Source organism: Cavia porcellus, unplaced genomic scaffold, assembly GCF_034190915.1.
Source record: "Cavia porcellus strain 051 isolate PalLab524CR breed Dunkin Hartley unplaced genomic scaffold, mCavPor4.1 scaffold_9, whole genome shotgun sequence".
NCBI classification, from domain to species: Eukaryota; Metazoa; Chordata; class Mammalia; order Rodentia; family Caviidae; genus Cavia; species Cavia porcellus.
The window spans coordinates 75444081-75513121 of NW_026947492.1; the positions used below are offsets into that span (position 1 = coordinate 75444081).

A 69041-nucleotide genomic window follows, 5' to 3' on the forward strand; every position below is an offset into this window, starting at 1 on the left:
GATACCGATACCTGGTTTTATACGAACATTTACACACCAGGACCCTGGCAAGGGGCTGACTTCGTTGGATGCTTTATGGCTTAATCTGTCAGAGTGATTTACACCCCGCCTGGTCCAAGCCTCTATGCTAATAAATTTAGCAGACTCTCCAGGGCTGTCTGCTTCTTCGTTGCTTCAGGGAGTCAAAGTGAGAGGAGAAGAAAGGAGCAAGTTGCTAAAGAAAGAAGACATTGGCCCAAATAAAAGGTCCAATTACTATGGGTAAGACCAAGTAGCAGTCAAGGGGGCAGAGAGAAAGGTTCCCAGAAGCAGGTAGATATCCGGGATTAATCCAATTCTCAAGGGGGGAAACCATAGAAGTGCCAAAAATATTTAGCGAGCTAATCTACTGGGGAATGTTTTGGTTCTGTGTAATTAAATCCAAGGCCAAGAGAAAGCTGACAAGTGCCGAGTGCAGTTGGGAAAGGGGATGAGATAAAACCCAGCCTATAAAATATACTCCATTATCTTTTATAGGTTAAAAACACAAAAGAAACACTTGGAAAGAATTTGCTAAGATGGACAGATTTTAAGATCGTGTGTGGATTTTTTTTACAGGTGCAGAATAAATTTTTTTCTTTTCTTCTCTCTCTCTTTTTTTTTCCTTTTCCCCATTTTCTCTGTTGTTTGCAAAGTTGAATCTGGGGTCAGGAGTTCTAATTGTAACCTCAGACTGGAATTCCAGATGGTGCGCGCAGGGCTGGAAGCAGCTCTCAGTTCATCAATTTCATGGGCCCATGTATCTGAGCAGCCATGGCCTGGCCCCCGTCCCCGCTGCGGCATCAATGCAGAACAAATTGAGACATATCCTCTACGTAATTAGTTCCAGAATTTAAAGAGATTTACGGTATAATAATAGAGGCAGCGTAGTGGAATCCTCTCAATGCGACTCCAGGCGGGCAGGCGCTCACCCGGGACAGAGGAACCGGGCTTCGTGCAGGGAAAGGGCTTCCACTGCACACCCCTGCATTGCTAGTGTTCAAGGCTCTGTCCCCTGCACAGGGTCTCTGAAGGAGAGCACAGCAGTGGGGGACTGGTCATAAAGACGGAGAAGACTGGCAAACGGAGAGAGAAGGGCGCCTTCCTTGTTCACTTAAAAATTTTAAGATTCCTAGTGCCCAGTGGTAACTGCACAGGATGGGGGGGGGTTGATTCTTGTGCCCTGATAGAGTAGGGTCCTGGGCATGGCCAGGCTCCAGTCAGCCTATGCCCCAGGTGGGCATCAGCCAGCACAGGGCTCCTCTTCACTTAGGGTGGTAGCAGGCATCAAAGGGATGGGCACCGGGGTACTGGGCCACAGCTGAGGCTGGGCACATAAGAATGCCTTTGGTAGTGGGTAAAAGTCCTCACTGCCTCTGCCTATCATGTTAGCTGAGCTTCCTGGGCCACACACATTACAAGGTGTGGAAGCTACCCCAGGGTGTCTAAGATCTCTGCTTCCCAACCAGTCCATGAGCTGCAGAGAGGCCAGGATGGTGGCTAAAGCCACCGCTGCATGAGGCAGGGTCACAGCTTTGCTGCTAAGGCTTTGCTACCTGCGTCTAGACAATGACTGCAGTAAAAAATCAAGGTTTATGGACTGTTAGAGCCCAACACCTGCTCCCAAATCAGCAGGACAGCACCATGAGGTGGGTATTACCTACCGCCGCATTTCCTCGCTTCACAGTAAGGAAACTGAGGCCCAGGATGGACATCCTGCCTTCGAGGGCTGAATGGCTTTCAGGTGGCCACGAAGCTGAGCCCAAAACGGACCACTGGTCCCTGGCCCCTTTTCCAGCTCGGTCTGGGCCTGGGGTTCCTTCCCCTTAGAGTACGGAGATTCATCCCCAGCCCCACAGGTAGGTGACTCAAGGGGCCTCATGCCAACAGTGCCCAGGTCACAGACAGGGGAGTGAGCGAGGGGACCAAACAGCAACCCACGGCCTGGAGAGCTAAGGAGCACAGGTGGGAGAAAAGGTCTCCACTTCCCATAGCGCTGCAGCCCACCAGCCCACGGCACTGACCCTGAGAAGAAAGAAAGTGGCACTCACTTCCCTGCCCAGGCCAGTGTGGGGCAGGGGCCCAGGCACCTTGCGGTCCAGAGGGAACTGCACTTTCTCTGCCGCTATCAGGGACCCTGAGAAAACAAATGTCAGGGTCGTGGGTCCTCAGTTGTTGGGAGCTCCTCTCCTGCCTATTACTGACGCTCACCCGCCACTCCGGGAAAAACCGCGTGGCTTGGGATCCAGCGCGCTCCTGATTACAACCCCTCTGAGAAAAGCTTGCAAAGAGGAGTAAAGAGCACAACCCCGCCTCTCCTTCGCAACTCTGCTTTTGCCTACAGCGCTCCCCAGGAGGACTTAACTTGAGTCCTTGTTAAGAAAAACAAAACAAAACAAAACAAAACAAAACAAAACAAAACAAAAAAACGAATTCCAAGTTGAAATCAGAAGTGAGGAGGAAGGAGGGAGAGACAGGAATTTGGGCCGCTCTGGGGTCAACCTGGCCTTTGCGGAATCACCTGTAGGGGCCGGTGCGTCCAACCAGGCTCCAGTGCGTGCCGCTGGCAGCCGCGCCTCGCCGCAGGTTACCTTTCCCTTCCGAGTGTGTTTGCAGGGTGTAGCAGTTAGATACCCTTCGCTTCTTAACCAGAAAACGGTTCTGAGTGAAGGGAAAGCAAAGTGAGAAGCCGAGCTCGAGAGCAGCGCGGGAAGGTGGAAGGAGGGATGCACGCAACTCCTGTTGCCAGCCTTGACCCGCGGGGTCTCCTGCGTCTCAGGGGCTTGAACCCTAAGCCGAGGAGGGCATCGCATTCGGCCTGAACATCCGAAGCTTCTGGTCACAGCCAGAACCCAGCAGTGGCAGTGTAGACAGCATGCCAGGGAAAACCAAAGCCATAAATCAGTTCACGGGCACGCTCCGTTTCTTTGCAAAACTGCAACGATCTCGATTGCGCGCGGCAGGCTGGGCGGGAAGACCCGCGCTGCTCCCCGCCAGCCCGTGCGGGCCCCAAGTGCCCCGCTTCTCGCCCGCGCCTGGCCGTCCCAGGCTGCGCCGTCGCCGACGCCTCCCGGAGCTCCTGGGTGTTTCTGCGAGCCGCAGAAACGCACGTCACAAAACTGAAAACCAAACTAAAAGCAGGCCCGACCCCTTCCCCCAGGCGTGGGGCTCCCGGGAACACCAGCTGGAGTCTGTTTTGGCGAAGCCACGCGCTCCGAATTCCCAAAGGCGCGCGCTGCCTCCTTCGAGCCAAGAGGCCGGGGTCCCCACTTCCAGGTCACCAGATCGGCTTGAGCTTTCTGGCCAGGGACCCCGATGCCGAACCCTGGCGCGCGCGGAGCGCTCCAGGCGCCTCCTCGCGCTCAACATCCCGGTTTTCTCTCCTCCTCTGCAGAGTGCCGGGCGCTGCGGCCCGGGCGGCCCCTAGTTCCCACTCCGCGAGCGGCCGCTTCCCGGTTCGGCCGTACCAGATGCTCCTTGTCAAGAAGAAGCTGAGCCCCTCCGACTCCGCCGCGGCCCTCTTCACCCTGTACCCTACCAAACGATCGGCGACGCCCCGCGGGCCCCCCACCCAGGGCGTCTTCCCCGCGGATCCCGACCGGGGCTGACCCCTCCCCAGAAACCCCGAGATGCAGGCGCGGAGTTGAGGCGTCGTTCCCGAGCCCCAAGAGCGCTGGGACCGCTCCTAAGTCCCACCCCTTCGGAGCCCCCTCCCCTCCCTGCAGCCCGCCCCCCGGATCCGCCGCCCCCGCGATCCTCCCGTCGCCCTCGTACGTGGGACCCTTGGCTCACCCGAGGGGCCGCCCGGGCCTCGAGCCCCCATTGTGCTGGCTGGAAGGGAAGAAGAGGGAGCGGCGGCTGGAGAGGTGGTGGCCGGGGAAAGGGAAAGGGGGGGAGGGAAAGAGGGGTGTCCTGGGGTCCGTCCCTCACCCCTACCCCCGCCTTCGCCCCCGCCCACGCCGAGGGCGCCCCGGGAGCAGCACGCGTCGCCGGCCGGGCCAGCGCGGTGTGAATGGCGCGGCCGGACCCGCTGGCTCCTCCTCCTCCCCCGGCGCCGGCCCCTCGTATTTGAGCTTTGGGAAGCTGGGGGCAGCCAGGCAGCCGGGGTAAGGAGTTCAAGGCAGCGCCCACGCCCGCGGCTCTGCAGCCCGCCGCCTCCCACTCGCTCGTCGCCTGCGGCTGGAGCGCAGCGAGTCAGGGTCCTGCGCTTCCCCTGCGGCGCCGGCGTCCACGTGCGCGCCCGCTCCGAGCCTGCGACCCGGGCGGCGGCGTCGGGGCCGAGCCAGGAGCGGCGGCACCGGGCGCCCAGCGTCCTCAGCCCGGAGCAGCAGCCCGGCACCCATGGGCTCCGACGTGCGGGACCTGAACGCGCTGCTGCCCGCGGTGCCCTCGCTGGCCGGCGGCGGCGGCTGCTCGCTGCCCGTGAGCGGCGCCGCGCAGTGGGCACCGGTGCTGGACTTCGCGCCCCCAGGCGCCCCGGCCTACGGCTCCCTGGGCGGCCCCGCGCCGCCCGCCCCGCCGCCGCCGCCGCCGCCGCACTCCTTCATCAAGCAGGAGCCGAGCTGGGGCGGCGCGGAGGCGCACGAGGAGCAGTGCCTGAGCGCTTTCACCGTGCACTTCTCCGGCCAGTTCACCGGCACGGCCGGGGCCTGCCGCTACGGACCCTTCGGGCCCCCGCCGCCCGCCCAGGCGTCCTCGGGCCAGGCCCGGATGTTCCCCAACGCGCCCTACCTGCCCAGCTGCCTGGAGAGCCAGCCCACCATCCGCAACCAGGGTGAGTGGGCTCCGCGCGGTTGCGGCCGCTCCCGGGTCCGCTCCCTCCCTCCCCAGACCCGGCCTTTCCGCCTCCTTCCCGGGGCGGCGGTGCTGCGCGCCGCGCCGGCTCTCGGCCCCCTCCGCTGCCCGACGGTTCGCAGGAGCCGGGAGGCGCCTGGGGCCCCTGAGTCCGGGAACTTCCCGGATGCGCGTCTTTAGGGAGAAGAAAGCGGCACCTTGCAGGGCTGGCTCTGCCTGGGAACAGGTTTTCTTCCTCAAGGGCACCGCTGCTTTACAGCCAGCTGTGGGCTTCTCGGGCGTCGGGCCGAGCGTCCGGTGTGGGACCGACGCGCCGCGGCACCCGCGAACCTCTGGGTTCTGGCGCGAGGCTGCTCCACGCTGGGCGCGCAGGAAGACATCAGCCCCTGCAATTGGATGGCATTGGGGACAGAGTCTGCTGCAAGTCTTGGGCATGGTAGTCTAGTGGGACTCCTCCACGCAGGCTGCAGGAATAGAAGCGACTCACCTAGGGACCACAAGCTTGGTGGAACTGTGTCCTGCTGTGAGCGGCAGCACCAGGCCGGAGCACCCTCCTCTGCACACTGAGAGCACCCCTCTCCGTGCTAGTGCAGGTCTGAGCCGGGAAGAGTTTCCCAAAATGGGGTGAGAGCCAGGAGGACCTCAGCACCCTGTCCCGTGCCCTGCCCCAGCACCCTTGGCCTTTCTTCCAGGCCAACAGGAACTGGAAAAGCATGAAGCCACTGTTTTGTTGAGTTCCTTTGATTTCTGTGCTGTTGAAAATCTAATTTGGTTTGATTCGATATTTTAGCAAATGTTTTAACAACACAGTGGCCACACTTTTCATGGAGCAAAACTTCGTGCAGGCCCAGGAGTCGCTGTTGGTGAGGTGTGTGAGGCGGAAGGGGCACTGTGCAGGCTGCTGGGAGAGATGATGAGCCCCCCCCCCCAGTACCCTTGGCTCTGTTCTCTCACCTATTCTTGTCTGCACCCAGCTAGGAGCACCTGCCCCCCAAGTCTGATGGAAACCAAAAACCCTCTTTCCACTCACAGCATCTGGAGTGTAGTCGCACTAAGGAACCCCACCCCATCAGGTCTAAGAAGGTTCTATAAAGTTCTGTTTGGTTTTTGTTTTTGTTTTTTTGAGACGGGATTTTGCTGTTGGTCGAGGCTGGCCTTGAACTTCTTGTATACCTGAGGGTGGCCTGGAACTCCTGTCTCAGCCTTTTGATTGCTGGAATTACAGGCACACACCACAGAGCCCGGCTTTCCTGTACTTTCCTGAATTAAATGTTCTGTACTCCAGAGCATCGATCGGGCCATCCCAGTGTGAATAGCAGAGAATCGGGTTCTCCTAAGGAGCCTCCTTTATTTAGGAGGCAGGTGCTACTGAATCTGGAGGCTTGTGTTTGCTCATCTGTGAGAGGGAAGCTGAGGTGAGCAGTCTGGAGCTCTGATCTGACTTCCTGGGCTCCTACTTCAAATGCAAAGCCAGCAGCACCCAGTCTTCCCAGGTCCCTGCAGGCGCCGCCAGCAAGTGTGTGTCGCAGGCGCATCTGTGGGTCTTCTCTCCTAGTCCACCAGGGAGAAACGGAAAGGAGAGGTACCCCCAGGGTAGGCAGGTTTCAGTCCTCCCATTCTCTTCTGATAGAAACATAAAGGGAAGGGCCTGAACTGGCTTGGCCTTGGGCTCAACTTGACAGCTGGAGAGAGGTGCGCTCCGGAGGAGCCCTTCAAACCCTCACCCATCCTGGCGACAAGGGCGGGGCCTTGCCCTTGCAGGGTCCACATTTCTTCGTTGGGGTCCCTGAGACTCTTCCAGGAATGCAGGCACATGGAAGCCAAGGTGTCTTCCAGTAGCAGCCCAGGGCCAAACTCCAGGCCACCTGGTACCTATCTCCACTAGGGCTGCCTCACCAAGCCGCAGGCAAGACCCCTGCCTGACACTCCCGCCCCTGTTTCTCACCAGCCCATTCCTTTTATTCGTTTCTTAGAGACAGCCGGCAGCCCAAGCTTGGGAACATTTCGTTAGCAAACAGGAGCACCTCCTTTGTGACATGCCGACAGACTGGCCTAGGGGGTTTTGCCAAACCCCAAGGCTGTCTCGGCAGGCACTCATTTCCGCACGGGATTTCTTTCTTGGTGCTGAAACTCAGACCACACTGGGGTTACCTTCGGGGATCCCAGTAGGACCCTTCAGAGGCAGGGAGGGCTTTTCTAACCCCTCTTGACTCCCCTAGCACCCTGGAGCTCTGAACCCCAGTGCAAGACTGCGCCTGGGTCTCACCCAGATATCCTAGGATCGCTCAGACCAGCCCTGTCCAAGGACCAAAGGTGCCAGAGATGGAGATGGTGTTTCAGTATTTATTTCCTAGGGAGAAGTTCCCCTGTGCCCTCAGCTGCGGCGTCCTTTCCAGGCCTCCCTGCCTTTCGTCTCTGTGCCCTCCAGCCACTCCCGAGTCCCAGCTCCTCTGGGTTAAAGCACTGCGTCCCTGCAAGCTCGGTTAGGGGCTTGCTCCCACACAGTGCAGCAGACTCACTGCGGGAAAGATGCGAGCTACCTTGGAGCTGGGTCTCTCTCCCCAAGACTGCACCAGAGCCCTAGGACCAGAGGAAGCCTCTCTAATCAGCCCAATCCAGTGCAGCTAATTAGTCTCCCTCCTACTCCTTGCAAATCCAGGGAGGATCTGGAGACTGCCCGGCCACCAAGGTCTGTATCCCATCTAGGGGTACTGGCATCCTAAGGCAGGGTTCTGGGGCACTGAGCTGCAGCCCGGGATGTGCTGCCCCGGCCTGGTGTCAACCACTCCAAGAGCTTGTGGGACCTCGGTTGGGACCCTTATGGGACCTGCCTGCTCCTTAGTTCAAATGTAGAAGAGCTCCTCTAGAGAAATTTTCTAGGAAAAAAATTTCTCTTGGTTGCTTATACTTTTCTTTTTTTTTAATTTAAAAAATCCTTTCAGAAATTTGGTTTATCTTTAGCAAAATCGGATTCCCAGAACCAGGTTTTCTGCCTAAGCAGATTCACAACTCTAGGACAGGAGCAAGCCTTGGGGCCCTTGGGTGCCCACCCACTTCCAGGGTGTACATGGGACTGGGCATCTCTGCCCACTTAGTGGGCAAGAAATGGAGGCCTTTGAGATTGTGCAGAGAGTGAGACCCAGTGGCTTCTTCTGTCGCCAGCCTGCAGTGTACAGTGGGTGACATTTAGGCCAGTCAGAGAGAAGCGCCTGAATAAGGCTAGAACCCAGACGGGGGGAAGCAGCCTCTGGCTCTGTTCAGGACTGCTCTCAAGACTCTCACCCTCGAAGAGGCTGGACCGCAGGCCTCAAGGTGCAAGCGGGCATGGAAGACCCTCTGCCTTAGAATTTGGGGTCCTGGGCACTTACGAAGGGGAAATCACTGGGGCCTCCGTGGCCTGGGGTGGGAGGGAATGTATCATTCCCTGGAGACTTGGAGGCAAGCCCCTAGCTTGAAGTCCAGTCCCCAGGTGAGGTGTTTTAGGGCTGCACTTCACTGGGAAGTTCCTGCAGCCGCTCTGGGAGATAAGTTTAAAACCACATCGAGGTGTCACACCAGACTGAGACTCTGAAGGAGACACTTCACTGGTTCCCACCTTGGAGTGGGTGAGGAGGATTGAGAGCATGAACTTCAGGCATGCTGTCGAGGGCAAGGAGTCACAGTGTCTGTGCACTTTTGTGGTGGGGCCCTGGAACGGGAGTGTGGCCACTTCTCCCTCTCATTTCCTTCCAGACCAGATCCCTGGTGATTTCTGTCCCCTCCGAAGCCAGGGCTGGGGAACCCCAGCCAGCCCCTGAAGGACAGCACAGCCTGCTGCCTAGAGCCCCGTGCTGGGTTCAGGGAGAATGACTTTCTCAGACAAGGGCAAGGAGTTTTGCACTGGACTCCTTGAGGTGGGTGCAGAGGCTGGTTCCCCTCCGAAGCTGGGCAGAAATAGATTGGAAACACAGAGCCAGGTGTGGTAGGGAAGTGAGAGCAGTCTCAAGTTCACTGGAGGCCCCGATTGCTGAGGACCATTTGGAGTGACGGAAGCCCCGTGGCTCACACTCGGGTTCCTCGTCGTCTCCCTGGCCGCTGACCTGCGCTTCTCTCTGCACCAATACAGGATACAGCACAGTCACCTTCGATGGGACGCCCGGCTACAGCCACACGCCCTCACACCACGCAGGGCAGCTGCCCAGCCATTCCTTCAAGCACGAGGACCCCATGGGGCAGCAGGGGACTTTGGGTAAGTGCGGGTCGCAGGTTCTCTCTGGATCCCCCTCCACCCAAGAATGTCAGGAAAGCACCAAATAACCAGAGCACTTGTGGCGGCCGAAGCCGCACAAAGTGAGAAGCACTCAGCCCCCCATCTGTCGGGGCTGTGTGCAGGGTGCCCTGCGTCTCCCCTGCGCCCTTCTCCCCACAACTCCGCAGGCAGTTCACTCTGGCCGCTCTGTTCCCTCCTTCCACAGGCGAGCAGCAGTACTCCATGCCACCCCCGGTCTACGGCTGCCACACGCCCACGGACAGCTGTGCGGGCAGCCAGGCGCTGCTGCTGCGGACTCCCTACAGCAGGTAGGAGGCAGGCGCCTGGCGTGGTCCTGATGGGCGAGTGAAAGCCCTCGCCTCCCGGTTCCTGAGCTGGATGCAAATGAGGACAGCTGCTGCCCTGAGCTTTGGCCTTGCAAGGGCTTTTAACTTTCTAGGGCCAGTGCGGGAACCCCCACTTTCAGCTCCTGGAAGGGAGCTGCTTCGACTGCACAGTGGCTGTGCCCCGTCCTGCCCGCCCACCCCCCCGTGCTCGCGTGGAGGCCACTCCAGCCTGGTGGGGGCAGGTGGGCCCCTGTGCCACCTGTGCGTGCCCCTGCTACCCAGCCCACAGCTCCTTCTCCCCTTCACTCCCCTTCACCTCCTCTCCCCCAAACGTATTCTTCAACTTTAGGTGAACTTGGCATGCGTCCTGTGTCCTGATAGGGTTGCTTGGTAACCGTGGCTGGGGGCGCCTGGGCTGGGGGGGGTGCTGGAGCCGGGAGCTGCCAAGCTCCCCGCTCCTCCCCCATGCGGCAGGGTCCTGACACTGGCTGCCCCTAGCCCCTCCTAGCAGGCACCGGCAGGGCGGAGGGCTGACGTCAAGGGAAGGAGGCAGTGAGGTAATGAAGGAAGGAAGAGCATTGCCTGGGGGGGGGGAGACCTCCGCCCCACCGCAGGTGGAGGCGGCAACCAACGCCGGACCTGCTCTGAGCCTGAGCACTTGGTTTCCTGGGAGTTTCTAGATTCCTGTGGCAGTGGCTTCCTCTGTGTCTGAGGTCTGAGCCCGCAGGCTGTGCAATCCTTGAAAAGGTCTAATCGGATAGCAGAATCTGCTCACTGTTCTGGGGGAGGAGGCCGAGAAATGTGCAGGCTGCAGTGCTGGGCCACTTCCTCCTTCCCTCCCTTCTGGAACCCAGCTCTGTCCCAGTACAGTGTCATGTCCCACGCCTGCCTGCCCGCCTTCCCTCTGGGGCTCCAGAGGAGTGGCTGCCCCCTCTGCTCCCCCTACCTCCTCCCCCAGCACGGTGCAGCGGCCTCTGACATCTTCTAGAACTCTCTTTCCTGTCCCAGGTCAGGGTGTCCTTGCTGTTGTCCAGGTAGCTGGGGGAGACTGCTGGAATGGTTCCCACGGGAAGACCTTGGCCCACCCCTTCCTCCTGGCTTCTGTGCTCTCACCCCTATCTCACTCCAAGCAAGAGGAAGGTTTTAGTGTGGGAGTGGGCATTGTTCAGGGGTTTAGGGCCCCTGGGGGTGCAGCCCCTTGCAGGGGTGATGCTGGGCTCTGCGTAAACCCTGTACCATTCCCTGCCAGGCCAGCCTTGTTTTGTGGGCCCCTGATAGGACATGAGCAGCCCAGAAAGAGAAGCATGGGATAAACTTCTGTTCTAATGGCTGTTCCCCACAAGGAGTCCCTGCATGGATTTTAGGGATAAGTTTGTGATCACTGTGGAAGCAGGAAAGTCCTTGCAGGTGTCTGTGATATACACCTCCTGCATGCTAAGCACATGCTCCATCCTTGAGCCCTGGGTTTGGTTTTGTTTCTGTGGCACTGGAGGTTGGATCCAGGGCATTGCCCTGCCAGAACAGTGGGCTGAGCTACACCCCTGCCTGATCGCATGTTGTGCACAAAACGTTCGCATTTTCTTGTCGGCCACTGTAGGAAGCAACTTTTTGTCTTTCCCGTCTTTAAGAAATGTTTGCTTATTCCTCCTTTCTGTAACTGCTCTCGTTTTGACACGAATCTCATAAAAATACTACTTTGTTCTTCATGCAAATTTCCAAAGCATCTCAGAAGAGAATCTGAGGCCATAGGAGGAGTGTCCAGGCTAGGGAGGTTCATGCTGAGACCATACCTGCCCTGTGTGACCTGCACCTCCAAGAGTACTTTGCCAAGGTTGCCTGCGGCAGTGTCTTCAGATGGTGTCTGTGCAGTGACATCACTCAATTCCATGGTTTCTTTCTTTCCCCTGCCTCAAAAAAAGTTTGAGGTACATTTAAATGTCTTTGTGAATGCAGTGTTTGAAAAACAGTAAAATAGGTGTCAATTAATTGGTTGGTGGCTTAACTTCTGAATTGTAGCTATTTGGGGGTGCTCTCACTGGCCCCTGCGTCTATTTCTTTTCCTTTCTAAAGTTTTGGGGGCTCCTAGGAAAGGCTGACCTATGACCCAGTGAGATAGCGGCTCAGCACCCCCTCCTGCAGAGCTCCCCCTCCTGTAGCCTCCCGGTGTTGGGACCTGGAATGCAGGAAGCAATGTCTGGTGTGAGCCTGCTGTGAGCAAAGCCTCAAAACCGGCTCTTCCCTGGTGCCCTGCAGTCCCCTCCTCATCAGGTGACAGATCTATCGGACCAGATCAGAGCTGCACGCATGTGGGTGTGGGCTGCACAAAATGAGTGGACAATGACCCAAGCGGGAAGTTGGGGTGGTCTTCCCAGCCTCCCCCAAGTATCGAAGTCAGAGAGAGTTTTGCCCCAAGGTCAGGAAGGACTCTGAAACTGGATGCTGGCCAGTGACCTCCAGTAACGATGGGGGGATGGACGTAGGAGTCACCCACACACTCAGCAGGCTGCACTAACTTCCCCTCACGTGTTCTTAGCCTTGCTGACTGCCCAAGAGGTGCGTAACATGAGGAAAAGGCTCAGGACTTGAGCAGCTTGCTCAAGGTCACACAGCCAGCAAGAATGAGAGCTGGGATTTGATTTTCCGCCTCTGGCTCAAGAGCCTGCTGGTGCCTTGATCATGGTCAATGGGACGGCTCCCCGAGGTGCTCTGCAAGCCATTGTTAGCGCCTTGCCCATGTGGACTTCTTTGGCCTATGTGACCACAGCTGGCAGGGTTATTGGCGTCTTTACAGAGGAGAAACTGAGGTCCCAAGGGGACTGGGTGATGGGCAGAACAGGTGTTCCGCTTCCAGACTGCAGGCCGCTCTCCTTCTGGAGACCGCATCTGTCTTTGGGCTCCCACATGTGGGCTCTGTGTCTCGCAGCTGTGCTGTCCTGCTGTCCGTCTGTTCTGCCCATGGCTCCAGAGATGCCCATTGCAGTGGCTGGGGCCTGATGTTCCCTGTGTGTGCTGTGGGAAGCAGGGGAGTTTCCCCTGGGACCCCAGCTTGGGAGGAAGCTGCCTTCACTCTCCAGGCTTCTCCAGCTCCATCTTTACCACTGGGCAGGAGCTGCTGGGTCAGCTCGGCCCAGGCACCTGAGGATCCCGGCAGAGAGCCTGATCCCGTCCTGGAGCAGACTGCAGAGCAGAGGCCACCCCTGATCTCCCGGGGTGGGTACCCACATTCAGCCTCCCTGAGTCCCTCATTTCTGCTAGCAGAGGCAGTGGGGCTCTACCTGGCCCCTACCCCTTGCTGCTCACTTGCTGACCTCCTTGGCACCCTGCTGTGGGGTGAGCCTTGTGCTGCTCTGAAAACTTGCAGCAGGGAGTTGCTTTCCTGTTACACCCTTTGCACTTTATTTTGGTCAGTCACCTTCTCACGGTGGCCAGTCGGTTCCTGTACTTAGCACATCTTTCTTTTCATTCCATCTCCCCATGTCTTGGTTTCTTTTACAAAAGATCTATTTCTGTTTTCTAACCTCTGTCTTTTATTTTGGTCTTTAATTTGCTTATAGTTGGAGTTTCTCATGTAAGAGAAGACATGCAATGCTTAAGCTCGTGTATCTGATTTATTTCAAGGTGTGTTCGTGTTGCCTCACGTCTCCAGTTTATCCTGCTGTCTGGCAGCGTAGAACCCCGTCTTTAGGAGACAGGCTAGTCTTCCTCCTGTGTTTTGCTCTCTTATTAGGCTTGCACAGCTTTCTCTGGTTGCTGTGCTGCCAGTGAGATCATCTTTCCCTTTGCCCTGCCTGCACTTGGAGCAGGAGCTTCAGCAGCGCACAGCGCAGCCCTGCGTGGTGCGTGCTCCTCGGGGGCAGCAGCCTGCTCCGCGCAGCTCCCCATTGCTGCATGAGCTCAAAACATTAAATCCTACTCGCGTGCCCAGCCGTGTGACTGGCACACACTGTCTCCACTCCATGAAGTGCTACATTGGCTGGCATGCAGGGTGGGCGGTGGTGGCCTGACGCTGTTTCCAGGAAGGTGGTATTGAATTTGTCTCCAGGGAGGGGAAACATGGAGCTCCGAATAGTCCCGTGTCTCCAGTGCCGACCAACTGTTTATGAGTAGAAATAGAAGTCCGGTGGGATTTTTCCACTTAGCTGTGAGTGTGAGAGGGGTCCCAATAGCAGGAGAGCAGTATGAAACGACCGCCTGCCGTGGCCTGAGCGGCACGGGGCACGGACTGCATGAGTCCCTGCGTGGACGTCTCCACAGGTGCCAGGCGACTACTTCTACCGAGACCCCACGGGTCAGGCCTGCAGAGCAGACGCAGCCACGTGGCAGGGGCAGCCTGAGCTCAGCTGGCCAGGGGGTCCTGTTCCAGCAGCAAGGCGGACCCTTCCTGTCCTGTCCCACAGTTTTGTAGACACACTTGGAGCGCACTTGGAGATGAGCGTGCACTGGGAGATGAGTGTGCACTGGGGTCACACAGGCCTGGGAGAGGGAGGAGCCCGCTAGATAATAGCTGAGGTTTTCTTCTTCCTTTCTTTCTGTGCAGAGGTCGAGAGCTCAGTCATACTGTGGTCCAGGCCAAAACAAACTCTATATGATCTACTACCGATTTCCTTTTAAGTTCCCCTCTTTGCTCGGGCTGACTTCCTTTCATTTTACTCCAACTTGCATTAATCCCGGTTATAGAAGTTTCTTCCTTCTCTTCCTTACCTCTAACTTCAAACGCGTCTTGCATAGGAAACAAGTGACTTTTTTTTTTTTTTTTTTTTTTTTTTTTTTTTTTTTTTTTTAGATCTGCTTAAAAGCACACAAAGGCCACGCTGGTTCTTGGAATATATTTTGGCAGCCTGTGGTTTCAGAGTCGGCTTCCGGGCTGGGAGGGGAGAATTGCACGGCTGGGGCTGCCTACGTGATGCTGGGGTTCGTGGGATGAGTACCTGACCTTCCCTGGCACCCTCAGTGTCACGTAACAATTGGCTGCTTCACTTGCCAGCAGCCATGTCTTCCCTGAGAGCACCACCCCTTTCCGTGGATGTCCACGTGTGAGCCAATTGTGACCCATTGCCCAGGGCCTCTGAGCTGGCTGTGCTTGGGCCTGGGGTTTCCGGTTGGAGCTCCTGGCCAGCAGCAGCCACAGGCCTTGCTGTCTCCTTCTCCAGGCAAAGGTGGTGCCGACCGGCCTCCCAGCCAGCAAAAGGCAGGATGTGGGTCCCAGGCTCTGGCCCTCCCTCTGCCTCCAGGAAACCTGTCAGGAGCTTGGGGTTTTTGGAAAGTCCTCCTCTGCTTCTGTCTGCTGCTGGAGGTTATCGAGCTGAGCTCCCAGGAGGGTTGGGGGATGTGAGTGTGGTGAGAGGATCTGTAGTCCTCAGTGAGACTGGGCTGGCCATGCTGCTCCCCAGGCTGGACAGTGTGGTCATCACCCTGACGCAAGGAGAGGGCAGGCCCCCTAAGAGCACCAGCGCACTCCAGGGGCCAGGCAGGTGCAGGGCACCAGGGTGCCCGCAGTGGGTGCCTCTTGAGGCCCCAGTCCCGCCTGCCCAGGGGAGGTCATTGTATATCCACCTGAAGGGATCTCAGGCCACCCTGGAGTAGTGAGGTGCTGTTGGAAAAACTAAGGTGTACTGTCTGTGTCCTCTTCAGAGAGCCGCAGGGGCCTTGAAGCACCCAGACCCATGAGGCTGACTGAGCCTGATGGGGCCATTTACCAGACAAAAACACAGAAGTGTGGAGAGCGGAACTGTGATCCACCCAGTTCCCCACACCCATGACAAACGGTGTTCAGTAGACACACTATAGTATAGGCCAGACACACGGGGGCATTTGCTCTACTCACATCAAAATGAGGCAGAATGAAATTCATAACAGTACTGCACTGATCCCTGGATAGCCAAAGTCGTATTTCAGTGTGGCACTGCATTTCCAGTACTGGACAGTCACATGTGGCGGTGACCACCACACTGGACAGTGCAGGACAGAGTGACAATTAAGCAGCTGCCAGGATGATGGGTAGATGAAGACCTAGGCCTGTGCTCGAGAAAGTCAACTTTCTGGGGATGGCAGAAACATCCTTAAGATGTTCTCTCCTGGGGATGCTTCCCCAGAGATGGCCTGGGAGTCAGCAGGGTGTGCATTGAGTCTGCAGAAATTCCTAAGTTGTGAGGCCCCATCCTGGGGATTTATTCATTGGCACAAGCATCTGCCACTCACTCATCTGGTTTCCAAGCTGTCTTGAAAATCATCATACTCTCAGTTTTATGTAAGAATCAAATAATTTCAGAAAGGTCCCACCTCCCACCAGGGCCTACGAAAATTGTCAATGGAAGCTGAGTGATTTCAGTTGGTGAACAGTTTTTTGAAAATCAGTGACAAAAATATAGAGCTACCTGGGGAACACAATGCCCGCTGCCGAGATTAATGACGAGATTAATAAATGGATTGCTTGATGAAAATGCACAGGAGAACAGAAACCAGCGGCGAGGTTGTGGAGGAGGCTGCTTATTAATGGACTGTCAGCCTGGGGAAAGTTCAAGAAGCTCCCCAGTGCTGAACACGGCCTCCGGCTCTTCTAATAAAAGTTGGGGTCCTTCAGGAATTAATTACACCAGCCTTCCAGCAGGAATTCGTGGAATTGCGAAACACAGTGGCACCGACCAGCACGGCGGCCGCTGCAAACCGGGAAGCTGCCGAGAAACACTAATCATGTTGTGCATTGATACGGAGGATATTGTGGCGGCACAGTGGCCAGCGGGTGCGGGGGCGTGGCGGGGTCCAGGTACTGGCCGGCTAATGAAACCGCACACGCTTGGAGTCTGAAGTCACTTTGCTCTTCGAATGCAAACCTCCCTTCTGGAAGCCTATTTCCTTCTTGTCCTGTGGGTCAGCCTCGAGATGGTGCCAGATAATTTTCAGGACGATGATTTGGGGGTCGGGTGGACTCCACTGTGATTTATCCGGCTACGCAGAGAGCAGGCAATGGTGCTCATTCATTCCTGGCTCCTGGTATCTCTCTCACCTCTCTGGTCCCCAGCTCATTTGGCCTGAAAAAACCTTCTGTGCATTAAAAGTAGTGTTGCTCAGTGAAGCAACCAAAAGAAATTTTGTGACAAGACAAAGGCGTCCGGGCTTTGCCATCTGATACCGCACATTAGCCAGCAGGGCTTCTTATCTTTCAGGTCTGAGGTGAAGGTGGGGCGAGTGTTTCCCTCTGTGATATGTTTAGGCCGAAGGTTCCCAGGAGAGCCATTAATCTCTTGGGTCTCAATTTCATGTTAACTGTTTCAGTTCAGGCCTGAAGTGTTCCTAATAGGGCTTGGCAATGGAGGACATTTTTGGTAATTGATTTACAAGGGTGGTTGAAATATATGTGCAGTGAATGTTCAAGTGAAAAAGAAATGGAGTGTAGTGAAAGACGCATTGCCATCAGCCCCCTCAGAATGCTCTTTTCTGCTTCAAATGCATTTATCCTATTGCTTGCTACACTTTCTGAAGCAGAAAGCCTTTTTGTGTCTTAATGCAATAGGATCGAAAATGTGGTGAAGTCAGGTATGGGGGTGCACATCTGCAATCCCAGCACTCAAGAGGCTGAGGCAGGAAGATAGTTATAAGTTTGAGACCAGCTTGGGCTACAAAATGAGCTCAAGGTCAACCTGAAGTGCTGCCTCCAAGCGCTGTCCAGCAGAAAAGCAGCACAGGAAACCTTATACTGTGCCTTCACTGACCTTACTCAGTGGATCTGGCAACTTCCCCAGAGCCAACCCCACGAGGGTGACATTTTGAATCCATCTATGACATGAAGGCGACCACACCAGTGTGACTAAAGACCCTCAGGAAAGAGGACTCCAGAGCTGCTGCAGAAAGTGGCAAGAATGATGGGATGAGTGTGCATAGACTGAGGGGAGGGTTTTGGGGGGCTTTCACAGCCACATGTCTTTTATTGTGATAAATTTTTAAGAATGCACTCCTGTAGTTTTTGACCACAGCGTGTATGAGCTGGGTTTCTAGAAATGAGATATCTGTAAAGAGAGAGAATGGATTTGGTTTGGTTTCCATGGTTGCTGATGTAGTTTTCTTTGGGGTCTCATGAAACATTGGCCCCCTTTTTTCTTTTTGGATTAAAAAAAATGCTACTTGACTGTTGCAGATTATAAAGTTTCCCCAGTGTGATTCCTCGCCTGCATGGCGCTCTCTGGTCCTCCCTTTGTGTGCTGTACCCTTGGGTGATTGCCCATCCATCACCAGTGACTGACTTTCCAGCCCTCGTAATCCACAGGATACTTATCCTTTTGATTAAAACAACTTAATGGCCTCTTCACGAATAATTAATCTGCTGTCTCTTGCCTCTCGGCTCCAGGCCTTTAACTTTAGTGCTGAGTTGTCTAGCCTGTGTTGCCTTTGGAAGCATCCCTCCCTCCAGCCTCTTCCCTGCAAGGTTTATACCTTTGGAAACTCTGGTGTGTGCAGACAGGTTTGCGTAAAGCCGCCAAAGCACTCCCATCCTGCTGCCGTGTGGACCCAGATCATGGGAGGAAGTGAAGGCCATTCTGTGAGGATGCAAGGTGGAGAGCCGTGTGCTGGGAAGACCAGCAAAAACCCCACAGCTCTGGAAGAACGTGTGCGCACGTGTGTGTGTGTGTGTGTGTGTGTGTGTGTGTGTGTGTTTGCGCGCGCGTGTGTGCATGCATTTCTAACTCTGGCTGTTCTCCCAACAGTGACAACTTATACCAGATGACCTCCCAGCTCGAATGCATGACCTGGAACCAGATGAACTTAGGGGCTACCTTGAAGGGGTAAGTAAGGTCTCCCTGCACCCCTCAGAACCATCCTGGGCACCTTGAGGCTCCCAAGGGGCACAGTGCTAGTGAATTCTCCTGGTTCTCTGAAGGATAGGACGCTGTCCTCTGTCCCCAGTGGGTCGTGATCAGCAGGAAGCTTTCAGAGACACCAAGAGGGGATTTCTGTCTGGAACAGGGGACTGTGAATTGGGGGGTGCTGCATGGCCCCTTGGAATTACTGTGTCCCTGCCCCTCCTCTACCGTGATGTTTTGCTTGTGGGATCACAGCTGTTAAGCACTGCCCTGGCTGTGGAGCACTGCTTTGTGAGCACAGGGCTCAGGGTCAGGGTCTGCACGTGTGTCCTGGAGAGTCTGCCCGAGACACCCCCATCTGCATGCACAGGCCTCGTGGGAGGTGTGTGCAGAGCCCAGGTACCAGGCTGACGTGGGGCCTGCTCTGCACTCAAACATGAGGACCCGGGGACCCACTGTTGGCACGCAGGAATCCTGGTTGGGGGTCCTCAAGGGACCTAGTCATCCTCAGGAAGTCTCCCTGGAATCAGTACAGCTGAGGAGCTGGCACTCTGAGAGTCATGTGACCGCCCCGTTCTGTCCACACTGCATTGCAGCTTCGCACCCAGAGCCGGCTCTGTCCAGCTCTCGCTGGTGCCTCCTCCTGATGCTGGGCCCAGAGGAGCTAAGACTTAGCTCAGCACTCGCGGTTGACAGCCCGCTTCGAGTCTCTGCAAATCATGGGGCTTCTTGCAGATCCTGGGGTGGGGGCTGCCAGGGCGCCGCTGCTGTCCCATCCCCGCCTCTTCTTCTCTTCTAGAGTTGCTGCTGGGAGCGCCAGCTCAGTGAAATGGACAGAAGGGCACAGCAAGTGAGTGGACGATGGCTTGGTGGCTGCCTCTGGGCCACCCAGGAGTTAGGGTGACTCGGGAAGTTGGGGATGGGCAGAGCCTACCCTCGGCCACTTCCTCATGCCCATCAGGGACACACCGTAGGCCACATGGGGTGGTGCCACTCCCCATCCTGTGGCCATGACTGTGTCACACTTGCTGTCGCTTGCTCCAGATCTCCCCCGCCCCAGCGCTTCAGCTTGCTTTTCTCTGCTTGCCTTTCAGTCTCAGGGGAGAACTGACTCTTTGAGCGATGTGCGTGGCAGGGCTTTGTGAAGACCCCAGCCTCGGAGCTCGTACCCAGTGCCTTCCACAGTGATTTCTCTCCTTGTCCTCTCTGCCTGGCCCAGTGCCAGCCTCCCTCTTCCTACTCTCATTGGCACTTGGGTCTTTGGTGACCAGTGGAGGCCCCTTGCCCTGGGACTGGCTCTCAGGCCCTCTCCTCACCCTCACTCTGCTCTGTGTCACCCCCTCCCCATCCACAGTCTCCTCCCCAGGTCCCAGGGCTGTGGCGATTCTAGTCCTTATTTCTCCTAATTCAGCTTCGCTCGCTCACGCCTCTTGGCCTTCTGGTCGCCCTCTTGCTTTCTGAGTCCTTTCCTTTTCCTCTTGCTGATCTCTCCAGCCTTCAGCAACTCCCTTGGGTCCGGTGCCAAAGACAGACAGAGGGCGATTGTGCAGGTGGCACCGAGGTCTGTCTTGGCGGTGCCCTCCCGCGGGAGCACAGGGCCGGGTAGCAGAGTCACGGGGCAGGAATCCTGGCACGAGCAGATCTTGGTGTCTCACGGTGCAGATAATTTCGATACTTTTAAAGGTCTTTGGACACGTGACGCGTGCCACTTGCTGGGAAGGCAGAGCCCCTATTGTGTGGGTGAAGAACAAAGCGTGGGAAGTATGTTTTGTGCAGCCGTTTCCTCCTGGGGAAAGCGTGAGGGGTCTGCTGACTCGTTACGTCTTGGACTGGAGTTCAGAAATAAGATGTGTGTCGCGAACACAACTCTGTTCAGGATCCGCCGTTCCCATACATAGCCCACAGAGGGACAACATTTAGAGAACAGAGGCACGGCTGTCAGTCTGTCTGACTTTCTCTCAGGCTGTGGATTTGTCCCTTGGAGTCTGTGCCAAGCCCACTGCTCCTGTGCGTCCTCCTTGGGCTTTGGACAGTGGCTGGGGTTGGGAAGGGCAGGGCTGGCACTGAGGTGGCATCGCCCCCACGCTTTACATCCATCCCGAGCGCACATGCTCACCTGCCTAGTTGGTTTGGAGCTCATTGATGCTGGCTGTGGTATCCTGGGCTGGTTTATGCCTGATCTAGCCCCCATGTCGTGACCCAATGTGCCTCTTTTTTGGCCCTAAAGGGATGATGTTCAGCCTGTCTCCTCCACACCCAGGAAGGCAGATGGCTGGCCTGGTGGTCTGCACTTCCACTAGGGAGTTCGGGCGTCCCCCAGGAGCCCTGGGGGGGCGGTGCATTGTCTCTGCGATGCTAGATGACTTTCCTTCCTCACGACACATAAACACTGTCAGTGTGGAAACGGCGCCTTGGGGGTGACCTAGAGCCGGACAGTGGGGGTGCCTATTGCCAGCACTCAGGGAGGCTGAAGCAGGAGGGTGGCAAGTTTGTGTCTTAGCAAGTCCCTGTCCCAAAAATTTTTAAAAAGTGGTGGCTGGGGCTGCAGCTCAGTGCAAAGCCTTAGAAGAATCGAGGAGACCTTTTTGCTTTGATCTGGAAGGGTTTTGACCTTATCTGAAGTCAGCAGTAAGAAGTTGAGATGACAGGGAAGCTCTGGGGCAGGGTAACTGTATGCTGGTGCTGGACTCGGATTTTATAGCAAAAGCACCTGATGTCTGCATCTCTCATAGGAGTGAGGCATCATGGATGTTTTGCTAAGTCACATACATCGAACCCAAGTGCTGGTGCCTGGGCTCTGCCTTGAGAAGGTTACTTTCTAGACAGTCCCTCTGCAGAGAGGGGGCTCCAAGGAGGTCCCTGTCACAGGGCTGGGAGCAGAGTCCCCAAGAGGGTGGGGAATGGACCCTGGCAGGCAGGGCCATCAAAGTGAGCCTGTGACGGTTGGTCCTGTGGCCTCTGCCTCCCTTGGCCCCTCCCTCAGTCCCTTTTTGATCTCCATGTGTCCTTTGGGGTCCATACTGTTTGTGAGACCTCAGATGTGAGACCTCAGATCTTGCCTTCCGGCTGAGATTTGAGAAAGGAGATTGACAGCTCACTTTCCTTTCCTTCCCCCATGAGCAGACGCCACTAGATTTCCAGGGCAGGCCCTGCCTGGGCCTTCCCTGATCTTGGGACCCAGCTCACTGAGCCTGCTGAGGTGCCTTCTGTCTTCAGTTTTCTCTGCATTCTGCGTGACTGCTGATTCCTGCAAGCTGTGGCCTCCCTGTTGCCTGTTTTGTCTTCTGAAGAAAATATCCTGGGAAAGGGAAAAACACATCAACCTTGAGCCTGGGCCAAGTCACTGAGCCCGATGGAAGCGGCCGGGCTGGGGTGGCAGAGTGGAAGCAGGAGCGGGACCTAGAGCCCCGGGAGAAGATGGGGTCCTGCTTCTGGTGGGTGGCCAGGGCCGGGTGGCGAGCGCACCTGGGACAGTGGTGTCCCTGGCCCTCTGCCTCTCTCCCCGCAGGAGCTGCTGGTCCTCGGCACAGCCCATGGGTGCTGCTGCAACAGCTCTTGCTTTATGCTCGCCTTCCATTGCACTTGGCTTCCGCCAGGGAGGAAAGTGGACTAAGAGGGAGTGTCATGACTCAGCCTCCTGTCCTGTCCTACTCCTGCAGGAGGACTCCTTCTGAAGCCCCCTGCTTCTCATGTGCTGTCCCTTCTCCCCCAACCCTGGCTGCTGGCCTTTCCTGCCCTTCTGCCTCTGAGCTTGTGTTTGGTTATGTGTTAAATTTATGAAAGTAGAGAATTCCTGTCAACTACAGAACATTTCAAACACGGCCTTCTGGGGCAGGAAGCAGAAGGTGTCTGGGTAGCCCTGCAGGCAGAGCCCGCAGCACTGTGACCCGAAGGTAGACCTTTCTCTGTGCACACCTTGGTTGTGGGTCGCTTTCTTTCCTGAGTAGGACTGGCCTTAGTGTGGATGGAGATCTGCTGTAGTCAGAGGCCTTGCAAGCCGTCTCAGCCTTCGCAAGAGTCTTAACTCTGAAAATGTTCTCAGCCTCTTAAAAATTACTGAAGAGTTGAAAGCCTGGTGTGCTGGTACAGTCTGTAGTCCCAGCACTTGGAAGGCCGAGGCAGGAAGATTGCAAGTTTGAATCCTGCCAGTTAACTTGAGAGACCCTGTCTCGAAAATGAAAAGGGCTGGGGTACCTGGCCTTGTCTGCTTTTCATCTTTATAGGATGCTTCTAACCCCCTTAAAGTGGGAATTACATTCATTTCCCAAATGTGCTCAGGCCCCAGTGTGAAAGGAGCCGCCCAGGAAGAAGCAGGAAGGTGGGGGTGGCCTCACAGTCTCCTGCAGGCAAGTGGGGCTTACAGAGGCTCTGATGGGCTGACAGAGGAGTGTGCAGGGAAGGAGCCTGCAGGGTGGGGTGCTCAGGCCCAGGAGCCCCAAGGGAAAGCTCAGAGAAAGCTCCGAGGCTCCAGCAAGAAAACCACTGACCCAGAATCTGCACCAGTAAATATGAAGTCACCTGAGCGCTTCTCAGAGCCCAGCTGCTGCGTCCCCCAAGGTGCCTCTGCCAAGAGAGGTGCCGGGGCGGCTGAGACTGGCTTTATTTAAAATGAAAGCAGGCCTTTTCTCTTTCATTGGAAAAACAGCACAGGCTGATCACTTCTGAAACAGTTCAGGCAGTGCCCAGACGTGATAAAGAAGAGAAAAAGCAGCTGCCACCTCGTCACCCTGAGGTAGCCGTAAAGCAGCTTTAAAGCAACTTTACCAAACGGTTTGGTGTGTGTTGTAGCTGCAGAAAAGCCTGGACACCTTTAGGGACTTGGGGGAGGGGCTGGGGCCATTGCAGAGGAGAAGGCTGGAGGTGTCCAGAAGGGGCACTTTCCTGCAGAGGGAGGAAGGCATGAGTGTGTCACTGGCTAGAGGACAACAGTCAGGAAATGTTTTATGATGTTTCTGTTTTGAGACAGGCTTTCACTGTACAACACAGACTGACCTTGGACTCACTGTGTAGGTAGCCCATGTTGGCTTTGAACAAAGATCCTCCTGCCTCAGCCTTCCGTGTACCGGGATTATATGCGTGTGCCACGATCCGTGGCTCGGAGGAGATTGTGTTTTTTAAAAAGTTGCTTTCCTTTACTTATTTTCATTTAGGAAACTGTATTTGCATATTGTTTGCCACGGATGCGGCTGTGGCTGGCAAAGAAAAAGGAAGAGTGGGTGGGGGTAGAGCTGCGGGGCTGGAGCAGGAGCCTTGGGTGAGTACTGGGTTGTGCGCTGGTGGCCGCGCCAGTGTGAGGGCCCTGTTCTGTGACGGCTCTTCTGTTGCTCTCAGAGGACTCAAATGTCTTTTCTGGTTTGCATTTCAGTTGTGCTCTGACATGGTGGTCAGCTGGGGTGAGCCCAGCGCCCATCACACTGCAGGTGTCTGCAGACTGCAGCCTGGCCTGTGTTGTGGTTGCATTGTAAAATTCACAACTTCTTCACACAGTTCCGGTGTTCGGGTTTTGTATCATGTCTAAAAAAGATTTTTCCCACCTTATGGTTTTGTGCGTATCGGGAATACTTACTTCCCCCTGAGCTTTATAAAAATGAATCTGTTCCATTTTTACACTCAGTTCACCCCGGGTTTACATGGCTCTCGGAGTCCAGCTTGATCCTTCTCCAGGGAGAAGTGGCCTGCTGGGAGCAGCCCTTCCTTCCTCTGAGCAGCACGGACCTTGGACCCATGTTCAACTCCTCCCTTGGGCCCACTCCCCAGCCCCTTCCGCCCAGCCTCTGGCTGAGTTCTTTGCTATAGTTTCAGTCTCCCTAAGGAGAGGACAGGGTCCCCAGCACTTTCCTTTTTCTGGAAGGCATTTCTAGCTATTATTTCTTGCTCGTTACTGGTTGGTTGATTGACTGAGATGTGGTCACAGAGCATGGCCTGGGCTGGCCTCCAGCTCCCAGCCTCAGATGATCCTCCTGCCTCAGCCTAAGGACTAAGTCACCGAGGCCGCTGGACTCTTCTGTGAGACAATCTTAACTTCTGATTTCAACAATACTACCAGTATTGGTTTCCAGTTGTGGCAGATGTTACATGCAGCAGTAGGAGCTGACCCTAAGAAACAAGTTGGAATGTTGGGTGGATTATCTTGGACGTGTCTCTGTAAACTTAAAACTGCGCTAAACACATGCCTGTGTTTATTCTATGGTTCTTCTTGAACCATAGAATTATTCTAAGGTTCTTCTTGAACCTTTCTGTCTCAGGGCAGCTCCTGATGGTCACTGCCATATGACATGGCTGAGCAGGTCCCACTTGGGCTGAATCTTCCAGGACGGCTTCTCCACAGAGCTGCATCCTCAGCCTTTTTAAGTCTCCAAGGCTGACCTGAAACTTGCAGTTCTCCTGCTTCAGCCTTCCTATCAGCCGGAGTTATGCTCTTCAAAATAGATGGTTCGCTTTTCAGAGTCTTAACTGGAATATAAAATGGGTCACATTATGCTTGAAAATTAGGTCTGGCCAAGACTGATGTTAGAAAGTTTAGAATCATTTATTCACAAACATGTTTCCCAATATGTTTTCAGCTTTTCTTCTATGCCAGATAACCCTTATTAGAGAACCCCTTTCTCACGAAATGCCTCTTGCCTCAGAATTCCTTGGGGAACAGTGTAATTCATAGGAATTTATTCATAGGAATAAATTCATAGGAATTTATTACACGGTTTTCCCTTTTTTTCAACCTAGAACTACTAGGTAGTTCTGTCCTTCCTTCCGTCCTTCCTTCCCTCTTACTGTTCTTCCTCCTCCCGCCTTCTGCCTGCCTCTTTCCCTCCCTCCCTTTCCTGCCCTTCTGCTGGACATGAGCCCCAGGGCCTTGGCCATGGTAGGTGCATGGGTGTCCTGCGGAAGTGAGGGACCAGCAGAAGCTTCAGGCCTTTCTTTCCGGCCTCCATTTCCCCTGGAGGAGCAAGAGAGACTCAGACCTGCAGCCCTGAGCGTGTATGAACAGGTGGGCCTGAGCCTCGAGGACAGGGCTGGAAGTAGCCTCTGCTCTTCCCTGTGTAGGGTGCAGGCTTGTCCTTGTATGGGTTTAGGCCTCGGTCTTTGGGGTTCTCAGAGCCGAAGCATTTAGAGGCTGGCGAGATTGGCGACCTCAGCTCGGCTGACCTCTCCTGAGCCCCTTGCTGCCCATTTAGTCCCCTCTGTACTTGCTTCCCCTGTGGATTTATCAGAACTGGCGGGTCAGTGGTCACCCAGTGTCCACAAGTCCTGACTGGGCAGGTGGCTGCCCCTTGCAGCCTGTAACTTTGCGCCTCTGTGCCATGTCTCTTGGGAACGGGTAGCTAGCACTAGAGAATTAAGTGTGGGTTCCTTTTCTAAGGTCCAGCCTCACCTCTCGTGTGCGAGCATCAAGGGCACCCTGTTGCTTAGCCTGGCTCCCTCCTCTCCATGGACAAGGGCCCTGGGCCCCCAGGCCTGCAGTCATGGGCTGCCAGCTAAAGGAGCAGCCAGGTACTTAGCACCCCAGATGTAAGCCAAGTGTCCAGCATGGATCCAGATGGGGAGCTCTGCGCTCTGGGGCTCAGGCCAACTTCCCCTGTGCTGATGACCCACGGAGGTGAGAAGACGGAGGTGAGGACAGCTGCCCACCTAGCTGCAGGTGGGGGGATGGGTCATGGCAGAGTCCTCCTCTCTGAATATCTCCTTGAAGGCCAGTGCATCCCCAAAGGCTCTTTCTCTTCTCTTTTACCAACTTCTTTCTTTTGCCTCATCTGTTGATAAGGGATTTCAAAGATGCTCTGGTTTTCCTCATCTGTAAAACCTCAGCTCCTTTTTATTAATCTTCTTGTGCCTGGGGAACATCAAAGTTAATCATTTTAAAGGAGCTGCCCTTCCAGCGCGGCGTCTTCCCCAGAGCGAGCCTCAGTGTGCAGGGTCCTCGCGGGGGGAGGGCTCATCACTCGTGTTCTGCGAGGGAGCTTTTCCTGTATGTGGGCTTTCCAAGGATGTGAGCTGATGGTTTTTAAAGCTGTCGAGGAAAAGCAAACTTTCCTAGGATCCGTTCCACGCGTGTGAATGCTGCGTTGGAAAATGTACAGTCTGGGCCCTGCTGGAAATGAGGTCACAAGGTGTGTACTCTGCCAAGTACTGCCTCTGCAGATTTTGTTTTCCCACATAGGTACAGGATACTTTGCTTTTTGTAAAAAATGGTGCATAGATCGAGCTGCTCTGCTATAGCAGTTCAACTTCTGCGTTCCTTATACCAAAAATAAACAGGCACCTACAGCTGAGCCAAATTCTGCCGGTGGAGGCAGGTTTTAACTCACCCTTCTCACCATCTCCATGCTCCTTTCTTCCCCCAAACCCCCACTACATTTTCTAAAGTTAAACAAGTCCAATTTCATTCATTCCCAAGAGCAGAGACCTGGGAATTGTTCAGGGTCAGGCTGATAGAGTGGAACTTGTCTGAGGGGGGCGGCATCGCTGGGATGACCCATCTAACTGTGAGGGAAGAAGGGGGATGGTGACCTGGATTCGATGCCCTCCTGCATTGGTCCAAATGGTTCAGCCACTGTTGGCGGCTTTGTAGTGAATGAGAGTGATGTTGCAATATGCTGCGGTGACCTCTCGTGAGTGCACGATTAGGTAGGAATTTACTACCTAATCCGGGGGAAGGTGAAGGCCTGGAGCTCCCTGCAGAACTTGGCGCAAGTCTGTGTTGGGGGCATGTAGGGTCTGCCTTAGGAGCGTAAAGGAGCTGGGGCGGGCATCCAAAGTCAGTGATGCTGAAGACTGGAGCTCACTGGAAGAAACCGACTCCTCCTGCCATGTTTATGCAGTCCAGGCTCCAAGCCTATTGGTTAGTGCAGCCCATATGCAGGGTGCGTCCTTCCTCCTGAGTTGGCAGTCTACCTGTCAGTCACCCAAGCACACCCAGAGCTTTACCAGCCATCTAAGCGGGCTCTTACTCAGGCCAACCAGGCATTGTGTTCTCTGACCCCATTGGCTCCTTCCACACACTGGAGGTAAAGGGATGGGATCTGCTGTTCCCACTTTACCTGAAACTGGGCCAAGGAGGCCCATTTATCCCCAAGGTGACACCATCACGACTTCCAGGTTATACTGATGTTCAGACATTGGTTCTGCTGTGTCAGTTCCTGGGTGGACACAAAATGTACAATGACCAGTTTTCTAGTCATTGGTCACTCACTGTGCCTGACCACAGCCCTCCTGTGGGGTGAATTTCTGAGTGATGTCTAAAGCAAACTCCTAAAGTAGAGGATTAACTGTGTTTTCAAGCAGTGAATCATGGCTGCAGAGGGGGTGAGGTGACACACAGGTGGCCTTTGAGCAAATAAATTGGAGAGTGGGTACAGAATACAGGTTTTCAGATGCAGAGTTCCTGCATTCCCAAGTCAGTCTGGAGCCGAAGGATCTAGGTTAATTCAGCTTTCATAATGCATCTGCAGAAAACCAAGGGACTCCTGTCCCCTTGGGAAGTCTGGCCAGCCAGCTGCTGAGCCGAGATATCCAGGTCCCACCTGTGGGAACCTGTGCTGCCGTGTGTGGCCAGTGCATTCACAGACATGGCTTAGAGAAGGACCGTGCATGGAGAGATTTCCAGGAACGACCCAGGGGAGCGGAACTTTAGGTGTGAGGACAGGAGTCTTGTAAGAGGAGGCACAGGGAGTCCCGACCTTCGAAAGGCGGGATGGGAAGTGAGAGGGTGGTGTGGTGCCAAGAAGGGACCAAAGGATGGGCATCATAGGGCCTGTGGCCCCAAACTCAAGAGGCTGAGGCAGGGGGATCGCTTGAATTCAGGAGTCTGAAAGCAGCCCAGGTGGCACAGCCAAACCTCATAGGTGCCTCTCCCCGCCTAAATAATTCTAGAAACCAGGAAGACCAGGGATGAAGTTCTTCCCTCAGCGCACTGGAGGAAAGCAGCCTTCAGGCCCCTTGGCTTCGGTCTGCCCTCCAGAAGTGTAGGACACTGAGCTTGGGTTGTTCTAAGCTGCCGAGCCTGGGGTAGTTTGTCACAGCTGTCACCTCGGTCAGCAGTGTGGCCAGCACAGGGGATCCGTCTAGAATTCAGTACTTGAGCCTGGTTTCCAGGGCCAGTGGAGTGAGAGGCGAAGTTCTGGCGCCCAAGGTGAGATGTGTGGACTTCACTGTCCAACTCTGGGCATTCCTGCCTTGGAGCTGCAGCATCCTTTCAGGTTTCCGAGATCCTAGAGTCCTACAGATCCCCACCTCTGCCTTCCTGCCAGGTGGGGAATCCCAGGAAAATCAAGGTGGAATTGTCCCATTTGTAGCTTAACCTTTACTGTGCAGCCTTGGAATCTAGTCAGTTGCCTTAGGGCAGATGTTGGTTTCATCCAAGCTGATTGAGGCTCTTGCAAAGTTCATTTATTTGTGCAGAATTTAGATGATCTCATAAAACCTGAGATTCCCAACTTCTCATCAGAAGGGAAGAGGTGACCATACAGGGTCCGGCTTTGGCAGGGGACAGGGTGGCCCAAGTGGCTGTGCCTGCGTTCCGGGCTGTCTTATCCATCAGGGCTTTCTTCATTTATTTCTCTCATTAACTTGGACTCTGGGGTAATATTTGAATCTGTGACTCTGCTTTAAATAAAAAGGAGTGGAATCTGTATTCTGTCATGGAACAATTTCCTACTTGGTCGGTAATCCTGGATTCATGGAAAATGAGAGAGGTGATGGCAGAGATGAGCCAGGGGGGTGTCTTGATTTTTAAGGAGCAGGAAACTCAGTGGATTTTGGACACCACAGAGCATGAGTTCTCGGGAAAGCTGTCAGCCAGTCCTGGGGGACCAAGGGGAGAAAGCCAGTCTGAGCTGGTTGGTGGTGTGGAGTGCAGCCCTAGGCCCACTCCCTGTGTGGCAGGATGACCCAGCCTGGACCAGAGGTCGTTAGCACAGTGACAGGCTGCAGAGGCATTTGGGGCTGGTTGTGGGGACAGGTGGGGGGTCTCGGGCGGGCAGCACATCAGGAGGCTGAGCACTGGTCCCCATCTGACGTGGCCCTCAGGTCCTCCTAGTTATCTTGGGCATGAAGTTGTGAGTCCCCTGTCCATGTCATTCTGCTGAGCCGATATACTAATGTCCAACGAGAGCCTGGGAAAGCACAGGTCACTCCGCTTAGCGGCCTCTGCATTCCTTCTTGGGACTGGGTGGGAGGGGTTCCCAAGCCAGGCTGGGACACTTGATTGGCCTGGAGGGGGTTGTACTGCTCTAGAGCCTGCTTTCATGTGACACCCCACAAACTGGACCCAGATCTGGGCGCTTCTGATTTCTCCCATCTGCAGCTTCGGCTCTGTGAGTTCTCATACCTGGAAAGTGGCCCTAGACAGTGTTCCCTTGCTACAGTGCCTGGCCATTTTGAAAGGACTAAGGGCTCCAGCCCCCATCCAGGTCCTGGATGTGGTCAGGGACACTTCTCTCTCGGGGTGAAGCTTGGCTTCCTGCGAACATCTGAGGCCGCAGCTCAGTCCTGACGCTGGCTTCCCCACAAGCTGCCATCACCTTCTTGAACCTTTCTATCTCAGGGCAGCTCCTGATGGTCGCTGCCATATGACATGGCTGAGCATGTCCCACTTGGGCTGAATCTTCCAGGACAGCTGCTCCAGGATGCCTGGGGAGACCCGGACCCCTGTCCCTTCCTGAGTACTACAGAAACCTATTTCACCCACCTTGTCAATAAAACGGGGCCCATGAGCAGCAGGGAAATAGGTTTCACTTCCGGAACTCAGAGAAGGGGCTTTTCAGGAGCAGAGGCGTGGCACAAGGCTTCAGAAACACAGGGAGGTGGTTTCCGGCTATCAGGGAGTACTCGCTGACCACCACAGGATGGGATCTGAAGACTGGCTCCACTGTACTGAGTTCCAGTTTGAAGCAGCTGGGCCTCCAGGATCAGGGCCAGACACCTGCCGTGGCTCATGCCGGGCCTGGGATGAGGAGAGACTTTTTTTTTTGTCTTTTTCTTTTTTATCGGTACCAGGGATCGAACTCATGACTGCCTGCTTGCAAGGCAGGCGCTTATGCTGCTGAGCTAAATCCGGGGTGGGGAGAGATTTAACTTGAAGGAGGATGTTCCTGGGTCCCAGCGCCTAGGCACAGTTTGTGCTCGGGTATGTTAATATTAGTGCTCTGTCCACACTGCACCAGGAGGCCCGAGGAGAAACCAGGAGCCCTCCTGGTGGGGCAGGTACTGTCCTACTGAGGCTTCTGGGTACCGATGGCCTCCCTCTAGCCCCTTTATGTGGTGCAGCATGGGCACCATCCTTCCAGAGGGATTTAGTGACATGGTGTCAAAAGAAGACACTGGAGGTGACAAAGAAAGCAGGCGCCAGTTCATCCTATCATAGCAGAGAGAACGCATCTCTGCCCTGAGCCCCAAGGACAATCTGAGACCCCAGCAGAGTTGGGACATAGAGGAGGAGTTAGGCTGGTGCCTGCTGGCATCACCAGGCTGGAAAATGCCAAGAGTGGTGAGGTGTCTCCATGCTGAAGGCCAGGTTTCCCGTGGAGCAGAGGAGACCCGGGAGTTGGCTGGCACAGTGACAGGATCTGGGCTCCCCAGGAGGCAGAAGCAGCTGACTTCAGCTCAGTGTGGAAGGAGCTTTGCTAACTATCAGAACTCCTTCCAGATGGAAATGGGGTCCTTGTCCTGTTGGCCAACAGCTGGGCAGGAGCTGGAAGGGTTCCTGCTTGGCGTGGGGTTGGTGTAGATGACTGTATCAGCTCTCCGGAGAGCAGATAACCAAGATTTGAGACTTGCAGGGGGAAGGTTGCTTTGGGCTTGCAGCATCAGTCCGTGGTCTGCCAACTCTGTTGCTATAGACTGTGGTGAACCAGAAGCATCAAGGTAGAAATAGGGCTCAGAGGAAAAGCTGGCAGCTGGGGTCCTGGCAGGCATCTTTCTCTCCAGAGAGGAAGGGATGGGAGCCGAGTCCACCCCTCCTCCCTTCTCCACACCCATCTGCAAGTCCCTGTCTCTCCCAGTGCCCCTTGAACCGCTCCAGCAACAGAGGCAGAGAATGGGTTCTGAGCCCAGCAGCAAACCCATCTCACCTGGGGGCTCTGAAAGATGGTAATGCGTGCATGGCCCTGTCCCCAGAGATGCCTGGCTGGCTGCATGGCTGGCTGGTGCAGTCCTGGAGACTGACCAAGGCCTTGGCTCTGAGCTACATGTTCAGCCGTTTTCTCTTTTATAAAAGTTTCAGACAGGGTCTCCTTAAGGCTGGGCTCCAATGTGTAGTCTTCCTGCCCCAGCCTTGCAGAGGCCTGAGCCACCAGGACTGGCTCCAGAGACAACTTTTTAAAAGGAACATCACTGAATCATATACCCATCCAGGCCCACCCCCCGGGGCATACAGGGCAGTGGCTTCAGTGTGTCCACTGCCCTGGGTGGTCATCAGGACATTGTAGCAGCACTTTCCTGCCCACCAGCTCCCTCAGCCTAGGTAACCGTGCATCCACTTTTGGCCGATTTGCTTTTTCTGGATGTTTTGTGTGGATGGAACCCTGTGATATATGGTCTCGTTACTGGCTTCTTCTGCTTAACTCCAGGTTGGAGCATGTGTTAGGACTCCGTTCCTTTTTATTGCCAAGTAATATTCCCTTGGGTCTGTGCCTGCATTCTGGTTTCCACTGGTCAGCCACTGGCGCTTGGGTTTCGTCTGCTTCCTGGTTCTTCTGCCTGAGGCCGCTGGTGAACTACACAAATGGGGCTTCGCATGGGCCTCTGCTTTTGTCCTCCCAGGATTTCTGGGTCACGTGGTGACTTTGAGGGGTTGCCAAGGCAGCCTCGTTTCCAGTGCAGCTGCACCGCTTCGCAGCTGCATCATCACCGCCAACGATTCCGCCCGGAATTCCGAGTGCACTGGGCCGGCCGCGTCCTCTCGATGCCTCTGCTGGAAACTGGACCCATGAGAACTGCTCACCACGCTGCAGCTGGGAGGAGGGGCTCAGCCCGGTGGCTCCTTCCCGGCAGTGGGGTCCTCCTGCCCCCAGGGCCGAGGCAGGCTGAGGTTAGGGGAGAGGAACCCCCTCTCAAGGAGGTGTGGCTCAGTGTGGTGCAGCTGATCTGGAGAGCTGGCAGGGTGAAGCAGAGAGGGTCACGGAGGCCATTCCGCTTCTGAGGATGGGACACCTGTGTCCTGCCTTTCTCAGTGCCAAGGTGCTGAGGACCGCCTCGCACGTTCCTGCCATTCCCAGAGGTCACTCTGCCGAGATGCTCTTGAAGGCGAGCAGCCTGCCCAGCTGAAGCCCAGCCCTGGTCCTTCCAAGCCTGTGCTCGATCAGCACAGGCCAGGCGATGCCTGTGGGAGCCGGGCAGTGCCTGGAGCTCTAGGAAGTCTCTGCTTCCACTGGCAGGGGCCCCAGGGGCTGAGCCTGTTCTTCTGTGTCCTCAGCCACAGTGCAGGGTACGAGAGCGAGAGCCACACCACACCCATCCTGTGCGGCGCGCAGTACCGGATCCACACACATGGCGTCTTCCGGGGCATCCAGGTGAGTGCCCACCTGGATGAGGACTCCGCACGAGGGCCTCCTTGGGGGAGTCCTGGCCCGGCAGCTCTGTGTCAGGTTAGGGTGAACAGTGAGGTAGGAAGTGAGAGTCCCTGAGTATCCAGTGCCTCTCGGGGCACTCAGAGCCACATACACGTAGCTGAGTTACAGATGGATCTTCTCGGTGGCTGCACCACAGGACGGCTGTGTTGTACCCCAAGAGAGCCTGTGGCCTAGAATTTGGTCCTGTGGACCAGGCACCTAGCTCCATAGGTGAGGCCCTTAGCTCCGAGAGCATCAGTGTCTCTAGCTGTGAGAAAGGGCAGTGGAGACACAGACATGCACCACAGGCAGGGTTCAGGGCACCCTCGGGGCTCTGCCAACTAGGACGTTTGGTGCTAGGGAGAAGAGCTCTGGCTTAGGACCCCAGCTCCGCGCATGGCATCAAGGAGGGGAACCAGAGATGCTCCCCTTGTCTTCTCCCGTCAGGCCCATTGCTCAGACCCGCTGGACAGTGGGGACTCCCTGAGGGCCCCACCCACCCCACTGGCCAGTGTCACCCCATGCCACACTTCTCTGGATGCTCCCAGGCTGTGCACGCTAAGGCCAATAGCACCTTTTCTTCCAGACCAGAGTGAGGTGGGAGGTGGGCGTAGGGGGATCCCATGGGGCCAGCTGCTTCCAGGTCACAGATCTACTCTGTGGTCATGGAGGCACACATGGCTGTGGCCTTAGCTTGCCTGTCTGTGATGGAATAGGGAGGCTTAGTGGCCTCTGGGGTTGTGCTCCCCTGTGACTCAGTTTACCCCAGGAAGGGACTCATTGTGCTTTGGACATACAGTCTCCATGTTGGTGTCACCCTAACGGCCGCTTTGGCCACTCCGTGATGTCATAGGGCTGCTTTGTCCTTGTTCTGGAGATGCATGAGGGTCTAGCTGGTTTGGAGTGCACTCAGAAACTCCCATTTTCTTCTCAAGAGGGTGGCTGTACCGTGGCAGACCAGACCAGATGCACCTCTGATTGGGTCACTCGGGGCTGAGCTGGGGGTGGGGCACTGTCCTGCTCTCTGTGCCCACTGCCTGGCGCCCTGAGCAGGCTTTAACCCATCCAGGTTTCTGCTGGACAAGATAGTGCAGCAGCCGTGTAGAAGGTCCCCGCCATCCTCCTGCACTGTCTGGGCACGGAGTGGACAGCTCGAACTGCATAGCCCTGTGCCGCTGTCCCTGCTCTGGGCAACCCCAGCTCTGGAGGCTGTTTGCATGTGGCTGACAGCCTGTGTCCTCTGCTTGTGCCTAGGATGTGCGCCGTGTGCCCGGCGTGGCCCCCACACTGGTCCGCTCGGCCTCCGAGAGCAGCGAGAAGCGCCCTTTCATGTGCGCTTACCCCGGGTGCAACAAGCGGTACTTCAAGCTGTCGCACCTGCAGATGCACAGCCGGAAGCACACGGGTGAGGAAGACTAGGGTCCTGGAGTTGGGGAGGCAGCCGAGGGGCTGCCAGGCGGCTGCTGATGGCCGGGGCGCCTGTCTGTTGCTGAAGTGCACAGGGAACCTCCTTTGGGACAGAGCAGTGCAGGTGGGTGGGGCAGCTGTGCAGGCAGAGGAGGGGACACTGTGGAGTGTGGAAGTGTGGTGCCTCTGGGGTGTTTTCCCCAGGATCCTCCTAGCCGCTCCAGAGAGAGTCACAGGCCTGGGCGAGCAGTGGGGTGGTGCTGTTAAGGCCGGGGGAGGGAGCAGCTTCCCAGAGATGGCCGAGAAGGCCGTGTGCTGGGACAGTGACCAGCTGCCAGCAAGAGATGGGGCCTGTGGTCAAATGGTCTCTGCTGGTCCTGAGAAAGACAATGACCTTGGATAATATGCTGGGGAGATGGGCTCCCCAGTCCTGTAGCTGGCTTGAGCCCAAGCACTGGCCTAGGCCTCCTGCTTTGGGAACACAGAGTGGGCATGTGGCTGGGTCCCCCCAGTGACGCCTTCCTTGTCCTGTGGTGGCTGTGGCTGGTCTCGTATGCTGTGGGGTGGCCTCAAGAGTCATTGCTTCATGGTCCTGCTGACTGTGGGGCCAGGAAGCTGGAGAAGCACAGCAGGAGCCGCCCCCGATGCCCTGCGGCACTGGCTGCACTTGGCCCGAGTTTGTAGAGGCAGCATGGAGCGTGGAGGAGCAGCTCCTCCCAGCTGCTGCTGCAGACCCTGGCGGCAGCACCATGTGCGTCACCTGTGCACGTCACACTCAGTGCTATGACCCAGCTTCCTCAGGGGGCCTCTTGAAGGGCGTCTGTCACAGTCATAGAACCAATCAAGGACCTCAGTCCAGGCCCAGAGCAGGGAGAGCATAGTCACTGGTGATGGGGAGGGGGAAGGGAGGGTGGTCAGCAGCCTGCAGCACCCCTGCATGAGTGGGGCTCTCTCTGTATCTCTGGTGTCAGCAAGGCTCGTGTGCTGAGCACTGTTGCCGTGCTGGTATGGAAGTTCAGTTTAATCCTGTGCAGGGCAATGAGAGACTGGTACAGCAGAGGCAGAAAGCAGGAGCAGAGTCGTGACAGTGGCAGGGGCAGCAGTGGAAGCGATGGCAGCCTGTGTCCTCTGCCCTGGGAGCTGAGGTCTGGTTGGACATGAATCCAGAGCCCAGGAAGTCCATGTGATGTGTCAAGGCCAGGCATGGCTCCTGTGGGACAGCTGGGGAAGGAAGGGCATTGCTCTGCCCGTGGTGCCTCCAAGCATGGCGTTTGTGAGGCATGTGGTAGGAATCGGGACTGAGGGACAGAGTGGTCAGTGTAAGCTCAGCACAAGGCAGACTTTGGGATTGTGAGGCTGCAGGAGCAGGTACAGATGGATTGAGAGATCGTGGCAGAGAGTGGGGACCCCGGGCGTCCAGGGGGCTTGCTGTCTGCCTGGGATCCTGAGGCAAGAGGGAAACCATGGCAGCCGGGTGCCCTCAACTCAGCTCCAGGTGCTGGCCGACCTTTTCGTGGAGGACGGGCTGCCCGAGCAGGGGTTGTGCAGACCCTGCCTGCTTCTCTGGGCAGAGGCAGGAACACAGGCCTGTGGACGCCCCTGCTCATAGGCTAGTCCCATGTCGCACAGCTGGGCAGTGTCTATGCTTGGTCCAGGAGTGGGAAGTTGGTAGCAGAGGACACCTAGGCCTCGGGTGTGACACAGGGGCCCCCTGGGACATCCCTCAGAATTCTGCCTGACTCCGCCCATGAATAACATTTCCATCTTGGCTCATGGTCCCCTGAAGACACTGCATTGTGCCAGGCACAGATGACCCAGGCCACTCTGTCTGAGTTCTTGGCCACTGTCAGAGTTTGGCCCATTTCACAAGGAGGAAGCTGCCCCTTTCAGTGTTCTGAGGGGAATGGGAGTCCTCAGCCCCTGGTCCTGAGCCCCTGCGTGTGCCCGGGGGCTCTGTCCCCACTGCCGTCCCTCCGCCTGCCTCAGGCCCGGGAGACTGTCTCCAAGGAGCGCACGTTTGCAGAATCATTTCAAACAGCATGTGTGTCTTCCCCAAGGTGAGAAACCATACCAGTGTGATTTCAAGGACTGCGAGCGGAGGTTTTCGCGCTCTGACCAGCTCAAAAGGCATCAGAGGAGACACACAGGTTTGTGGGTTGCTTCTTGCGGCTGGCTGTCACCCTCCGTGGGATAGGGTCGGTGCTCGGTTCTCTTCCTTATTGAACATGGATGAGAGGGTCTGTATCAGTTTCATTTTTGTAATCTTTATCCTCATCTGGAGACTTTCCTTCTCTTAAAAAAAGAAAAAAGAAAAGATAAAGAAGGGGAAGAGCAGGAGTGTCTCCCATTTCTCATGGTCCCCAGCGATGGGCCGGTGGCAGTGAGCAGAGTCTGAGCTACAGGAACCTAGCCTCCACCGCCACCAGGAGCTGCCTGCCAGCACAAAGCAGAGTATTCTGGCCGAGCACAGGCAGGGTGTTCTGGTCCAGGACAGAGCAGGTCCTTGAGGGTCTCAGTGTAGGCAGAGTCCAATGGTCCCGCTGGGCCGGGTGCGCCGGGGACACCGAAAGTGTGGCTGAAAGCCGGGCGCTCCAGCCCCAGGAAGCCAGCCCAGTGCACGTTAGGGCCGAGGCCAGACCTTCTCTGTCCGTCTAGGTGTGAAACCATTCCAGTGTAAAACTTGTCAGCGAAAGTTCTCCCGGTCCGACCACCTGAAGACCCACACCAGGACTCATACAGGTAAAACAAGTGCGTAAACTTTTCTTCACTTTTATTTTTCATTATTTTTGGTAAATGAGTGTGGAGCGAGGTGTGTGGTGGAGAAGAGAAAGGACCTGTGTATGTGTGTCGGGGGCGGGGTTTCTCTGAGTGCTAGGAGTACTGCTTCCCGGCTGGGACTGGGGCTGGGGCCTCTCCATCCAGATGAGAAGGGAGCAATAACCCGGGCCCTGCCGATGCTCTGGGACCTCAGTGTGGGGTGAGCAGTCTTCCGGAAGAGGCAGAGGCTGTTGCAGGCTGGGCTTTATCACCTGAACCCTGAATGCCCCCTGCCTGCCAGGCTGACAGTGGTACGTGGCTGTCATCTTTCTCCTGGGGTACCCAGGGGACCACTGCCCCTTTGTGAACCTAGCTACTGCCCATCCTGGCTGGGCCACTGCAATCGCTGAGGATAGCAGTGCCCTCTGTGCCTTATTATGACCAGGGAGGTAGATTTCACTCCGCTTACAAAAGGGGAGATTGAGGCACGCAGTGGTCGGGTGACTTGCCCCAAGGCCCAGAGCTAGTGAGTGAGCAGCTCAGTCCTGCTGTCCTTGCTGGGGAGGGGCACATGTCCTCACAGCATTCCAGCAAGCGAAGCAGCGTGGGACAACCAGGGCCAGCAGAGCTCAGTGCCACCAAGAGGCTGAGGATGGTGACAGAGGAGCAGGGCTGGGATTTGTTCCCAAGAGGCGGCCGGGGGGGGGGGGTGCGTTATCAGGACAGTGGGGGTGGGGAGGCCTCAGAACCAGGGAGGCCTGGTCTCAGCCCCACCAGCTCCCACCCTGCACCCCTTCTTGGCCACTTCTTTGTTGTCCCGAGTCACAACGTTTGGGGAAGGTGCTGATGCTTGCAGGCTCCTCCTAACCGAGGACACCTTGAGCCATGCACATTTGCTGTCTTCTGTTCTGAGCAGCTGTTTGGCTCAGCAGGGCCCCAGGGGACCTCCAGGCAGCATGAAGAGCCTCAGGACAGGGTGGCAGGCCAGACGGAGGATGAGGGGCTTCGGGCCTGGATGGGCCCAGTCTGCAGCCAAGGGTGATGCCTCCCTTCTGTTGGCCGGGTCCGGCCCAGGGGAGTCGGGCATGTGAGCCCGGGGCCCAGCACAGCACAGGGCTCAGTGTGGATGCAGCATTGAGGAAAACCCAGTCCCTGCCCTAGGAAGACCCGGGCCCCGAGGAGGATGGGTCCTTACTGCAGCGGGTGGAGTAGGATCAGCAGAGAGGACACAGGTGGTAATGACAGAGCCCCCTGGCTAGCACAGGGCTTGTAAGGGGGTCAGCAGCGCCCAGCATGGGCGCCTGGGCCTCTGCTGTCTCTGACCGGTGTGTGTGCCCACAGGTGAGAAGCCCTTCAGCTGCCGGTGGCCCAGCTGTCAGAAGAAGTTCGCCCGGTCTGATGAGCTCGTCCGCCACCACAACATGCACCAGAGGAACATGACCAAGCTGCAGTTGGCGCTCTGAGCCCAGGCAGCTCTGGGGCCGGCAGGGGGCGAGGCACTGCTTCCAGCTGTGTGTTTGAAATCCTCCTCCCTCACCTCTCTGAGAAGGCCTAGGAGCTGACCGTCCACCTGTGTCCAGCTTCCAAGACCCCTGACGGGATTCCCCAGGTTTGCCAGGGGAGCTGCCTTGGCTCTGCAAACCTTCAGTTGCCCTGGAGGCCTGGAAAAGCCGTAGTGTTGAGCCCAGTACCACCAGGTTGGGATTTTCTGCTGGAACATTGTTGATAACATCCCCTGCTCCTTTTAGCTCATTTTCACTAGGAATGGAGTGGTTGTGCCGTTTCCCACCCTGGGATATTTATAGCCAGGGCATACGTACGTGTCTGCTAAACTTTGTCATGGTTTCCATTTACTAACAGCAACAGTGAGAAGTCAGTCAGTGAGGCGTGGCAGGTGGCTCTCCACCAACCTCACCGACCTCTGGGGTGGGTGGGCAGGCTGCTAAACTGGGGAGCAGGAGGGGCTCTGCCAGGCAGGGTAAGGGGCTCCTGCATCTCAAGCAAGTGGGACAAGCATCGAACTAACCAGTACCTCTGTACAAAAGCCCGAGACTCGCTGCAGGGCGACTGCAGGGCTGACCTGGCACAGTGCTCGTAGAAGGCGCTCTTTCCTGTGGACCTTTTCCTTTTGACTTACAGTCATCCGAGATGCACAGAAATCCTCACACAAAGAAGCAGGGGCCATGCTCATTATTTGAGGTGCCCTTAGAGTGTGCAGACCACACGGGGCATGTGGCTTCAAGTTGTAAAATTTTAAGTGACTGAAAGAAAACGGGCTGGTCCAGAGTCCACTCATGAGACTGTCCTCAGTAACTTAAGTGTCCGGGTCCACACACACATGTGAAAAGGCACCTAAGTGTAGGTGTATGGACCGCAGGTGGTCCGGGTCAGTGTGTGATGTGCATGTGAGCGTGTGGGCGGGGTTTCATTTACCGTTGCTTGAAAACACTAAATACAGATGGACGATGATTTCCTGTTGGATGACCTAAGTTAGGAGCTGTACGCGTGCTGGGCCTCGCTGTCGGTGCCGTCTGTGGCACAGCGATGACACCACTAACTTTGTAACCTGCATCCTCACACTGCTCTGATTAAAGTCCTCAAAATCAAGTGCAGATGCGCTTGGCCTGTCATGCCTCGACTGTTTCCAGGTGGAGAAACGTTACCTGCATGCCGAGGACACCAGCAAGCCCATCAGCATTGCCCCGACAGCTGCTGAGCTGGGGAGCTGGCCGGCCTCGTGGGCCAGGGTTTGTTGTGGTGGGGTCCTCCAGGCCCTGTCCTTATCCGCTGCAGCCTTGTGATGGCAGAGCCACATGTGAGGCACATGGTTCTGCTGCTCGGGTGAATCCGGTGAAGCCACGTGAGCTCAGAGCTTGGTGTATCCGGCTTCCTTCCTTTATGTCCTGATGGCCCCAAGACCCTTTCCACATCAAGGTGCGGCTCTGAGTCTGACCACTGGTTCTCTCGTGTTCGCATGTGGGTCACTGTTAGTTTTGGGTTAGGGTGAAGGTTAGGGTTAGGGTCAGCGCTTTGGTCTTCTCCTGCCAGGGACCCGTTCTCTGGAGACTCAGGACCACCGGGTACGCACATCTGCAGTAGAGTTGCCTCTTCTTCCGGGGAGCCAGCTCCACCCAGCTGGCCCCATGCTGTGCTGGAGTCTCTGGCTAACACCTTGGGTCCTGTTTCCTTAACTGTAGAGGACAGGGCCTGTGCTCAGGAGCCATAGTGATTATAAGCGTGTGTCCAAACACCTTGTACACAGCAGAGGCTCATGAGAAAGTTGTCCCGGAAAACTGCTCCCCGCACACCCTTCTACCGCCCCCCCCCCAGCAAGAAGGAGGCATCCTGTGGGTTCACTCTCAGGTGACAACGTCCATCCCAGTGTCCCGAGCTGGAGGAGAGTCTCCTACACCTGCGTGTCTGTGTCCTCTGTCTGGTGCCAGGTTGTGCACACCTGAGGTCCCAGCTCTTGGGAGGCTGAGGCAGGAGGATCACTGAGTTCCAGGCCATCCTGGGCAACTAGTGGGTTCAAGCCAGCCTAACTGCACAGCAAGATCCTTCTCAATACAAGAAAAAAATTGTGGTCCATGTTGGTGGGTTTCCGAGACTCACTCTGTCAGGGGATGTGGGTCACGGCGCTCCCTGGGGCCCTAGCAAAGGCTGCACTGTACCTTCCAGCTTGGCTCTGGGGCCTACTGTGGTCTGTCCCTTGCCAGGTGCTCTCTCTGCTCCAGGCTCTCTGAGCCCCGTGTCTGTGCCCTTCAGTGTCCATCCTTGCTGACCAGTGATGGAGTTGGGGGGGGTGAGGTTGATCCCTATGAAGGTGTTTGGGGCTCTGGGTGGAACCATGTGCCTGAGTCTGGGGGAGCCACCTGCAGGGGGGGCTCCAGGGGAGGAGCCTGTGGAGGCCACACCTCCCCACAGAATACCTGTGGTGCAGGCCTCAGGCTCCTGAGTGATCTCCTGAGGGTCAGCTGCTCCGTGGCTCTGGAAGATGTGCAGGGCACTGTGTCCTGCCTGCTGCGAGCATCTGCTCAGCCCTCTCGGAGACTAAGGGGCCAGCAGGCACTGCACCATTGTGTGATTGTCCCCGAGGTGAGGGGACCCACAGATGAGGAAACAGGCTCGGCTAGGGTCACATGCTCCTGTGTCCACAACTGTGATTCTGTCCCAACTGTGACTCTGAGCTGCTCTGCCCACCCCATACAGCCCCATGCCTGGCCTGTCCCACAGCCATGGACCCCAAAACCAGAGAGCAGTGCTATGGACTTGGGGGTTCTGGGGTCTCCTCGGGCACCCTGAGACAGACAGTGGGGAAGGGGCAATCTGTGCCTTCCCAGGCCCAGTGGTACCTGGTGAAATGTGTTTTAAATCATTGTTTTCTAAAATACCAGAACTCAAGAAATGACACGGTACTACCAGCAGGCAGCACTAAAGGGGCAAACTTGGGAAAACGCACCTGAGAAGTTCAGGCTCAAAGACTGCTTTGCAAGAGCAGCGCCTGCCTTCCCAGAAGAGCTCTGAGGAGGAGGAGGAGCTGGCTGGGACAGGGCTCCTGTTGGGAGGCAGGAAGAGACATAGAGGGGACATGCACCATGGACAGGACTGAGCCTCTCCTCCACAGCAGCCTGTTCTGGGAGGAGCATCCATCTGGGCCAGGGAACTTCAGACCTGTCTCATCCTGGCTTTCTTGAGCTCTGGGAAACAAGAGCTCCTGTCAGAAGATGGCTGTGTCACTCCCCCTGGTGTGGCCTTCCGGGAACCTGTTGCCCAAGGGGGAGACAGGCAGAGCCATCTCTGACTCCTGGTAGTATGACCTTGGGGTGTCAGGTAGGGGGATGGGTCCTTGTGGCCTTCATCCTGGAGCTGGCTCCCCTTGTAGTCCTCACAGGTGACTCTGATGCTGTTGGGGTGGGTTCTGCAACACTGCCAGCCGGTGTCCGGTAGTGTCCACCATTTGTGCTGAGTTAGTCCTGGACCACCTCTGCTTGCTTCTGCCTCAGCTGCCTGCGTGGGCCCTGGGCTGGGGGTGAGGTGGTAGAAGAGGCAGGGCCCCGATTGGGCAGGAGTTCCTGCAGGGCTCTGTCACCTTCTCCTGGGAGCCTCGAAACCCTGCCTGAGCCTCGGAGCCTCAGCCTGGGTGACACAGCCTTAGGTGTGGATCCTGGGACCCAGCTTGTTACCCTGCCTGGGGAGCAAAGGAGTGGAGGGCGAAGGGGCTGAGTGACTGCATCTCAGAAGATGCCAGCAGATGGGGCTGTGGGCACCCCAGCCGATCAGATGTCAGGTCCTAGCCTGTGGTCCTGTGGACTCTCGAACAAAGCGATGAAAACCTCCTAAACCTGTTCCTGAAAATAATCTGTGACTTTCGAGAATCCACAATCATCGATCCATCTCAAACTGTGGCCTTCTCTGGGAGGTTGCTGCGTCTTCCCTGAAAGGGAGAAGCTGGCCCGCTGGCCTGACCCTCTGCTGTGGGTCCAGGGTTGCCCACAAAGGCGTGTGCCGAGAACTCCACCTGGGGCACAGCTGTGTCCGGGAGGTCTCTGTCCTCATGCGTGGGCAAGTGGCCAAGGCCGTGAGTCCTGCTCTCTTCCCTTGCTGTGCGGCGCCTTCATCCTGCCACCCCACCACTCTGACTCTCCTCTCGGCCCTCCAAATCTAGAACTGTGGGCTGACATTTCCATTCTTCACCAATAACCTGGTCTCAGGTATTCTCCTGCAGCAGCGAAAAACAGACCATGACAGAATCTAACGCCAGACACCAGAAACTGCCTTCCATGCTTCCTGTTTCCCTCTGTATTTGTCCTTGTAAGATGACAGGCTCTGTGGACAGATGGACCTGCACCTGCTTTCCAGCTTCCAGGCCTGTAACAGAGTCCGTGAGACGACCAGCTTAATAAGGGAAATTTGTTTGGTTCCTGGTTTCAGAGCTCAGCCCATGGTGCTTGGTCCTGCTGCTTTGACAGCAGAGTGTCTCAAGGCTGGAACACAGTGGAGGAAGCTGGATGGCTGCATGGTGGCCAGAGCTGAGACCGGAAGGGGAGGGTCCATGGCCACTGCCCCGAATCTCACTTTCGATCTCCAGGCCCCACCCATTTAAAGGTTCCACCCCTTCTTGTAGTGTCACACCGAGGCCCAAGCCTCTTTACACAGGCCTCTGGGGACACTCCAGATCCAAGTGCAGCACCTCTCGGCTCACACACTGGAAAACTGGCCCCAAGCTCCTGTTGCAAAGTACTCAGAGGCAGAACCTTGGTGAGGTTAGAACTAGATGGGGCCTTGGTGGCTTTCCGGGAAGAGGAAGGGTGGCCCAGGCAGCGCCTCGGCCATGTCCCCGGTGCTCTGCGGTGGCCTGCAGTGGGAGGCCCTGCGGGGGCCAGCTCGTGCTGTCCACCCTGGGGAACCTCCAGCTGCCCCTTTGGTGCCAGGCCCCAAAGAGGTGCGGTGCAGGCTTCGGGGCGTGGAGGATGCACAGCTGGGTCTGCAGCCGGGCTCGGCCTCTTCCGCTGATAAGGTGGTATGGCCAGCAGGCCTCGTCCTCCATCTGTGTCCAGTCAGGGAGCTCATCTTTCGGGTGGCTCCTCCTTGCCACCATCAGCCTCATGACCTCCCAGGGCACACCAGGCCCAGCTCCTGGTGCTGGTGCCCAGGCAGAGTGGGCTGCTAGCTCAGCCAGGTGCCCCGACACCCGCAGAGGGGGCTGCGCTGTTTTGCAGCTGACACCGGACCTGCCTTGGTGTTATGGGCTCTTGTGGCCTGTTTATGTAGGGGGTGTCACCGCCTCTCTGACCCCTCCTGCTCTCTCTCCCTTTATGCCTCCCCGTCCTCCCCCACAGGTTGGAGATCCCAGCCTGGGCGGTGGCCTGTCCTTCTGAGGCTGGGGTCCTGGTGGCAGTGGCAGGGACATACTGGAGACATTGTCTGGCCTGGATTGCAAAAAGCTCGAACTGACAAGGGTGCACTGTGTGTCCCCAGGATGTACGCTCAGACTTGAGTGACTGGAGGGCTCCATGCCCTCTTCAGTCAGTTCCCGCCTGCAGTAGCACTGCAGAGCCACTCACCGCCCCAGGATTGCCGCCGTGACCTTCTGCACACAGATACTGAAGCTTGGGAGGAAGTGACCTCACTCGCTTTCAACTTCCCATCTGAGATATGGTATCATTTCATTCACTTCACAGCTGCGGCATGCGGTCTGCCAGAGAGCCAGGCACAGCCTCCTTCCTGAGGGCCTCATGGTCCAGCAAGAGGATCGGAGATCTGAGCAGGTAGCGCAGGCATAGGCAAAGAATCTGAAGTGGGGACTACCTGATGGGCCAGGCCAGCCCGGGTCTTGAAGCACATACAGGAGTTTTTCAGGAGAAAAAGAAGGCAAAGAACGTTCTAAGTAAAGGAGCTGAAGAAGTTAAGAGAACAGGGAATGCAATGGGTGACTGAAATGTATGTGAGAGTTTACATTTAAAACCTTCGCTACAATCTGAGAGAGTAAACAATCCAAAATGCACAAGATACTATGATAGGGAAGAAACTCTTCAAAAGAAAAAACACTGGTGGGAGAAAGGTGAAAGGAAGGAAGGAAAAAGGAAGAGAATACATATAAATGCAAGGCAGTTAAGGTAGTTAGACAATGGTTTCTCCTGATCCACTGAGGGGAAAGTTTGTGCTAGTGATTTTCCAGACAGTCTTGTGCTCCAAACAGCTACTGTGATATAACCACACACACTGTACGCAGGTGTGGTCCTCCTGCCGTCCTACAGCCTGTTCCGAAACTGTTTTGTTATTTCTTTTATTTTTCTATTTAAAAAAATAAAAACTTTGTTACAGTAGAAGACAGGTTGAAGCTGCTCACCGAGCCTGTCCTCTGGGTGGGTGGGTGGAGGCCAGGCCACACTGCAGGGTGCTCAGCAGTACCACACCACACAGCAGGGGCTTGTGGACACGGTGGGTCCTTGCTCCATCCAGAGAGTCCAGCCTCCAGCCTCTCTGGACTCAGAGCTGGTGGTGCTTCCTTCTGCTGGGGGCCCAGGGCAGGCTGCTGCTTCTGCATGTGGTTCTAAGGATGGGTGCGGTGGATTAAAAACTGGTGGTTAGTTTAACACCAGCAGAACTGAATCAGCATGGTGCAGAGTACAGAGAGCCCATCTGAGGACAGAGAGCATAAGAAGGAGAAGGGGCGAGGAGGAGAGGAGCATTGTGGGTTCTCCTGAGCGGTGTGGTGTTTGGAGCTGCGCAGTCTGCAGGGGAAGCTGTCACGCTGGCTTCCTGATACGTACTCCGCTGTTATCATCATCAGAGGAGCTCAGGACCTCATTGTCACTGAGGGCGGCTGTGGTACTTTTCAGGGGAACCCTGGTCCTTACTTTGAGTGTTGCTTCTTGGTTCCTGTGCAGAACCCTCAGCCCACTGGCACAGATCCTCACCCCACTGGCACAGACTTTCTGGCTTCCATGACCTTGGGGGCCTCCCAGCACAGATCCGTGAAACCGAATTGCAGAAGGCATTATCATGGGTTCCAGACCTCCAGTTGGACTCATAGGAGGCATTGTCATGGGCTCTGGGTTTTTCAGCTGGATTCATGCAGGACATTGCAGTGGGATCCAGGCCCTTGGCTGGATTTTCTAGGTCTTCAGTGTGTGGAGAGATCTCCTGCACTTCTTGTATTTGATCTGAGTAGCTAGCATAAAATACTACTGTTCCATATTGTCTTGCTCTCCTTGCAAACCTTAACTACAACAGCAGGTTGAAAGAGAGCAGGAAAAACCCAGTTCTGAGTCTTTGAAGGCAGCATGGCCAGCGAGACCTGGTTCTGCTTCCCAACATGTCCCCAAGCCTCCAGCAGCTATTCCTGAGCCCTGGGGTCCCAGCCCTGATTGAAATCTACTCAGGTCAGGGAGCCTGGCCTTCTCTGCGGCAGGACCCTGGGGTAGCCCTGGTCCACAGCTCAACTGACCAGGAGGGTACTGTCAGGGGCCCAGGCTTGGTGTCCGTGAATACAGAGTGCCAGGCCCACAGTGATCCCCACATAGTGTGACAGGAGCTCACAGAGGGGATGCACCTTGGCCTGGTGGGCAGCGGGGAGTGGACAGTCACCGCGGGCGCTGCCCTGTCTTTTCTTGTGTGTGTGGCAGAGTGACAAATGCACCTCGTTGGCTGTGGGCGCACACGGGGTGGCATTGCCAGAGGTCCCTCACCCACCAGCCTTGGCGATGCAGCCACTGCCACCCTTGCCCACCCTCACTGGCCTCGGAGGCCAATGCAGCCTTGGGCCCCAGTCCTGCATCCATTCCCACTTTCTGCCCCCACAGGTCACATGGCTTAGAAAGAGCAGGTCTGTGTGGCTCATGTTTCTGCGGCTGGGGAGATGGGGCCAGGCAGAGGTGTCTGTTGAGGTCCTGGCCAGTGGGAGCTGCTGAGTCCCCACATGGCCCAGGGTGCCCGCCTGCATGTCCCATCAGCCTCCCCTGTCTCAGAGCCCTGCAGCAAGGCCACCCCCAACATGGATGCCAGTGAGAACATGGAGCTTTTCTCTTGTCACCGTGCTCTGAGCTCCCAGGTAAACAGGGAAAATCACTGTGTGAATGTAGTGCCCATCACAGGTGCACCTGGGGACCCACAACTGTCACCCAGTCGTCACCGGACAGATCCCAGGGGAGCCGAACCCAGACCTCCTGTTCACAGCACAAACAGGGCTTTTTTTCGGGGTGAACCTGATGTGGAGCCGAGGTCACTGTCCCCTCAGCAGGTGGCACTGGATCCCAAGCTGGCTTCTTTCACATCTCCCCAAGGCTGGAGCCAGCAGGTCCTCCACAAAGGCTGGGGCTTGTGGGGACCCGCACTGCTCCATGAGGAGCTGGGCTGCATCTGCAGGACATGGAGGTTGCAGCTGCCTCAGCCATACCTAGAGGAGACCACAGTCCACAGCTGTGGGGACCCCTGGCACCCCAAAGCTGGCTGCCTTGGACCAGCTCCAAACACAAGTGGGACCCACAGCCAATGAGGAGACACGGGAAAATGGCGAAGTCCAGGGGCCTCAGAATAAACGTGGGAGCAGAGCACTAGCTGTGCTCGGTTTGGCCGTGGTCTTGCAGCTCCTGCTGACTCTTGATCTTTGAAAATCTTGTCCAGGTTCTGGCTGCGTTTTGAGTCCTTGCCTTTGTTTTACTTGGGAGCAGCCAGGCTGTGAGCACGGGGAGGGCGGGGCCCACAGTCTGCCCATGGTGTCTTCACACTGACTGAGAGGGGAAAGCCCAGGGGTCAGAGTCAGGCTGTCCTGGTCTGTATCCAGCACTTACACACATTTGTCACTCTCAGGAAGCCACCTGTCCCTCATCTCCAAATCTAGACTGTCACAGTACTAGCCCATATTGCCCGGGAACCTTTCAGGAGACAGAAGTTACACCTGGTTTGAACAGGATGGCATGGGCGGGCTCGATGGTGACAGTGCCATTGGCTTGGGATCCCACTGGGGGATTGGTTGAGCCACTTTCAGGTGGCCTGGGTGGTCGTGGAGGTGTGACATTGGGGACTATTTCCGTTCCCTGTCCCTTCTCTTTCTGGTGCTATCCCCTGCTTCCTGACCTCCGTGAGCACAATAGCTTTGTCCACAAGGGCCTTCCACCATGCTGTTCCTGCCTTGGAGCCAGCTGACTGTGGACTGAAACCCTGAAATCATGAGCTAAGTTGGCCTCTCCTTGAGGCCGTGGGAGCACTGTGTCTCAGCAGTGGGAGGCTGAGCGCGCAGACGTTTATCTGTGCCATGTGAAACTATTATAGTGAGTCACTATTAAGATATGAAGAGAACTTTAAAGGCCAGGAAAATGTTCCCAAGGAGGGACAGATGGGCATGGGCAGGTTCCCCTTGGACAGGGTCTGGACTTGAGGAGCAGAGCTACACTGGTATGGAGAAACATGCTGGTTGCCTGGACCCCAGCTGGACCACGGTTGCCTGGCAGCCCTTGTGGGCACAGGGAACCCAGAGGAGTCTGCTGAGGGCTGAGGATGTGGAGAAGCTGCTTCCTGGGTGTGAGGAGGGCCTCGCCACTCGGGATGGTGGGTGAATGAGGAATCATCAGTATCCTAGGGTTCCTGAACCGGCGTCAGGCAGGTTGCAGCAAGGGCACAGAGAACCCACTGGGAACTCTGTACCCAGGGTGGGCGAGGCCCCCAGTTGTCCCCACACACACAACACAGGGTGCAGACAGAGGCCACAGGAAGCCAACTGCTACCCAGCCTGGAAGGGCTTCTTCCCATGTGTCTCTCCAGCGCCCTCTCCTGGCACATCCTAGTCCTGCGCCTGCTGTTAGGGAGCCAGTTTTGTGCTGTGTAGGTGCCAAGAGATGCAGAGTGAGGCGTCCACCGGTTGATCCAGGGCCACACAGAGCCCTGGCCATGGCCTGGTCATGGTCCAGAGGTGCAGCTTGCCTTCTGGGTTCGAATCTCAGAACCACAAGGAAAACATGCCAAAGCCTTTCCCTTAGGTGGGGGTAAATCTCACATCTGGCAAGAAATTGGAGGTCTCAGTGACCGCTTGTATCCCTGTAGCCCCAGCCCCGCCACAGACAGTGCTTCTAAGGTATCCGGAGTCCAGGTGGCCAGAGTCTCTCTTGGTTTGCAGGGGCAGAGGGCAGGCCAGGCACTGGTTTGTGATCAGAATGAAGGCACCAAGAGGTGCAGGTGTGTGTGTGGGGCTAGACACCGTCACTGCAATTAGGACTGGGCCAGGGCCCGGCAGAGGTCGGGACAGGGAGGTGGGGTGGCTGGCTCTGCCCACAGGGTCCCAGAGAGACTCCGGTGTGCTGGGGCTCTGAGGCAGGGACAGGGGAGTTTCGGGGACCTCAGTCACCCAGCTGGGGAAAAACAACCTGAAAAGCAAAAGTGGCTAATTCTGCGCCTGCCCTGCTTCCCTGGACTCTGTGAGGTCACATCTGAGTTCCTGGGTGCTGTGGGAGAATGGAGGCCCAGGACAGGGAGGAGCTTGCAGGGCGCGAGGCCGCCAGGGCAACAGGCTGCTGCCCCATTTCCCTCCATCACCCACATTCTTCCCCCATCGCAGGATGGGGAAGACCTGCTGACCACGTAGCTCAGTTCTTCCTGTGTTTTCGGGGCTGAAGCCCAGGGCTTCACAGGGGTAGATAAGTGATCTAGCACATGACTACCTCTGAAGACCTTTTAAAAATATTTTGAGACAAGATCTAAGTAAGTTGCCCAGCCTGGCCTCAAACTTGTGACCCTCCTGCCTCAGCCTCCTGCCTATCTAGGATTCTAGGTGTGTGTCTCCACAACTGACCTTTTCTGATCCTTATGTCTGCTAAGAAAGCAGCACTGTCTTTAGCCCCTCATCCCACCACCAAATAATTTAATCTGATTGTGCAGACAAAAGCCATGCACCCATGAGCGTCAAACCACGCCCTCCAAGGGGGCACCAGGGTTTGCCCAGTGACTCAGCCAGTGGTGGGGAACTTTCAAGCTTTCAGTGACCAGGAGGGGACCCATGTGCCCCACGCTCCCCACCGCTGGGCCAGACGATGCGATTGTGGCAATAGTGACCGTTTCCAGGGCAACAGAAGGGGCGACTCTCAGGGTGAAACTCCTGCAGAGAGCGTCTGCAGGAGCCGGGCTGCACAAGGGCAGCGTCACCAGCTCTCTGGGCCTCCTTCCTCTCCCTTGCAGGGCTCGGGGCCCCTCTTGAGGACACTGCCCTGGGACTGCAGCACCCGAGGGCCCCACCTGCCACACAGGCACCAGGCTGGGAATTCCAAGTGCGAGTGTGGGTGCAGGGACAGAGGCTGAGACTCAGCAGGCTGCAGACAAAGCAGCGGAGACACCTGCCTGTGAGGGGCCCAACACCCACGTACCCCGCAGTGGAACGAAGGTTGCAGGGCAGAGCCAGGCCCTCAGAGACAAAGACTCCTGTCCCCCAAGGCACCTCCATCCTCTCCCCAAGGGAAACAACACTGCTGGTGGCTGCCCCGGCAGTGGGGAGGCTGAGGCAGGAGGATCCAGGGTTCGAGACCAGCCTGGACTTCTTAGCAAGATCCTGTCACAGAAAAGCCCTCCATGGATGTGTTTTTTCCATGTGCTATCTTCCATGATGATGTAATCATGTACTGCAAACACGAACTGATAAAAAGAAAATTTAAAAAATAATTGTACAAGAATGTTTACATTACCTATATCATAGGTACTAAAAATGGGAAACAGCCAGAGTGTCTATCAACAGGAGAATATGTAAATTAGTAGATTGTGGTACTACACAATTAGTAGATTAGTACTACACAGAAAGAAAAAAGAACGAGCAGCTGATAAATACCACAAGAGAAGTTTGAATGGAAAATCTCAAGAGAAGTTTGAATGGAAGAAGCCAGACAGTAACACGAGTGCTTCCATAGGAAGCTCATGAAACCTGCTGCTTTGTGGTGATGGGAACCACAAGAAGGCTGGTGTTGTGGCTCAGCTGCTCAGGAGACTGAAGCCGGAGGATAACAAGTTCAAGGCCAGCACGGACAACTCAGAAACTGTCTTGAAATCAAAAATAGGAAGGGCTAGAGATACATACAGCCCTCCCTGGATTCAATCCCCAGTACACGGAATAAAAAAATTTTCAAAAGGAAAGAAACAAAGAAGCTGAATTCCGGGGGCCTGAGGAGGGGACTGGCGGGAAGTGGGGCAGACCCCACAGGTGAGGGAATGACGCACTCTGATCCCGTTTGTGGGTGCAGTGGTCACTGAGTCCCCAGATTCTACACTTAAAATCTGAAGGACCCCAGTCTGCCTGATCCCCAGCGCTCCATGGCCTGAGAAGAGGAGACGAGGAGGAGGGGAGGCATTTAAAAGCATATTTGTGTATTTAACACATGAGAGTTTAATACTGCGCCTGACTGGCTTAGCAGAGGAGGTTTTCAATTAAATTCTCAGGTCTGGTGATTCACAAGTGCCATTCATATGTGTGTGCAAATTTAACCTGATCTCACCTAGAAGTGTGTTAGATGCTTACCACACCTCAGGATAGGTCACTGTCTACCTTTCTCGCCCTTCCTGTACCATGTATTAAAGTTCTCGTGGCTTCAGAATTAAGAACACATTTATCCTCTGAAGAGAAACTGGCGCTGGTGCTGCCCTGAGTGCTGATGGTAAAGCTGCCATGGCCGGGGTCCCTGTAGTGGCCCTCCTGGCTCTGCGGCCAGGGGCGCCCACCTCGGTGGTAGGCCAGTGTGACACTTCAGCTGGTCAAATGCTGCACATCTTTGACTTGCACGGTATTTAAATTTCTTCAGTCCAGTTTCTTTGTTCATTTGTTTGTTTGGTTTTGGTCCAGGGTCTCGTTATGCAGTTCAGGCTGGCCTTGAACTCACTGTGTAGCCCAGGCTGGCCCCCAACTCACAGTGATCCTTCTGCCTCAGCCTCCCCAGTGCCCCCATGCCCAGCCTGGGTTTTAGACATGGTTCAGTCCTACACTCTGTGCGTCCTCTCCTGAGCTTGGACAGCAGCTGGACCCTGGTCATGGTCACCATGTGCTGCCCACTTCCACAGTCCTCTGGTTGACAGCAGAGAGCAGACAGGGAGCCCCTGTGCTGTGAATATTTCAAGGTTAATGTTCCTTGAATTCCATTTTTCTCTTACGAAGTTCCTGCCTTCAGCATGCTAATATTTAAAGGAAATAAACTGCCTCTGGTGCTTCATAAATCATGAAACCTTCTCTTCGACAAATGGCAACTTTGCCCAGCGCTGAGGTGGGGCGAGCCTTTCACCCTCACCTCCTAAGCACGGGGCTTTGGGGCCGGCAGGGTCTGGACCTTGCAGTGGCAGAGGTGGCAGCTGTGGCAGGACTCTGGGCACCCCGAGGAAGCTGTTGAGCCTGGGGTGGCCCAGGGAGCCATGGGCCACACAGCTGGGACAGGACAGGATTAGCATCCACTTGAGAGTGGAGAGCGCTAATCTCCGCATAAGCCTTGTCTCCCTCCCGCCAGCCCTCATGTCCGTCCCTCTGCAGTGACTAAGCCCTGCTTGCTCACGCTTTCCCTGCCCCAGTCAGTTGCAGTCCAGAAAGTGACGAATTTATGACCTGAGAGCAATTTCATTTCTCAGTCATTTGCAGGCATTGGCCACCGATAAGATAAGGGAGCAGTCAATGCCCCTCTGTGCTGGGGCAGCTGGGGAATTCCTGGACCTGCCGACAGCCTCAGGGGCCATTAAGGGATTAACGGCCCTGCCCCAGCACTGGCCTGGCCAGTGCGTAAATCACCTCCCCCTGAGCGGACTGGTCCGCAGAGACACCGCTATCAATCGTGTCACCACGAGAAGGTTCAAGACCGCAGCTGAACTCTGAGGCTTCCGGGCCGCAGCAGCAGAGGGGGCTCCCGGCCCCAGGACCCCCAGAGCCTCAGCTCCTCCCTTCCTGACCCACAGGGACTCTAGGGCCCAGCCCTGTGAGCTGGCAGCTGTGCCCCAGCCCCAGGGAGATGAATGACCCGACACAATAAGAAGCATTACAGGATAAAAAGAAAGTTTTCTTTCTCTCTGGCACTGTCCTGTTCTGGGCACAGGTCTTCATCTGTGCGTGGCGGAGCTGGTAAGGAAGACTCCAACCTCATCAGACCCAGAGCCCCTGGAAAACACCAGCTGGCCCGTGGGGCCTGGGGGTCCCTGACAGAAGCCACAGTGGAAACCAAAAATGCATTCGAGTGGCTGGAGTCTCCCTCCCCGAAGCCCGGTCACACAGCAGCAAACCTTCTCCCCATCCTCTTGGAGACGTTTATTAATTACACTGTCGAAGGAGGCCCTGTTTGAGGGCTCTGCTCCGCGTCCCTGTGGAGTTCAGCCACCTTCTGGAAGAGCAGTTTTGCAGAGCGAGGGCACTCGTGCTGCTGCATAAGGGGCTTGGGTCTTTGCTGCACTGTAGACCAGTGAGGGGCTCCGCTCTGGCCGGTGGGCGCTCTGGGAACCTGGGACCTGGACGCTGCCTGATGTGTGCACCACAGGGAGTGGAGTGTGGTGTCCCCACTGGGGACAGCCTGGCCTCACCACCCCTGTCTTTGACTGTGGACAAGTCACTCGGTGTCTGGGAACCTCGGTTTTTCATCCCTAGGGTGGAGATGAGGACAGTGCCTGCAGGGGTTGTAGGGCGGAGGGTCAGTGCTGTGAGGCCATTAGACAGATGCAGGAGGCACCAGAGAGGCTCCCACTGTGCTGAACCCCATTTCCCAGGTGCCTTGCCTTCTCCTTGGGTGCAGAGGAAAGAACACCGGGTTTGGGATGGGAGGGTTTGCTGGGTGCAGCTGGGAAATGTTCCCTACCGGGCACCGATCTCCCCAGGTGAGTGACCTGGATGTGTGTGGCTGCCAGACTGGAGCGGGCAGGCGCCCCTCCATGGAGGGCGTGCTGTGTCTGATTGGCACAGCAGAAGCTGAGCGCATTGCTGGAGAGGACAGCACTCCTGTCTGCAGCCTGGGGAAGCCTGCTGATGCCCAGGTCCAAGCCCAGGCTCAGAGCACCCAAGTCTATCTCTGTCTCCCATTTGCAGTGGTGGCCCCTGGGGCTGGGAATGTTGAGGTCTTATGAGCTATGGACACAGGCCATCCCTGACCTTGCTGACAGCCGTGGTCCCAGCAGGGACCAGGTAGGCACTGGAGGACCCCAATGTACTCGGTGCCTTTTGCTCCCTGGTGTGGAAGCGTCACCCTCATCATGACAGGGTCCAACCTGGCTTGCAGTGTCTGTAACAGTACTGTCAAGGCCCTATTTGCCTACCCCTCGGGAATGGCCTTTGGAAGTTGGTGCTCAATTCCCTGACAGCTCCTGGCGTGGAAAGGGGCCAGGGCTTTTTCCAGGGAGGGACACAGTTGAGACCTGTTTGGTGTGTGTGAGGCAGGAGCCCAGCTGCCCCCAGCTTGTGATTTCTGAATATAGGTGCCTAATGCAGAGCCCTCTGAGCTCTTCCGGCACGGTCCAAGGAGCGTCTCTGCAGTCAAGATCTTCCAGTGATGCCCTCAGCTCTGACACCTTCCTCCCTGACTTGTGTGTGTCTGGGCAGGAACCTCCAGGTGCACGGCTCCCCAAGGAACCTGCCCAGGCACAATGTCCGGTGCCAGCCCTGCTCCTTCATGACAAATCCCTCACCTGGGTCCCTGCTGGCACCATCCTTAGGGACAAAGACCTTTTGTGGCAACACTATGTTTTCAGGTCTCTCTAGCATCAATTCCAGTTTAAATCATGTGATCCAGGATCATTCCATGCAGCCAAATGCTTTTCCAAATTATCCCTCAGCCCCGGCAGAACGGCCCTGACAAAACAGCCTTCATCTGCAGCACTGGTGGACACATGAGGCTTCCATTCTGCCCCTCGCTTCTGATCCTTGCCAAACGCTCCTTGAAGAAGTAGGGGGCAACTGTCCGGAGATGGCAAACATGCCTCACATGCAGGCCTCACCAGGATTCCTGGTGTTTTTAAAAGCCCAATTCCAAGAAAATCATTATTACAAAAGCATTATGTTTTCTGGAAAAGATTATTCTCAATGCAGTTTATAAAATACGATGTGAAGGTAACCCTTTCGCAGGACCCCACTCCCCTCAAAGGCTAACATGCATTCGTATGCAACATTCAAAGGAAAGAAGGAATTGGCTCCATAGACAATCTGCGGTCTTTTCTCACTGAAAACTCTCCTGTATAACTTTGCATGGTGTAGGATGACTGGGGCCCACAAGCCCCAGGGGGTCCCAGGGTGGATCTCAGGGTTCAGTGGCCCTGGATTGTAGGCAAATACACACATGCTCATTTCGGCATTCCTCAGCCTTGGAGGGCTCTCTCACCCCAAAATACACACGCAAGGACCACTCAGCCTTGTGTACTGACCGAGTTGAGCTCCCAGGCCAGAGTCAGTGTCCTGGGGTCGTCTGGTGATTATTAGTCTGCAGACGCATCCAGAGCATCACCCCAGGGCTGAGCACCTTGGTGGGGGGCAGCTCTGACACAATAACTTGTTCCCCTGGCCACTCCTCACCTCTCTTTGTTCTGTACGTTTTGCAGCAGCCTTGGGCCAAGAGCAATGGAACCCAACCTGACAAAAATCTGTTAGCTACAACCACACTGAGCTGGGTGCATGCGCTGCACAATGCTCCCCCAAGCCATGCGGAAAGCGAGCTAGAGCAGAGGCTATGCTGACTCGGACGACCACTTTGGAAGAGGAAGGGCACAAAGCAGTTCTTCACTTCTCCCACCCTTAGGGAGGTTAGTGATTCTCTGCAGTGCTCCTGGCAGCGCTCTATATCCTCCTGGACCGAGCTGGGAACCTGCACACCACGCAGCATGTCAGCCCCACCCTGGGGTCTGGTCACCGAAGCAGCAAACAGTACTCAAGCAAAACTACCTACGAGAATGAACGTGTGCTGCCCTGGGCGCCGGAGGTGTGAGCAGGCGGGAGCTGGCCCTGTGTTCCAGTTCCCCAGAGCAGTGGCCACCGAGACCTGGGCTGTGGGCTTAACAGTTGCACCCCAGACCTGCAGCACCTTGGCCAAGCTTCTTCCTGCTCCCCGACTTCGGGCCGGGAGAAGCTTGTTCTTTCATTTTTAACTTTGTCCTGAGTTCAGGATGACGAATGCACCAGCATGAACCACGCGGTGATTTTACTCTGACTCGGTAGAAGGAGTTGGGGGGAGACAAGAAGCAGCTGTTGTCCCTGGGTCCCCGGATGCTGCTCCCCCCTATTGGCGGCAGCCTGCACTCCAGGCCTGCCCCCAGCTGAGAGAGGCAGCCAAGGCCCCGAGCCCCAGAGTCCCAGCCGCCCCCCTACAGCCCAGCGCGAAGGTTCTGGGACCCATAAATCCTGGGCTGGGATCTGGTCCCCAGAGCAGCCTGCGGTTATCTGGGTAGACGTGGTCACGGGGCTGCCGGGGCTGCCGACAGACACAGCCAGGCCATGGCCGCATCATCAGTCACCCCAGACTCTGCTCTGGGTCAGCCTCGGCGGCCGGCCCGAGGACAGCTCATCCTGTACGGGAATCCAGGTCAGCTTCACGCTGGGACACGAGCGGGCATGCCATTCCCAAGCCGCTGGAATCTGTGGGCCACGCTGTGTGTGTGTAAGAGTCCTCTGAGGCGAGCGCGGGAAGGGGCAGGTGATCTCCCCTTGCACCCCTGGGGGGCTGCCGAGTCAGGAGCTCGCACCCCGGTGCCTCTCACCCCCCAATCTGTCTGTGCCATGGCAGCAGGGCTTCCTGAGGGCTCCTGCTCCCTGCACTCCACACCCATGGCCACCCCGCCCTGCCTTCCTGCTCCAGTGGACAGAGGATACATGTGCTCCAGGAGGCAGCGAAGGGGCAGGGCTGGGCCTCGGCTCTATGAGGATCAGTCCACTTCTCAAATGAGAGTGTCACCGGCAGTGGGATAGGGAAGGTACCTTCGAGACAGCTGTTGTCCACTCCAGGCGGCAGGGTCGCTGCCCCTCCACTCTCCAGATACCACGGGGCGGGCGCCTATGACCCTCTGCTGGGTCCCAGACCCTCCTCCAGCTGGGCCCCGCTGGCATCTGAGAGGGCTTTATGCATCCCTTCTTCCTCTATTCTTCCTCCTTTCGGGGCCTCACCTCTGGACTCTGGTAAAGACTTGGGCGCCCTCCTCGGAAGCAGCCTCTGGGTGTCACCCCGCAAGGAAGCCTGGCCACTACCAAGCAGGTAGCCTGCCCTTGAGAGCTCTGATAATCAAATCTGTCATCATGTTGCTAGGCTTGAGGATCCTACATCGGGCAGCCCGGCTGCCCCTTGGAAGTGGTCAGGTTTTGTCTCAGATGCACACGGGCAGCAGTGCCCGCCAGCTCCCCAGGTTGGATGGGTTTCTTGTTTTAGTTTGTTTCATTTTTCAGACAGGGTCTCACTGTGTGGCCTTGATCTCAAGATCTTCCTGCTTCAGCCTCCTGAGTACTGGGACCATAGGCGTGCACCACCCTGTTTGCTGGCTTTTGAAGTGTGAGGAGCATGTTCCGGTCAAGCATGGAGACGACCCCTGCGTGGCCTGGGGAATGGTTCCCGAGAGTCCTCCTTCCCAGGGGTGGCCGGTAGTGTCCCTCAGGCCCCTCCCTGGGTTCTGTGCCCCTGGTCATCTGAGTGTTGTCCTTGCACCCCAGACCCAGCACGGGACAAGTATGACAGGCATGTCCAATTGGCCTGCGCTCTGCGGAGGGGATGCTGGATGCCATCCCGGTCCCCTTCTTCCCTTCTCCAGTGAACACCTGAGAATGTGAGGACCCGAAGCGTCCGCCAGTCCCTTAGTCCTGTTTCCAGAAGCCTCCTTTTGCACTTGTTCACCACAGCCTGAAGGAGCAATTCGTGATTCTCCAGTGGCAACGGGGGGCACCGAGGTTCTGCCCAGGCCCCGGCCCCGTCCTCCTCCCTTCACTCTGGGCTGGGGCATCACTGCCTCCAGGAAGCCCCCAAGGCTTCTTCCCGGATCCTCAGTTCTCCTCTGTGCTTTCCCAGCAGCCTGGGCTCCTCCATCTCTGTCGGTCCCTGTGATCCCTCTCTGTCCCCACCTGCACAGGTGACACCGTGGATGGACAGGACGCCATTGGCCCATCAGTGCGTGGCACAGGGGACCTGCACCGCTTTACTTGTTGAGAGGACACAGGGTGGATAGAAAGGCTTTGGGGACCACCCTGATGTCTACTGCCTGCTCCCTGGAGAGGCATGAGAGTCTGGGACGTAGAGCCAGGGCCCTGAGCCCCCTCACATGGCTCCCAGGCGCCACTGCTCTCCCTCCAACTGTACCATCCTTGGGGTCTCAGAGGGGCTCTCCACTGCTTCCAGCCCAGCCGCGGTGACCCTGGTCCAGGAACACTTCCTGGGGATCAAATAACCAGCTCCTCTGAGCCCCCATCAATCTGCGGCCGCTAAACGTCCTCTCACTGCAGGACCAACTACCTGAACCCTAACCCCAGTCCCCAGCCTGGGGACCGGCTGAGTAATGTACTGTCATCTCTGCTCCCAGGGCTGTAATTCAGAGCGACCCGGTTGCTGTCTGAGACAAAACAAGGCGATGTTTTGGTTCACGGAGGGTCCAAGAGGCACTGTGTGTGGAGGGGAATAGTAAGCCCATACCGATGGGGCCTGTCATGGGCTTCCCAGCAGCCTCGGAGGACTCAGATCGCCCCTGACATCTCTAGGCCATCAACAAGGATGGAGCTTGGAAAAGCTGGCCACTGTATCGCAGGTCCACTATCAGTCACTGTGTGCCTACAGATCATAGGGATGACAGAGGGAAGGTGATGGTCACTGTCCCTGATTCAGTTAGCTGAGACTTATTGTTAACGAGCGCATGAATAATAAAAATCAGTGCCTGATTACCAGCTGCCTGGGCTGCTTAGTGAGCAGTTTCTCCAGTGTTTCCTGTGCGTCAGGTCCTGGGTTCAGTACTTTATATGCCATGATTACGGCTGACACCAGATTCACTTTTTTGCTTATGTATCAAGTGTCATCCGAGGACGGTCTCCAGGCAATGCCACCAGCGCACAGTGGGGGGAGATCTGCGCCTGAGCCTAGGGGAGCCCCGTCACAGCCCAGGAGGACATAGGCACTGTGGCACTAGCTCAGGGCAGCACAGTGCCGGTGATGCTCTTGGTGTGGCTGTGACTCTGTGCTTCTGGCAGCCTTGGAGCTAGACTGCATCTGACACCTGGAAATGGGTGCAGGAAGCATTTTGACCTGAATGTGTCCTCCTGGTCCCCAGCCTCTGTTTGGTGCTGAGAGTGTGTGCTACAATTCCTGGGTGTCCACTGCTTCAGACAAAGCCATGTGTCTGGTACTCATGGTGCTTCTTGGATGCCAGGCTGCCCAGGAACTCCACTCTCATCCTTCGCCCACAAGTGTCACACCTCAGAGAAGAGCCGTCTCTCACCTGGGGTTGGTGTGGGCCTGGAAGTGCCCGCTGGCCTCCTGGCTGCCGCTCTGGGCTCTGTGGGGGACTGTGACCCATGGCTGCACCTTGTACAGTAAGCCCTCCTGAGGCGCAGGGCGGGCTGCGCCAGGCAGGGCCTTGGTGACCTGTCGGAGGAAGAGACCCAGTTGTGCCCAACCCTGACGTGCTCCCTCTCCTGTTTCGCCTCAGACTGGAATAAGGCAGAGGCAGGCGCTAAACCAGAGGCCTGTTTGCCTCTTTGTCTCCCTGCGCTCTGGGGCGTGTCCCCAAGGCTGCAGTCACCATCTGTGGGTGACGCCATAGCAGGCTGATCCCACAGAGCGGGCAGCACTGCCTGCTGCCCAGAATGGTGGCTGGGCCTGGAAGGTCCAAGTCCCCAGCTGGAGTGGAGGGTACTGGGGTGCAGAGCCAGGCCTGGAACTGCAGCGATGGCAGAGCGTGCAAGTCAGGGATGGCAGGCCCACAAGCATACAAGGTCTCATCCCTGCAGCCTCAGCTTTAGTGAGAAGTAAGGCACCCCAAGATGACCTAGAGCAGTGTATTCTCTGAGGGAAGGAACCACAGGCCCTGGCTGTGCTGGCCTGTCAGGCTCTGAGGCCTGGGGTGCCAGGCCACTTCCTGCTCTGCTGCCGGCCAGCCTCGGGGAAGGTTGGCCATGGGAGTACAGGGGGGCTGCTCACCAGGTCAAGGCTGCCCTGCACCCACTTGTGGGTTCTGACCTCATTCCTCCTGTCCGTGGGCACCGAGCTTCCCCTGCCTGGCACCAGCTGGTGATGCTCAGATTGTGCGGGCTGTGACTGGCTTTCCTGATTTGCCTCCCTGGCATAGTGGGAAGAGCACTGGGGTTCATGAGGACTTTCCAAGCTGGAGAGGGCTGCTTGAGGGCCGGGAGCCATGCGCACGGAGGGCGGCCGGGCCGTGTTTGTTTATTTGTTTCCTGGAGCAGTAGCTGGCTCGGCCTCAGCCCTTGTGCAGCTCTTATCTGCGTGCCATGCCACGGCGGCCAGAGTCTCTAACCAAGCCTTTATTTTCTTGCTATAAATCAAGTGATAGCAAGTAGCTCTGGAAGAGAACAGTCTTTATGCTGAGTGATTCAAAAGCTTGGCATTTAACATTTATGGAAAACAGATCCATCTTCCACCACTAAACTCAGGGACTGTTGACTGGAAATAATCTAACTAAACCAATTAAAAACTCCGAGGATCCTGCTCATCAGCAACTCATCCGTCTCGAGCTATCAGGCGGGCTCGCCCTGCGCAGTTGCTAGGGAGCCCTGGGCCTCTATTTGGTAAACACACGCAGACCAACCGAGAAGAAAACCAGGCCGGCCGGGAAACACGCGGCCTTCTTCGGCCTTATCCTGGGATGAAATGAAACAGAAATGGGAGAGCATGTCCCTGCCCATCCTGATTTAGCCAGCTGGGGTTGTTTCACTGGCCCTGTGCAGATCGAGCTGCCGCGCTGCACGGACGCCCTGGCTCCCGTGTGGAGCAGGCCTGGATCCTCCGTGCAGTGGCGTCCACAGGCGGGGCAACACAGCGCCATGTGATCCCTGCTGTGCCCAGCAGAGCTGCTCCCGCACGTGGCTGAGCAGTCTGCAGAGTGTCAACTGTGTCAGGCAAAGGACTCGGGGCCAGGCAGGGCCCAGGGTGGCACGGGATGTTGAGACCAAAAGGGACTAAGGTGGACGTAGCAGGAGATGCAGGGCAGTGGTCTGTGGGTGGCACTGCAAACACGAGGTGCTGGTATACTTCAGGGGGTGGACACCATGGTTAAACTGCTTGGGCTCCCAGTCCTGCCTTCGGTGAGCGTGAAATGTAGCCCTGGAGTCTCACCTAGAGTCCCAGTTCCTAACCACTGCCCCGCAATGCCTCTCTGCCAGCAGAGACTGGTCTGTGCCAGATGCACCATGATGGGAAAAGAAACATTCTTGGTCTGTAGGAGTGAAACTTTCTCATCACATGTTTGATCGTTCACTCCAGAGCCCCAGTGTTGGCTGTGAAGGAGTCAGAGTCACACACCGTGATCCCCAGAGTGTTTTTGGGGTGAGTCTGTCCTTTCAGCCCTGGGGAGGTACAGAGTGTTCCTCTTCCATGCGCCACATCCCTTTCCCCAGCGCTCAGCTGCCCCCCTTTCAAGTGATACAGTGGTGGCTCCCAGGAGCCCCACCGGCCACATCGCAGCTGAGATGTACGCTCGGGTGCAAAGGAGGAAACAGGCTCTGGGCGGACGGGGCCACAGGCCTTACCTGGTCCCAGTGTCCACTCTGCAGGGAGAGGAGTTGGGTTCTGGAGAGATAGGTTGCAGGGCTGGGTGCTTGTCCGCCCTCCTCTGCAGATCCGAGCTGCCCTGGGAGACAGCAGAGGCCGCAGATCGCCTGGAGCCAGGTGAAGGTGGCCGTGGCCTACACGTGACTGAAGAGATGTGGCTTTAGCTTCTGGGCCTGGTGGCCTCTGCACATCTGGTCCTCAGTGTCCACGCAGGGCATTCTCTCCACAGGCTGCCGGATTCCAGTGCTGCTGTTTCGCCCATATCGTTTGCGTTCTTCTGCCTCTGTTCATGGGAAATGGTAGACTTTCAATTCGAAGTATGGACGCAAAGCTCCCCCACATATCTGCCTGTTTCAAAAAAGGGTCTAACAGCCACCCATGGGGCACACATTGGTCATCCCAGCATTCAGGAGGCTGAGGTGGGAAGATCATTGCAAGTTTGAGACCATCCTGGGCTACAAACACAGCTCAAGGTCAGCCTGAACTGCATAGCGAGATCCTGTCTCCATGAGACAATAAATAAATAAAAATATAAAATAAAGAAATAATAAGAGGATCTAAGCTTCAGTTAGGTGAATGATAGTGAAGACAGTTCCCAAGTACGACAGAGATCTTGATCATAACCTGTGTGTGGCACAGTTTCAGCCATTCAAGCTGCAGAGTCACAGTTTGGGGTCCATCTGGCCAGAGGCAGACACTGCCGGCCTCTGTGGGTGCTGAAGACAATGAGGGCAAGATCACTTCGAGCTGGCCCCCCATGGCCCTACTTTTCCAGGGTGTCCCCTATCTTCTTTGTTCCTTACCTCTCACCATTACCAAAGTGACCTCCGAAGTCCCCCCTGTCCCTGTGGGTTTGGACACCACTGAAGCCAGACAGTCCCTCCGGGGCCCCCTTCTCGCTGATGGCCGGTGATGCTTGTGGCCTCCGGAGTCAGGTGCGGGCAGCAGAGGTGATCAGGGCGGGGGCACCTGACGCTTTGTCTCAGGAACCAGTGGACCTCCCTCGTGCCTGCAATCATCACCCTTCTCTGGCCCTGGTGTCCTCACTGTCACAGGGACTGTCCCTAGCCCTGGACCCCTGTGCCCTGCCGTTCTTGTCCTGTGGTCTCCTACACGCCTCTGGAAGGTGAGAGTGAGCTGTCCTGACCCCCCACTGCAGGTATGAACATGAGGGTCCCAGCCTGGGGATGCAGTGAGGAGTCTGAGTCAGGGTCCCATCTCCCCAGGGCATCCAGGCACACAGTGGGTGCCCAAGTGAGTGGGTTCCCCGCAGCCTGTGGGCACCGCAAAGGGCGGCTGCTCCAGGGTGGGGGACCCAGGACCTTCCTCTGGGCTTCTCCCCAGGCCATGCTGACAGGGCCCTGGTTTCCTGCCCTGCGACAGAGGGAACAGTCAGAGAAACAACTGCAGGAGGAGCCCAATGTGGGCCCTGTGTGGAGGGAGACGGGAAAGCGGCCGGGCAGCTGCAGGTCAGGAAATCATTTCTTTCTCCTTACAGATCTATACGTTCAGAGGCTTGTAAAGGTCACGGCTGTCCTTTTCAAGTACCCCAGGATTTACATCCCACCCAGCCCTTGCTCTCCCTGATGGTAAACATGAAGATCCAATTAGTTTTCCTATAATTCAAAGCGTCCAGAAACAGGGACCTTTCCGGTTGGGAGTCGGCTGGGCTATAAAGTTTCTTGCTCGGCACGCTGGGGATGAACTCTAATCCGGCTCTTATCTCCTGCTTGAAGACGAACATCCCTCTCCGCTCCCCCTCTCCCCACCCTGGGGCCCTGGCCACCTTCCTTTTTGGCAGTGAGGGTGAATTCTTTCCACCGAGTTATTCACTGCACTGTTACCTTAAGAATTTCCCCTCAACTGGACTCTCGGAGGCCTGGCCAGGTCCCCCCATCCTGCCTGCTGGAGCCCGGGTCCTGGGCCTCATTCATGTCCTTCTCAGTGGTAGACACACTGGTCACCCAATGCCCTCACCCAGGCAGGACGCAGGTCTGTCACTCCCATACCCTGACAGTGCCCCAAGGCTGCCCCTTCCCTCTGGGTTGCCTAATCCCTGTGGTCCCCGGGTGCACAGTGGGCGGGTGCCTCCAGCACAGGCCTTCTCTCCCGCTGGGCTGTGGATGTCACAGATGTGTCCGCTCTGGTTCCTGGGGTGAGGGAAGGTTTCACCCCACTCCAGAGGGTGAGGTCTGTCCCGATACCAGCATTTCCAGGTCTTCCCAGGCAGGGCTGAGGGTGAGTCCGGGAGCCCTGCCTTCCGGGGCCCTCTTGTCTTCTCAGCAGAAGTGGGAGAGCCAGCACTGCAGCTCCACCATGGGGTTCCATCGGGGTCACCCAGAGGTCTGGGCAGGAGGACATGGGCCTCCCCAGTACAACCCCAGTCACTGGGGGCTCCCAGAAGTCACCATAGCGGGCATCTCAGAACCTCAGAAACACTCGAGGCCCCAGGGCCTGCATCTCTCTGAGCTCGGGCTGCTCCCCAGGGGCTCCGGACCCTCCACCTCATTTTGCATCCAACTTTCTCAGCTCTGATGAGTGGGGAAGGGGTGCAGAGCCACACCCCACTTCATGTGCTAGAGATAGGGTGACTGTTCTGTGTCACCTCTTCAAAAAGTTACTTGGTTTATTCCTCACTGTTGCCTAATGGTCCAGATAGGAAGGATGTTGAGGCAGATTGCTTTCGGAAGCTGCAAAGCACGGAAAATGCAGCTCAAAGAAGCTTTCAGAGGAGGCTTAGGAGCTCACGTGACTGCAAGCCCCAACCTAACCCAGCCAGTATCTGTGACGCATCCATGGACTTAGCTTTCTCCTGTCTTTGGCTTTGTGTGGTGTCAGCTTCAGGCAAAGCCTGATTTGCCTCATGGTGGCAAAATGGCTGTAGTGGTTCCAGGCTTCATATTTGTATAGTCAAAAACAAACAAACAAACGAGTCTTGGGTCCCTGCAGCACCCAAGTAGAAATCTAAAGAATCTGTGTTGTCTGGAAGGCCAAGCATGGAGTGGCCACTGGATACATGATTCAGCTCTCTGGATTACTTAAAGTGGTTGGCATGTAGGGATTGACTCTTCCAGGAAGAAGGTTGGAAACGCCAGGGGTCCAAACTTCTCTGCTGTGTTGTGCTATTTCGTCTTTCCCTGAAGCCAGACTTCTTAAGATGTCTGCGTGAGGGAGCTGTTTCTGAGCTGACCATGGTGGTGCACATCTGAAATTCCAGCATTCAAGGAGGCTGAGGCAGGAGGGCCACTAGACTATATAGTGAGTTCAAGGCAGGCCTGGGCTAAGAGCCAGCCCATCTCACATGTGCATCCACCTGTCCACCCACTCACCGCTCCTGTTTCTGCCACCCACGGCAGTGTCATGTTTCTCTTTAGTTGTAAAGTTCTGTGTAAAAGTATCAAATTAAATAGGAGGACCTTGAAAAGCCAGCTTTTGGAATTAGGTTGACTGAAATCAGGACAACACTAGTGACCTAAGGACATATGGAATGACAGACACACTGACAAACCCTGCTCGTGAAAACTCATGAAATCACTGAGACGCCTGGCAGGAGACGGGTGGGGAAGAGCATGTTGGACTGCAGGAGACCGGGCAGGGAAGCAGATTTTCTGGAGCAGCTGAAATGTACAGAAATGCGTTTTGAATTTCAAGGAGCATGGACACCCAAGTGGCTGACAGAGCCAGCGGTCCTGCAGGGCAGATCACAGAGAGCAGAGGCTTTGGAGGCATTCACTCAGCTTCTGGCTTGCAGAGGAAAGCTCCTGCCTGGGGAAGGTCCGCCCACGACTTTCCCCAAGGAACAGAGGGCTCCGCTTTTTCCTCCACGCTGCTCACTCGCCATTTCTTGAGGGCTTTGGGGGGCTTGGGGTTCTTCTGCTCCATGCAGGTAGAAATCATGGACCAGCAAAGTGCATCGTTGTCGGGGGCCCAGTGCTGCGGCTCTTGGAGCCACAGCGCTGAGTGGCTTCTGCTACCTGCGCGGACTCCTCGGCAGCCCAGGCCAGCAACTCCAGCCTCTGGGGTCTCCGCTGGTCCCCACCAAGCACCGCGGTTCCTGCTGGTAACTGGTGGGTGAGCGCCCTGGCTGATACTGATCCGGCCGCTGCTGATCTGAACCTGTCTCCAGGAGCCTTTGGGCTCTGGGATGTGACTCGCTCTGCCTACACCGCCCAAGGAATCAATCAGGGTAGATCCACAGGCCCGCCGGAGGAGGCTTCACCCGGACAGGACCTGTGCTGCCACAGAGGTGAGCAGGCTGGCAGGAGCCTCGTGGGACTACAGAGAAATGGGAGGGAGCCCTGCTTATATAGAGCACAGAGGGGGTGGAGTCGTCCAGGATTGGCCGAGCTCAAGCCCAAGCAGGACAGAGTCATCTGGGATTGGCCATAAGGCGTACTCTCATCCAGGATTGGTCCAAATTCAAGGCCGACACTTTGGACTGCAGCCCCTTCTGGCCATTGGAGGCCAGGGGCGGTCCTGGCGTCCTGTTGCCTCTGTTTTGTCACTCATTCGGGTGCATCAGTGTTTAGAGCTCACATTCCGAGGAGCGGACCTGCACATGTGCTGAGGAGCCGCGCGGTACCTGGCACACCAGGACTGTTCCTCCCATCACAGCTGAAGACCCGGAGCAGGGCCATTGGGCTGGTTTCTCTTGCTCGCTCGGGAGCCCGCATGATTATTAACTCAGCCTCAGGTCAGCTCCCAGCGGCTGCATAGCCCCGCACCCCAAGGCGGTGGAAACCCGCCGGTTCCATCAGTTTCCCTCTGAATCTTGACCTGCTGCACCGGGAGGGTCAATGCTGACTCCACACAGCTGCCCAGGGCCTCCCTCTACCCCTGCCTGGGGTTCCTTTTGAACCCCAAGTTTCCTCTTTCCTACGTCACTCATTCTGGTGGGAGTATTTCCACGTAGTGCCCTTCTTTTGGCTATGCACGGCTGTTGTGTATTTTCCGGACCGTGCCGAGCTCAGCTTCACCCGCACCCCGGCAGCTCCTCACTGGCCTGGCTGTCCACTTTGGAGTTTGGAGCTCTCCCCTCTGGCTGCACGCTGAACGTCGGGCTCAGACCTGTCCCCAAAGGACTCACACTCCAGCGACAACACGCTGGCTTGCAGGGTCATTTACCTGGGGCGTGAGCGGTTCCTTTCCTGCAGGGGCGTCATGCAGACCAGCAGCTCGACACTGGCCCTGTGCCGTGCGCAGTCTGAGACCTCCCTGGGGCGTCGCCTTATCTCCTACTTACTTTCCACCCTTGGGGCTGCTTCCTTTGTGAATTTTCGCCTTTCCTCCTTCGCTGTGGGTCACTGTGGCACAGACTTAGTTGCCCAGAACTCCGCATTACTCTCATTTCCTTTCTCGGCAAAGCTACCTCGCACTGCTGCTCACCTAGCATTGCTCTCAGCACCCCCCATCCTCCTCCCAGCATCTGGAGGCTCCTGGCCTCCCGCACGTGTCCACTGTACATGCCAGCATGTGCTGGCCCTTCGGGGTCTGACCAGGATCCCTGCATGTGGGCTGCTTTCGTCCTTTCTCCTTGGCTGCTCAGATCCAACAGTGAAGACGGCAGTGTTGCCCTGGAGGACCAACACCAGGCTGCTGGCCAGCCAGAGGCAGGGCTCTGGTGAGCACAAAGTGTCCTGCAAAGCCCCTTGTCCTCAGTCCTAAGCTTTCCCAGAGAGAGGACCCTCAGTGTCCTGCAGGGACTGGTGCGGAGGAGTGGGTGTCCTTGAGGACTGGACGAGTGTCACTGTTCCAGCTTCACAGCTGCCTGGGCCCTCCACACTAGAGCCTGAGTCCCCTCTGGGAATCACACAGCAAGGGAGAGCTCTGAGCTGGCTGAAGGTCTTCCTTCCCCTCCTGCCATGCACCTGGCTTTGTGGCAGCACAGAGAGGAATAAAGGGGGGCCCCAGTAGTCCCCAAGTTCTGTCCAAGCACAGGCACCGGTGCGGGTGTTCAGGGTGAGTACTGCTCAAGGCCTCTTGTGCTTCCTGACTTCAGGTCCAGCCCAGAGAGGACAAAGCTGTGGAGAAATGGACAGAAACAGCCAGTAGAAGCACGGTGACTTGGAAGTGGGGAGCCGTGCATAGTGCGCATGCTGGGTTCTCTTCTTCCCGATTCTATCGGCGAGAAAGGAGCATGGGTCGCTTGGCCACTGGCTCTGCACCCTGCTTCCAGTTGGGCACTCGCATCCACGGCTAGTCAGAACCGCACGCTGCAGATTCTGGCATCAGAAGGTGAACCGCAGCCCCTGAAGAGAAGTCTTCCCTGCACTGAGGTTAGAGATGGTATCAGCTTCTCAGCCCCGCTATAAAAGTTTAAAGGAGGAGACACATGAAAGGCTTTGTAAAAGGGCTCTTACGAGATGTATAAACACAAACACCACATACATCCACACACACTGTCCCAGAATATTTAAGCCGAGGGGAAGTTTCTTTCCGGCACAGCGCTTTGATCTTTACAATCCTAATGCTCCTTCCCTACCTTGCACAGGATCCGGGAACACGGAGTCATTGTCAACCTTGCTTCCAACCCAGCCTTGGTGATTAACAAGCAGCTGGGCCTGCACTTCTGCTCCTGGTCTAGAACGTTTTTCCCCTACCCTGCTCGGCACTCACTTCCTGGTCACCCATGTCACTGGTGTCTCATTTTCTCCAAGTGCTGACCTGCATCTGGAATGATGCCCCGAGAGTCATAATGCTGGCTGTCCAGCCCCTAGGAAGCACAAGATATTTGTTTGCAGTCGTGTTTAAGACTCATGCCTCCCTGTCCTATGTCTCAGAGTCCACGGGACTGGTGGTCAGTGGACACTAACAAAAGAACTTGTGACAGTTACGTCCGGGAAGCAGCCATGTCTGTCAGCAGACGATGGATAATGGGGTGGTTTTCACACAGTGGAGCACTACTCTGCCATGAAAGACAACCCGAGCCCTTTGTAGGCAAATGGGTATACTGTGGGGCCATGATGTTAAGGGAACTAAATCAGACACATACGCTTAAATATGTTTCTCTTACACGAGGAACCCAAAGTGTAAGTAACTAAAAAACCAAAATCAAAGGTAGACAACACGAAACAGGCAGAAAGATTTCTTCCTCAATGGGAAGGACCTACATGCACCACCTCCCCCAAGGACCGTGCTCATGGTGGGGCAAACATGGCTCATGAAAGAATTTAAAAAGAAAACTCTGCAGCTCCCCTGCCCCACTCCCAAGTTTGGCTATACCTGGGTTGTCTCCACTGTCCTATCTACAGTGCTGCCCACAGCCCAGGAACTAGGATGGGGCCATAGGACCTCAGCCTCAGATGGCAAAGGAGCTCTCCCCAGGCCTGACTAACGCTGGACTCAGAGCTCCCAGCCCTCAGGCACCTTCCTGGGACTGTGCTGGACATCAGAGCCGTGTGGAGAGTGGAGCTCTGGCCCGGAGACATGGGTGATGCCACCGGAGTGCAGGCCGGCCTCAGGGGCAGGCCAAAGGCTCCAACTTGGCAGCCTGCTGGACACATGTAGGGCCCTGCAGGTGTATGCATGGCTAGGGAAGTTGTTTCCATGGGGAAAGGCTGAGTCAGGAGAGCTGGGAATCCAGGGACCTAGAGTGGAGGATCCTGTCCTGCCCGCCTTTCCTTGAGGGCCTCACACAGCTCCTGGGCCTCACAGGTCCCTGTCCTGGGCCTGCAGTCCCATAGGTGGCACATGGAGATGATGGAAAAGAATCATAAATTTCCCACAGCTGAAGGCTTTGGGAGTTCAGAGGAAAGACCGACGATTCTGAGAGCTGTTGGGGCCGGGAGCTGGAGATGGAGGGGCAGGGAAGTGTGTGTGGCCTGCTCTGGGGCGCAGTAGCTGATCTGGCTGGCTGCTGGGCTTGCTGGGAGGAGTTGGGAGAGAGAACATCCGGGAACCTCACCAGCTGGGGAGCCCGGCCTGGGCCCAGGAGGTGATGGAGCCACCTGTACGCCGAGCCTGGCAGAGATACTCAGGAC

General features: G+C 56.3%; 1 protein-coding gene and 1 long non-coding RNA gene across 4 annotated transcripts; one reads left to right on the top strand and one right to left on the bottom strand.

Moving 5' to 3' along the window:
• Positions 1-543: 543 nt before the first annotated feature.
• LOC134477718 (uncharacterized) lies at positions 544-3965 on the bottom strand. Its single transcript, XR_010049877.1, has 2 exons — positions 3811-3965; positions 544-2679 (listed from the first exon to the last, which is right to left on the bottom strand). It is a non-coding gene; the product is annotated as an uncharacterized LOC134477718 (long non-coding RNA).
• A 242-nt stretch (positions 3966-4207) lies between these two features.
• Positions 4208-39499, top strand: Wt1 (WT1 transcription factor). Of its 3 annotated transcripts, none has more exons than XM_063256723.1 (10): positions 4208-4792; positions 8918-9040; positions 9267-9369; positions 18087-18164; positions 18982-19032; positions 32593-32689; positions 33983-34133; positions 36193-36282; positions 36791-36883; positions 38234-39499. In XM_063256723.1, the coding sequence occupies exons 1-10, from the start codon at positions 4360-4362 to the stop codon at positions 38353-38355; spliced, it is 1341 nt and encodes a 446-aa protein (XP_063112793.1). In that variant the 5' UTR covers positions 4208-4359; the 3' UTR covers positions 38356-39499. The 3 variants fall into 3 exon arrangements, with proteins under 3 accessions (XP_063112793.1, XP_023418528.2, XP_023418529.2); XM_023562760.2 differs by having other exon boundaries at positions 36791-36874; XM_023562761.2 differs by lacking the exon at positions 18982-19032.
• Positions 39500-69041: the final 29542 nt, after the last annotated feature.

Bases quoted from the DNA above. Each gene is read 5' to 3' on its own strand.
- Wt1 (XM_063256723.1), top strand. From the start codon at position 4,360: ATGGGCTCCGACGTGCGGGACCTGAACGCGCTGCTGCCCGCGGTGCCC. The intron at 9,041-9,266 runs GTAAGTGCGGGT...CTCCTTCCACAG, and splicing joins GGGGCAGCAGGGGACTTTGG to GCGAGCAGCAGTACTCCATG. The intron at 9,370-18,086 runs GTAGGAGGCAGG...TTCTCCCAACAG, and splicing joins CTGCGGACTCCCTACAGCAG to TGACAACTTATACCAGATGA.